The following is a 72,089-nucleotide window of genomic DNA, read 5'->3' on the forward strand; positions in this document are numbered from 1 at the left end:
TGTGACACGTGGTTGATAAAGCACAGATGGCATTTAACAAGGTAAATGAGTGAGCTGATAGGCTTCGCTGGAGCCTTCAGACAAGGAAGAGAGAGAGTTCGTGTAGCCCTGGAGATTGAATAACCTAGTGGTTATTCACAAAAGGACTCTTGCTGCAGCTGTTCTGATGCTTCAGGGCAGTTATAGCTCGTGTTTCATCTTTCCAAGCTCTCCAAGACTTTTTCACTCTGTATGGCATTGTGGTAGTCATCTCAGCCACCCAAGACCCAGCTCCAGCAGCAGATCCATCCTCTGCTGGTACTTCCACAGTATAAGGTCAATAGGTAGTATCTGCTCGACTGTCCTCTGTGCCTCTAATTTATGGCTTGTTTAATGGATCTAGTGTTCAGATGCTATATGCAATTATCACATAATCAGTAGCTGAAGAAGCCTAATGTCAGATCTACTTCAGTTTTTGAAACCAGGAATTCAGTCACGGTAGCCTGAGACATGTTCCTTCAAAAATAGCACCTCTATTACCATGTGCCTCAGGAGGGCTAGACAATGATTCACCAAGACTTTTTTCTTTGCTGTACTCCCGTTTCACCATTTGATTGCCTCCACAACCTTTGTCCTCCAGGGTCCGTATTCCTACAGCTGACAGTGACCCCTGGATCAGCATCCTGAGTTCCTCGGTCCACTGATGCCTTATTCGGTGGCCCCTTTGCAATTTGCTTAGCCTCCACATCATCTTAACTTCCCAGACTTACACCACTCACCATGCTGCAAAAAACAACCCAACTTTATATAATGTACATATTGAACATAACAATTAGGGATAAGCTATTGTTATTTAGGTCTCACTTACTAAATCCAATTTTGTTTTTTCTTAGCATGCATTAATTTCCAAATCTTAAAGTTTTCCAGCTTCTTTCTGTCTTCTCTCCTTTCCAGCTTTCTGAGATATAGCAATGCAGAGATGAGATTTCTGAGACCCCAGGGACTATGGTTCTGTTCTCTGGCTTGCAGATGTACAAGTGACATGGACAAAAGGTCAATCAGCTGTAGGACACTGTGAAACTGCAATGGCCTGCCGTCATAGATCAGCCTATAGCAACATGATTGGGTGATACCCAAGCCTCTGCCTTGCATTTCATTGGGGAGCTGTGACATCTCCACCTTTGTGTAGGTGGAGCCGTGAGAGAACTTGCTTGAACTGGTTTTACTTCCATAAGGAAAGCACCAGCTCCCGTTGCTCACCCAGGCAAAATATTCTCCTAGTAACAGTGGTGTCTCTAACATGCCATTGGGCTCTCTTGGATTCAGGCCCCCGGGGGCAATGAGACTTTTCTCACTGGCTCCAGTGATGCAGGATTGGACCCTTAGCTATTACTCCAAACCAAACAAGCTGTCCTGGTAATTGGGGTAGGTCTGCTTTCGTGCCAGAGAGTTGAAATGTTTATTGTGTGAAACATCAGAAAAAGGAAAGGAATCTGCTGGGAGCACTTGGTTCATTCCCATACAACATGCCCCGAGTCTCTGTTTGAATGCAGAGTCTGTGGCATGGAGACAGGAGCTTGTTTTGATAGTTTCTCTGCATTCAGAGGCATGAACACTTTACAGTTTTCTGTTTAAATGACCCATTTCTGAGAGCGGAAAGCACTAGCCAATAAGCGCCCAGGCCCCTCTGTATGTATCCGGAGTTTACAAACCATCCCCACCGATCCGTGGTAGTTAATGGACACTCCTGCTGCTTAGGGGGGCTGGAAAACTGTTCCAGGTGACTACCAGCCTCGGCTAGAGACAACTCAGTCCCCAGAGGTCTGAGGAGACACATGAGAATGAACTCAGCGTTTCTTGCGAAGCATGACGTTGATTAATGACGGTACACAGCTACATCCTGCTGGCAAGCAGCTTGGTTGATGCAATCTGCAGGGAATAGCTGTATATAAAGGAACTGAGCACTAGTGTTCACAATGAGCAAATCGCCGACTGTCCGCAAGATGCTTTCAGACATAAAATTGGCAAGCAGCTTGTAACAGTTTCAAGCCCAGGGCCTGACTCTGCCTGCTCTTGTCACACGCTTGCTTGTCATCACCTGGCATTTTGGCTCTGACTTATCTTCAGCCACTGGACAGACTCCCCACACACCTCTCTCCATGGAGGCTGACCTCTTTCTGGCTCTGGTTCTGGACAAAGCAGTGCACTGGCTCTTAGGGATCTGGAGCAGTGCTTCTGCCAGAAAAGCTGTTTTTCCTTCTCTTTATTGTTTTGCCTCTTCCCTAGGCTTCCACGGGTGATGTTTGAAGCCACACGAGACCATTACATTGTCTAGTCCATCCTTCTGCACAATACCAGTCATGGGAGTGGAAAAGTGTCTTTCTCCACTCTAACAAGGAGTTCAGTGGGGAGGTTGTCAAATCCAATTCTTTTTGGTGTCTAGCCATTCATACCTGTTGTCCTAACACTGTCTAAACATGGCTCAAAGACCTGTCCCCTGCCTCAGTCCTTGGCCTTCCCCAGCAGAGAGAACTGGGCACATCCAAAGTGTAGCTTAGGTGGATTATTTCAGGTTGCCCAAATGCAATCTTGTGGTCTTCCTTCCCTATCCTGTCCCGGAGGAGTCTGTTTTCCACTCACCAGCGTGTGTGTGGAGGGAAGGTCTACACACTATGCTGTACTATCTGTGTGGGGAATCTGTTGCTTTCTGCTCATTCTCTGGCATTGACTTGGTCCAGTTAGTGGGGGAACTGGTGTTAGCCTGTGATACAAGTCCTCAAATAACAATTTTATATGAATTAGTAGTTTGGTGTCTAGGAAGAGCCGGAAACCCCTTCTCTTCCTGCAGAATAAGAACATTCTTGAGAGCGGTTTCCTCCAGAGCTGCTTCTCGGCTCACCCCGGAAGCACTGTGCATCCTCTCTCTCCTCCTTCGTGAAGAAGACCTTAATGTCTTTGCCATCTAAGCTGAGTGCAAACACTGAGTGAAGAGCAGGCGTCTCAGCATCTTTCACCCCATGTGCTCCCCATCTGAAGCTTCCCAAGAGTGCCTCGTGCAAAGCTGTGAACATCTGCAAAAGCAAAGGTTAAAAAAGCTGCTGGGGATTCATGTTACCGTGCTCCCTGGAGGACTCTGTACCTCCCGTTCACACCACTGCCCGCATAATCAAAAAACAAACCCCAAACGCCCGAGAACGTAACTTCTCTCGGAGGCAGGACGCAGTGGTTGTAAACCCTTTGTAAAACAGTAGGTCTCTTGTAAAACGCACTGGCTGTTTTCCAAAGGCGTTGACACTGTCTACAAACCCAAGAGAGGTTCGCAGTGCACAGGTTACACAAACAGCTGCTGGGGCAGGGGTGGCTTGGGGTGATGAGAGGTGGAAAGCCAGCTCTAGCCTGGACTGGGATGGTGGGTGGGGAAGTGAGCAGCCACCCTTTGCCTCCTGCTGTCCTTGGAGGACAGGAAGACCGCGATGGGTCACCAGCCTCCCGCGGGCAGGGACCCTGCCGGAGCCGTGGCTCTGCCCCGGGCCGGCTGCGGGCTCTGACACGTACCTTCCCACGAGGCTGCTTTTGACACAACCAGAAACAAACTGCAAGGGAAAAGGGAAGCCCAATACACTTTGCAAGAACAGCGGTGAGAAGCTCCCAGCCAAGGTATCAAATCAGGAAAATGCCACCGGGTTTTGCTTTCACAAAGATCACGTTCACTGTAGTAGTCTGGATTACCCTCCCAGCGTGGGGTTTACGCAGCAGGCAGCATACTGGGGCTTGGAGGGTGCTTTTTTTAAAAGCTGCGTAGTATTTTGGGCATCTGCTGTAATTTAGGGCAACAGAAATGACATAGAAGTCCATGTGTCTGTCTGAAATAGGCCAAGCTGTGTCTGCAGTTAAATCAAATGCGTGTAATATAAACCCAGGTTTCCGCAACCTGTGCTCTGATGGCGCTGCCGAAGGCGAGGTGTCCCATTTACCCTTAGTTTAGACAACGCCTAGAGACATCCACGGCTTTCCCTGACGCGCAGAAGGAAAATGTGGGTTTCTTTCTTTCTGAGCAGCAGGTTTCCTCTGGGATGCCGTGATTGATCTGTTGTTATTAATTCAAGCGGCAGCTGGGCTGGACGCAGGGTGCCCAGATACGAAACCGAGGGGAAGGCCATGCGTGTATCGCAGCCGTCCTGCCTCCCGTTTTAACCCGAAGCCCCCTGAGCCCTCTCCTGTGAAGCACAGCCCCGAGCGCAGTGTTACGGGGCAGCTCCCACCTTCCTCCCAAACGCAGCCCAGCCGGCTCGGAGGACAGCGGGACCCCCGAGACGGTCTCCGGAGGGGTCGGCGTTGCTGCTTCAGGGGCGTCAGGCTGATTCCTGGCCTCAGCGCTCCCCACCGCTCCGTCGCGGGCCGCCGCAGCCGCATGGAAAGAGTAGATAGGCAGGACTGGGAGAAAAGTGCAGGGAAATCAAAAGAGCCGGGTGTGGGGTTTTGGGTTGGGAGAGATGAAGGAAACTTTGTTCTTTTGAAAACCTTTGCCCGTGTTTATTCTTGTGTTGTTTTTCCAAAAAAAAAAAAAAAAAGGAAGCAAGTATAAACGCTGCCATGTAGAAAACAATTGGCATAAAATAATGACTGTGGCAACAATGGAGAAAATAAGGCAATTTGCAAAATCAGGTAGGAAAAGCGAACGTTGCAAAAGTTCTGCACAGATTTTTTTTCTTTCCCTCTCTCCAAGAGAGGCTGGTTGCAGAAGTCTGGGATCCAGTTCTCAGTTTCTGTGGAGTTTAAAGCAGGGGAGGTCTCTGCTCTGCGTTTCTAGCGTGAGTCCACAAGTAGCTGTCAGCACAGTGGACTTGATTTTATTTTCGTCACTCCCCCTGCTCCCAATTCCTTACCTGCACCGAGGTGTTTCCATTCCTGTATTCTCCTGGTGCTAAAGGAATACGCCGGCGTTTGGAAGTGAAGTATGGCAAAATTTCTGGAGAGCAGGAAAGAAATTCCCCTCGGAGTCTGGAAAGACCCTATCATTTAAATTAAATGTTAGCCTTTGAGAAGACAAAAAGAGCACTGTCTCCAACAGGGCTGCCTGGCGACATGGCTAATATTTATTACAGTGCAGGTAGTTTAAGAAAACAGAGCCATTTCGCTGGAGGTTTGGATCTTCAGCATAACTAGGAGCTTGGGCTGGAAAGGTTCAGTTGCTAATTAAATCTAAGTTGGACACTGTTCCATAGAGGGCAGATTGTAACTATAAGAGGATGTTAATGTGGATTTTAAATATTTATTATAACTGAGGTAGGTTATAAAAACAGACATTCTTCCTTTCAACACTCTATAATGTCAGATTTAGAGGTTTGTCTCGGGCCGTGAGTGATTTCCCAGCAGCTGTCAGGGGCTGGAGGGCAATTTATCACCCTCCCGGTGAGAGATCTTGCTGGACAGTGAAAGATTAGAGCGCTGATTTATGGAACGCAAGGAAAAAACAACGTTGTTCTAACTGGTGTCTGGGTGCTGATTTTCACACACCTGTTCCCGGCTGGGCCGCACCAGTAAGTGATTTCACTTCTCCAGTGGTGTCTCTTGGGTCTGAAACTTTCAATCACCCCGGTGCTGCCCGCAGGGACCGGCGCTCCCGCTCCGAGGGGCGGCGCGGGCCGCACGGGGCAGGCAGCCGAGCGCGGGGGTTGCTGCTGGGGTTATGATTTTCCTCTGCTGGGATGTGACTGCGAGGAGCCGTGTCCGATGCAGCGCCCCCGGGCTGCGTTCTGCCGTTCGTTCGTGAGCCCGGTACTTTGCCTTGCCTGGAGGGTTTCCTCTCCCCGCTGCCCAGCCAGGGCTGTTGCAGCAGCACAGGCAGCAAAAAGCAGTTGGAAACACTTTGCTTCTGTTTTGCTAGTGAGGAGATGATTTATAACTAGGGTCCATCGCCAGACCTAGGTACACTCACAACCCAGCCCTGTCGCCCCTTCCCCGGTGCCATCCAAAGCCGGCCACAGAGCGCTTTCCCGCGCACGGGAGCAGGCGCTGGCGCTGGCCCTGGCAAGGAGCCGGGCGGCACCGTCCCGTGCCGCGAGCCAGCCTGCGCAGCAGGGCTTCCCGACGAGGGATGTCCGTCAGCAGGGCCTGGCTTCCCCCTACATTTCATGACCGCAGCAATTGCTGCATAATTTAGGGTCTGCTGGGGAAATTCATTTATAAGGACGCCTGCTCTGTTTCACTTCTCCTCCTCCCTCCTCAGTATCTTTCCCCCTTGCCCCCTCATCTCGTCTTTCTGAGGATGCTTATTAATAGGCATGGCTTCAACACATTTTTAGGGACTTTAAAGCCCGTCTTTGAAAGAAGGAAGGGAAGGGGCAAGAGGGAGCTGGGGAGAGGGGAAGGAAGGAGAGCCAAGTGGGAGGTCAGGTGTGCAAGGAGCTTGTGTTTAACCATTAATGATGCTCTATTCCAAAAGCAGAGCCAGGGGTCCTCAGTCTTCTCAGTTTTGGCCCAGGTCTTGGCAGAAGCTCCCCACAGGGGCTTTACCAACTGGGAGAAGCCACACGCACTTGCTGCTGAAAAGCGCCATCCCGTACGTCAGCCACTGACCTTGGACACAGCAGGTCTATGGAGCACAGACCTTGGAGGAGTTGGTACGAGAGGGAGGTGGCAGCTCACCAGGACGCAGGGAAGTGGCAAGGATGGGAGAGGTGACCCAGCGAAGTGGGGTGGTCTCTATGTCACCTCAGGCTTCATGAGAGCAGTGGGAAGGGACAAGGAGGGGTGTCCCCTGACAAACGTGTCACTGGAGCCCAAGAGCTGAGCCCTGCCAGTGTTGAGGTTGGTGTGGAAATGTCTTGGGTTTGCCAACCTTGGAAACGACGCAATTCAAGGGAGCTGGAATACCAGTTCTGGGAGGAAAGCAGAGGAGATGGGTGGGCATAGAAAGGAAGGGTGGCAGAGAGATGGAAGTGTTTATAGTGACCCCCCAATAGAATTGCATCAGAAATTTCACCTTGCAGAAAAAAATGCAATCTGCGACTTTGTTTTGGGTGAATATCTCTCAAAACCAGATGGATCCCAATGCTTTCAGTGAAGCAGATGCTTTCAAAAGGCATGTTGGTCCATCCTGTGAGCGATATCTCATATCCACGCAGGCTGGGTCACCCTCTGGTAGGTCATCTCTCCACAAACCGTGCATGCTCTCGGCATTAAGGCAACACCCAGCTTTCATATGTCTGGAGCTGGGTGGCCCCGCAAGCCCTATTCCCCCCATAGAGGCTCCCAGCCTTGTTAGTGCGGCAGTGACAGATCTCGGTGCCTGGGTCTGCTCCTCCGTCCTCCCTCCCTTGGCCTGGAATTTATTGATGGCTTGGTGCGCTTTGCCGTCCCCCACCATAGCACGGCTGATGCCCACATCCTGAGACATGGATACACTTGTTCAGCTCAGTCAATTAGAGGAGAGCGTGCCATCATCTGATTTGGTTTGTTACTTAGGAAAGGCGAAAGTGAAGACAGGATTGATTCAATAGTCAGTGATGAAGCTTGGGATGCTTGAATAAGGGACTCTGTGTAAGTGTTAGTGATTGGTTTTGAATCAGTCTTCCTTCACTCTGGATTTCATGTGGGGGGGCTGGGACTGAAAATCCTGTTGCTGGAGAAAACGTGCTAAAAGGGCAGTTTACTCACTCCCTGCATTGCCATCCAGGCTCAGCAGGGCTCTGGAGCGGTAGGAGGCCTTCTAGTTAAACACTTAGAGTGGAAAAAACAACCTTCAGGTGTGGTTTACGACGTACCAAAAATCCTTCCTGTGGACCTCCTGTGTGCGACCTTCTCCAGGAGCAGCAAAGCAGCCAGAGCACCCGGAGCCTCCACGGGGCTGAGCTGGGAGCGGGTCCCATTTGGGTAGCACCAAAGCCGAGGCCAGTGGTAACGAAGCCTCGTCCCTCCCTCCCTGCCCCGCCACGTGTAGCCTGTACTGTGAGGTTTGTCTCTGCCGAGGCTAAGAGCACCGGATTAAAGGCCTTCGTGAAAAGGTGAATTTAAAGAAGTCAATCTTGTAGAGCACAATACGATTCAGAAATTCAGGAAACAGTCTGACTCCCCCTTCCAGAAATGTCCCTGGTCATGAAACCAAAATGATTTTGAATCAAAGCTGCCAAAGAATTCCATTAAAGGGGCTGAAGTGGAAAAAGAGACTGTGTACAGCAAATAACTGCATTAGCCACACAACAAAACAAATATAACAAAAGCCTCCAGACAAAATTACATTTCACAATTAAGGAATGAATAACTCTTTAGACAAAAGTCAGGCAATGAAAAAAATTCTAGCATAAACCAACGCTTCCAATTGTCTTTCTTTTAGCTCCTCTGTTCACTGATCCATTGAGCAATGATAAAAGCATTAAATTTGGTGATTACGTTCAGTGTTTCTAATGACAGCGAGCTGCCTGCAGCTTGACTGGCTGTGCTCAGGTGCGGGCTGGAAGGAGCCGTGCACGTCTCTGCATTGCACTGCAGGTCGCAACTCGCTGTAAGTGAGAGGTGAATCGAGGTAAAGCATCTCAAACACATCGGGCCTTCGCAACTCCAGCGAGATGCTTGCCTCTGAGCTGCAGTAACGCACAGGGCTGTCGGCATAAAGGCAAACTCCTGCTGGAGGTGGCTGTGGGTGTGTTTAGCTCTTACAATGGCAGTGACCCGGCTGCAGATGCCAGATGCTTGGGCCTGACTCCCCCCAGCACCCAGGCAAGGTGCTGAGCGCTCGGGGCTGAACTGGCCGCTGCACAACAAGGTGCTCCCGAGGGGAGAGAACCGCTGTCGTGGCCTGTGGTTCCTCCATTTATTTTTATTTTTAACTCTAGGAGCTTTCTTTCCCTTCCGCCTCCCAAAGCACTTCCCCGGCTACCGAAGGCCTGGGCTTTCTTCCGATTCAGATCAAGCTTGTACTTATCGCTTTGATTGAAATAGGCATGTGATCTTATTATCCATATGTCCGCCGGGGTGCATGTCACAGCTTGCCTAGCACATGGTAGTGCTTATAATATCATTAACAATGTCGGAATAACAACTGTTAGTTAGAGTCAGCTTTTATTATCACATGGGGCTTTGCTAGGTTTTTCTTAGATTATTATTTTTTTCCATCTTGTTGTGAATGTCTCCCATTTGGAGATAATTAAATGCCCGCTGCCTGTACAACCATGCAGCAACACCTTTTTGGAGGTGCTCTTGACGACCTCCATAAGGGTGAGAGGCAAGGCGGGCTTTAAACGCCTGGCCTGGCCCCTGGCGTGCCAATGCCGTCTCCGTTATCCGACCCACCTCTTCAGCCTCTCTGCTCCTTCCATATGGGATTAATGCAAAACCTGAGGACCAAAAATAGACTTGAACACCTTCCTGATGGAGTTTTGATCTCTGCTACTGTGTTATTTTGAGAGAGAGAGGGACTTCTCTTTGCCCAGGGCTGCTCTCCACTCCCGTAGCTCTGGTTTGCGGTGGGCAGTCCTGGCCTTCCTGTGTCCCGACAGCCGGATTGAGGAGCAGGCAGGTGGCTGGATGCCGCATTCAGGCGGCCAGCAGAGCGGGGTGATGGCTCATTGCTGCACAGGCCGGTGGCACAGGGGTGCGAGCGGGGACTGATGGGGTGCTTTACGTTCCTGGAAAGTTCTGCGGGCCGTGATTTAGCAGCTGGGATGGCTGTGGAGAAGAACGATCCCTCTGCTGCAGTTGCGGCTGCGGAGAAGGATTGTGGGAAACGTTTCGCTCTCTAGCCCGTCTGCTCCTGCTCCTGTTTGCTTCGTTGCTGCAGTTTGCTGGGAACACGGCCGGTGGCAGGAGGCAAGCACCAAATTAACCCGCTCAGGCACTGAACGAGGCAGGAGATCGACACTCAGCCGGCTCTGGCGTCACGCTCCTCGCCTTGCCCATGGGCAGCTGCACCAGGAGTTTTGCACGTGCGTTGCAGGGAGACAATGGTTCCTGGAAGGGCTTTGGGCAAAGGAAATGCAGAGAAGGAGGCCACTTGCCCAAGGACACGCAGTGCAGCAGTGTCAGAGACAGCACCCAGCTCCTGCTGAGTCCCATCATCATACCCATTGCTCTGCACAGGGTTATTTAGCTGCCTTTGCTTTGTGTCCCTCCATGCTTCAATGCAGGCCCTAAGCTGCCACTAACATCCTGAGGCTGGGAAAGTTCCTAGCCCTGGTGATGCCCTGAGCATCAGGGAAAAGGAGCAGAGTTTAGCCCTGCCTCAATAACATGAGTTTTATGCCTGTTCCCTTTCATGTGTGTGCCCTGTGATGTATTGACCCGCTGTGTTTTTTCAGTTGTGTTGCACTTTGGAGAAAAACAGCCCTGCTCCTACGAATGAGGCAGCTCCGGGCTGGGGCAGCCGAGGCCAGGCAAGCTCATAAAATTCAGCTGCAAGCCATGATAGATGGAAGGGGAGGAAGAAAGCCTCTGAGGCGAGGGAGGATTGTGGAGCTGCTTTCTATCGCTGTCAAGTTTAACAGGCACAAGTTGCAAAGCAGCCGGTGATCCCTTTGAAAACCCCTTCTTGCTTCCCCCAGTGCAGCCCAAGGACCAGGCTTTCACCACCCTCAGCTGGGGGAGAGGCAGGACAGAAAACAACCTCAGCGCCTGGATTGCTTCTCCTGGGATCTCTCTCTGCCTTCAAGAACCTGGGCAGAAAGTATTTCCCCTTGCCAAACTGATCATGCGGATGGGCATGACAGGGCTCAGACAGAGCCGGAGGTGCAGGATGCCCGCCGTTGGCCATGCCCCCGTGAAGAAGCGCCGCTGACATCTTGCCCTGGCTGGACTCCTCCCCAGGGTGGACAGACAGACCCACCCCAAGACTCCACCACCCTGGAATGGTGCTTTTCACCTGAACTTGCTGCCATGATCCTCCCTTTGTGTTGTCCTCATGTTGACAAATCTTTCTAAGCTTTCCTATTTGATTTTGACACAAACTTTTGAGAAAAAGGGCAGATATTGAGATTCAAGCTAAACACATGAGCTCTGAGGAGCCAGAGAGATGGGGCCACTGGCCCAGGCCCAGGCAGGTTGAACATGTCGGTGCGTTGGTTTGTAGGTTGCACATGTGTTGGCCCTGAATGCAGCCCTTCATACTTCTCCATGAAGCATGGCCTCCGTGAAGCACAGAAAGCCTGTGCTGTGTACTTAACTAATGAATTTAAAAACTATAATTAATTCTATTTATAAGATGCCTCTAGGTGTATTTACAACAAGAACAATAAAAACAATAATGCATGACACGATGCCAAGTAGCATTAGTTAAGGCAAACAAGAACACGCTGCAACCGAGCACTGGAGCTGCAGAGCCAGGCTGGGCCCACTCGGCGCGAGCCTCGGAGGCAGCGCTGCCCTCACGGCCGACGGTCTCCCACGTCAGGCCAAGGCCGGGGCAGTGCACCGTTCTTGCCTGGCTCAAGTGAGCTCCTGTCTTGCAGCCCTTCTCTTTTCATAGCCTTCATTTCTCTACTTGATTTTTCTCCCCTCTGTTCTAATTTCAGACCGCCTTTCGCTTTTGGGTTTATTCCTTTCCACTTTCCATTCTTTTGGTTGAGGTGTCTCTGAGGTCTAATGGTGTTCAGTTTTGAGATAGGGCTTCCAGTGTCGTCAGAGACTCCTGATGAGCCTGGCAGAGACTTCCTCGCAGCAGACAAGAGTCGGGGCTGGAGGGGTATCGGGAGCTACAGGGCTAACACGAGCACTCTGCAGCAGGATAACCCTGGGAAGGAGCCCTCAGGGTTTGCAGAAGGTTTCCCCAAGTTCAGTGGTTTTAACACCAGATCCTTCTCCCGTTGAGATTGTGGGGCATTTAGTCTTGTTGCTGCTGTTGGTTTGGCTTTGGTGATTTTATCCCAAGCCTGGGGTAAAACACTGCCCCCCTTCGCTGCACACTGGCTCTCCATGCCTAAACCTTTTGATGGCTGTTAGACTTGGCTAAACCAATACCCTTTCTTTATTATTTTTTCTGGCAATAAACATATGGGCTGTAACTCTTTTTGTCAGCACTCCAAGAAGGATTTAACACCTTCCCCATAGAGGACAGCCTGCTGATTACCTTGCTGCTCTGCTGGGATGTCTGCAGCCTGGCTTGCCTAACTCTGAACGTATTTACAAATCCAGCATGCTTGATTTTGAGGAGGGGGGTTACAGCACCATCCTTAGAGCATGCACGTGGTGATCTGTGCTCCAGGAGAAGACATACGCCAGCCGGGCCTGAACTTGGGGGTGACAATTCTCCGCTTGCTCTGCACTTGGAGGGAAGGACGAGGTATAACAGAGACCCTGCACATTCCCAGGACTCCCTGCACGTTTCTTGACGGGTCGCGCGAGGGACAGTGAATGTTCTGGGTGAGCGTGTGGCTGCTGAAATCCTCCTTCAAGCCATCTCTGGATGCCCGAGGCTGCACAGGGCTGTGTTTTCCTCCCCTACAGATCTTGGGGCTGCCTGGTTATTGATATGTTGAATGTTGGGGAGGGAAGTGGACAATTAATGATGAGAGAATCCAAAGATTTGTTGTTTCACTTGCTGCTATTGGGTGTGATATCTGTGCGCTGCGTCGCTCCTGAAAGCCAATTTCCCCCGCAAGAGATCTATATTGTACGGCCCTGAAAGCAGCGCGATCCAGGGCTGACTTCAGCTCCGGGCTGGGGCTCTCTTCCTTCGTCTGAGACGGTGCTGGCCTGGCTTAGCACCTTGCTCTGTTCTTCCCGGCTCAGGGATACGGTCCCTGTCACGACCCCGTAGCCAAGGGCAGGTTCAAAAAGGGGCTTCTTGCAGGTATCCAGCCCTCAAAGCGAGCATGCCGGCCCCCTGCCCTCCAGCGCCGGCCCTTTGAAAGGGACTGGACCAAAGACTGTGAAAACTCCCATACCTGCTTGCTTTGGCAGTGGTTTCCTCGAGCCTTGAGGTTTCGCTAGCTCTTCCTGGCGAGCTGCCAGCGAGCTCTGTGTTCCTCCTCGCCCATCAATCTTTTCACCAAAACGTGGCGATATGCGCTGTGATATACACCGATCAGTGTCCCCACGGGCTCCTGCGACAGCGGACAAATTACCAGATTATTTGTGAATTTTAGCCATCCAATGGGAACTCAATGCTTTGACTGTAAATGTGAAATCAGCTACTTCCTACAACTTCAAAACAGGGAGCTGTTAACAAGTCAGGTAAATTAAACAGCAGACTCACTCCACTAACAGGCAAAGCTGTCAGGCGAAGACAGATGTGTGCAATCAGCGCGGAGTTCAGCCGGCTCCGAAGGATCCACGCTCCCCTTTCTCCGACTCGAGGAAGAAACCACGGAGCCACCCCGAACCCGACGGCCTGGAGGAGCTGGGGTGCGGACAGTTGCTCCCAGAGGCTGGAAGGAGCCGCAGTTTCCCGCGCCGACTTCGCTGCCTGCTCGCGGCGATGCTCGGCCCTGGCACCTCCAGGCGCCGCAGCAGACGCTGATAAAGAGGGGGGGATTGCAATGAATTAAACGTGAGCAAAGGGTAGCGCTCGGCCTTCGATGCAAAACAAAGCCACGTCCCCCAGAAAAGCCGTCTCTCACCACCCACAAAACAGGGTTGTAACGGCTGATTGCGTCCTGCCAGAGAAACTGTGACAAGGGGAAAATGCAGCTATACTTGAGTTTGTTGGATGAATTTATTACGGATAATTTAAATACGCTGCAGAACTTGGTGTGCCTTATGCGCCCTTTGATGGGGCTCCAGTGTTTAATCAACTAGTGCTGACAGTGGGAAATGCAGATTTATTAATTCTCATTCATGTATTGGTTTAAATACTATAAAGTTAAAATAAGCAGATTTTTTTTAACTCCCCCTTCTTAGTGCATGGCAGATCAGGTTAAAATTCTTAAGAAGAGTTGCTGGCATGAACTAATTTATAGAGTGTTCTTTTGAAATGTGAAAACTATTCACCATAATTAATATTGATCTTCTTTTGGGTGAAACCAGGAAGATGCATTGGGGCAGAAGATCTTCTCTACTCTGACCATTTGGAACAAAGTTGCCACAGAGGAACATTTGCCATCCTTCTACCACTGTTGAAAAATTCCTCTAGATCTTATTTAAAATATTTATGCTGGTACAGAAGGAATTACTCTAAGCTTTGTATCTAGAAACAATTCCCAGAAAAATCCTGGAGGAGGCTTTCAAGGTTTGGGCCTTTTTTAAAGTAGTTAGGAGCCCTTTGCATAAATGTCATATGGTTTTATTGTTTTGACACTTCTGCAATGATAAATATTGTTACTGAAAGTCAGCAAAACAGATGGATGGCTGCCTTGGCGAATTTCATAAAATCTCATGCTAATTAAGGGACTGTCAGGAAAAAAAAAAAGGAATTGAGGTACTGCGTTTGATTCTCTGACTTGATGCGCAGGGTAAAACGCAGCAGCCTGCTGAGTAAAATTGCCAGGCAATTGCCTGATCAAGAGGTGTGGTGTACACATCGATTTTCTATGTGTGCTCCGCGGTTATTTCCTGATTTTGCTTTTAAAGTAAGTGCTAGTAGATAGCAGAGACTTTGCTCTGCGCTCAGACTCGTTTCTATGTCTCAGTCCGAGGTAACTAGTGGACTCTTTGCCCACATGACCAGGCAAATCCACCATTGCAGTTACAGGAAAGTCATGGGCCCAGTGACGAAAAGGGGTGTGCAAGTGCTGCATCCGAGGGGGACCCCTCTGCGGCCGAGCGCCCGGCGGGGAAGGGGATGCCGCCCTGCTTACAGCACCTGGTTGTCTTTAACCGAAACAGCCACAACATCAGTAAAAAGTTACCGGCTGGCAAGAAATCAATTGGTTCTAGGAGGTAAAGATTGAAAAACACTGGTGGACTCCGAGGGCCGGTGGGAATGAGGAGGACCTGCCCGGGGTTTTGTTTACACTTCCAGGTTCCCACCATTAAGCGGAGGAGCTGCGCGGGTTGTTTTCCTTCCAGCAGCTTGAACTCATCTGTTTGTCTTCATCTCTGTTTGCAAACAAGAGCCTCAGCCCAGCTTTGCTTTCACTTTATCTTCCACAGCGAAGAGAGCAGCAGAAACCAGAGCCGCATCCTACTCAGCAACATGAGGAATGGGAAACAGCTGAGCAGGGAGAGCTGCGAGCCCCCACGCTGCCCAGGTTAAACAAGCCCAGGCGCGGGACCTGTAGCTGTTCCCAGCTCTTCCCGCCAGCGGGGATTAGGTGTTGAAACGTGGCGCAAAGTGTGCCGTCGCCACAGGCCAGCACCTTGCCAGCCTTCTTCTTGTGAACAGACACCTGTAGAAGCCTAAAGAGGGTTAGAAGATCTCAGTTACGTCCTTAACAGTCTCCTAAATGTGAATATTTTCTGTGACTTGAAATGCAACGGGCTGGCCGTCAGTCTGGTCCCAAGACCTGCTGCTTTCCAGCACTGGGTCTATCACTGACTTGTTGGCTGAGTTAGTGATATGTCGTCAAGGATACTAGTAAAGTTCGTCTTTTCCATCATTGCAGCCTTCAGTTGGTTCCTCCCACAGCAACCTGTGCATCGCGAAAGCAAACATAGTTTACAGTAAAAATCCTTCTTTCCCTTAAAAGAAAGAACCACCAGTCCCTGGATGTTGCTGCTGTTCTGGAGAGACACGTGGGTGGTTAGAAACAGCCTTTGCTCATCTCTCTTGTTCCTCCTAAAGTATTCCTGACCACATGTTTTGAGTAGAGCCGTCCTAGGCCTGGATTCATCTCAGTCGTCGAGAGCCTTCAGCCCTCTAGGTTTCTTCTCCAGCCAGGGCAGAGAGGGAAGATTCTGGGGAGCGATTTCCGTGACCCAAGAGGGAAATCACTCTCTGGGGTATCTCAGCAGCCCTGCAGAGGTACCAGCCTGGTGAATGGCCTCCCCGCAGCAGTAACAGCCACCCCACAAGTCCAGATTCTTCCTCTGCAGCAGCACCTTGGCTTTCTGGGTCCAGAACAGGTAACTAACTTTCCACTTTGATCCTGATGTCCTAGACAGCTCCCTACATTGCTTGCTCAAGACATCCAGCTCTATAAAGACCTTCTCATGGAAGTCAGGGCTGCCTCTTCCAAATAATGGTTAGAGTCCTAACGTGGTTTGCTCAGCACTGAACCCCCAGGAAGAAAACCAAGCACCAAGAAAAGAAACCAAGCACCAAGAAAAGAAAGTCTAACCTTTGCCCTTTGTTTGTCAGTAAGCATCTCCAGTGCCTCCAGACCCCCAGAGGACACATCCTTTGCTAGCTTGGCCAAACCATTGTGGCCTTCACACTCATCTCGCTGTTACTTTCAAGGCTTCCTTGTAATTTTAAAAATTGATATTTGCATCTTTCTTTTTTTATTTCCCAGGGTGCTAATATTCCTTTTAGCATACCTTGATTAATGGCTAAAACCTCAGGAATATTCCTGGTATTCACTTAGCCAGAGCAATTACACTACAAAGAACAGCATGAGGACCCCAGTTTGACATGCAAATAGCCATGTTACACAATTAGTTGATGCACAATTAATTGCAATAACGACAAATATAGTCAAATAAGGCTGGATTTAGGCTGTGTAAATCTGAGGCATACCTTAGGGTCATATAATTAAGAGAAGTAAGGAGACAACGGCAGAATCTTTCAAGGACAAAAAGCCTATTCCCAAGAAAAATGCTTTTCTCTTTAGGTCCAACCTGGGAAAAGCTAGCAGAGCAACGTACAAAGTAATCTGACCATGACAAAGAATAGACCGAGGCTCCCCTTAGGTTCACCGCAAAGCTGTTTCTCAAAGGTATTTGACAGACCTTGTCTGTGATGGCCCCAATTCTGCAGAGGCATCTTGATGTTCGTATTAAGCGAGCCCAACCCAGCCATGTGTCACAGCCTGTTTGTGATTACAGAGGAAAGCTTCACCCCCAGGGCATGAGTGCATTTTGCATGATCAGAAGCTGGAGAGGGAGCAGTCCCCAGGCAGACACTCATTTTAAGCCTGTCCCAAGATGTGGGTGGGCTCAGTTTCAGGTCGGCAACACTTCCATTGACCTCAAAGGCGGCAGGGTTGGGCTTTCATTGTACCAAAAGAAATATCTGTACCTTACCTATGCAGGCTTGCACCATGTATCATCCCTGTCAAGGGATGACTTCCCAAGACCTGCTGCAGCTCAGGGTGCCAGGAGGCAGAGCCCCCCACACAGGTCCTCCTGGCTCTTGGTGCAGCACCTGAGCTGCTCTAACCATCCTCAGCACCTACGCAGGCACAACTGGCCCTGGGCACTGCAACAGGTCTTGCACCGTGACCCACAGATCCCATCCCGTAACATCTGCTTTCCCACTTTTCCCAGCCGCTGAGTCTCTTGGAGCGTTTCTGCCTCAGGTGCACCATTTCTGGAGCCATCCAGAAAGACTATTTCACCAGGACGAAAAAGGAGATGAACTGTAGGAAGACAAGAGGGTTTTTTTTTTATTTTAAGCAGAGAGAATGGATTTTTCACCCATGATTTTTATACTTGGATTTTCTTGCAACACGTTAGCCTGTGATACTGCCCTGCTCCTGCCCAGCTGCACCAAGGACCCTGTGCAGGCTCCTACCCCACCGGCTCAGCGAGGGGAAAGCACCCCCACACAGGCCCAGACCTCACAGGACAGTTTTTCTAGTGTTTCTCCTCCTTTTTTATAGCCATCAAACCATTGGACTTTCTTGGAAGAAAAAAATCCCAGGAACATCTTGTGTAGCGTTGCCACAACAGTCTCCACTACGACCCACTAAAAATGAGGATAAACTTTGAATGTTCATCTGTCATTTTTATTTCCCTCCCATCTGTTTCCCCCTGGTTTACAAGCTCAGAAATGGGAAGAGAAAGTGAGTTGAAAACACTTTTTTTGCACCTGTTTCATAGCTTGTCCGTCTATCTGGCTGGCTGTCCGTACTCTGTAGACCATCGCTGAGAAACACAGATGCACACAGTGACCAAACTTGCACAGCCCCATGGTAACGAAATAATTAACCAGCAGGCAGGGAACACTGCAGGCTCCCGTTAGCCGACGAGCCCAGGACACGCTCGTCACTGGACCGTGCGGAAGACAAGCATGTCTCAGAATCCCTGCAACATTCATTTTATTTTATTACTGCTTTATTTTCCTGTCCTTTTGAAAACTGTTACATTAAACCCCAGATCTTATATATTGAGCTTTGCCTCTGCTAAAAGTTTAATTACTCTGGTTATTACTGCAGTGCTTACAGTTTGCCATCCAGTCCTGGCAAGCTTCAGTCCCTTACATATTTTCAACAGTGGGATATATTTGGGGGAATTTTATACTCTCTGATGGGAGAAGCAGCCCCCATCAGCCCTCGTGTGTAGAGAGAGACAACGCCAGACATCAGCTAGAGGTAAAGACGCAGAGATGGGGGCTCTCAACATGCTTGAAAGCCTCTCTCTGCCATTCTCACCCAGTGGGCCAAGGAATCTCCTCAGGCAAGGTCCTTTAAACATAGCACTAAGGTGAGATATCCTGGAGGTACCTAGCCCTGCCTACACTTCTTTCCTTTATTCCAGGTACCCCAGGCTATGAGTTTTGATGACCATCTTCAGCTTTTTCCTTGCCTCCGTCTAACCTTTGCTCCTGCTGCTTCTCGCACATCTTCCCAAAACGTCTTTTCTCTACGTTCTCTAAATTTTCCCTAAGCCAGTGATCTACAGGGACTAATGTTTGCGGTTTCTCTCTGCTCAGACTGTATCTGTGAGCAGAACGTGTTTTCTTATACTTTTTGTAGCTGTTTGCAGTTAGTCAACAAAACATATTTCAATTATTTCTATGAGGACTGATTTCCAGGAATTGAAATCCAGAGAGACATTTGGCAGGGACTGATCAGAGAACTCACACGACAGCATTTCTGGGCCTCAACCGGCTGGCTGCGCAGGCACCTCCACCAGAGGATGCCTAGGAGGCATCGGAGATATGGGTTTTCCACACAGACCTGCACACAGGGCTCAAAATGTGTTTTTCAGGCTTGTTTGTCCTCATTCAGCCACAGCACCCAAATGCTGATGGACCTGCAGAATGGACCCCAGCATAGCTGAAGCAAATTCATTTAAAAATTGGAATAGACTTGCAGAAAACTTTTTTGCATTATTCACCAGCTTGTGATATTCTGGATATTTTCACAGGTTTTAGATGTCTACTTACTGTTCTGCCTTGATCAGTATTTACATGCTGAAGCCCCTTATTGCACTGGTAGAAGAGGAAATTAATGAAACCCTGTAAAACATTCTCCATGTTCAGTCTCTTACCGGGGTTCTGTTGAGAAACAAATGATCCTTTAAGACTTAAAGCAATGTCCTTTGAGTCAACAGCCTTCATGTGGTGTCAGTGGGGTTTGGATCAGCTCTTTAGCATGCACATTGTTACAATAAGTGTTATTTATCCAGAGATGATATTTAGCCTTGGAAAATGATCAGGAAAATTTTAAACAGCCAAAGACAGATTCTACTTGATCACACATAAAATAATGATTGACGTTAATGGAAAAAAACAAATGCTATAATGATGATTTACTCGCCTGCCAAAAAAAATTAGTCATCCTGGGTGTGTAGAATTGTGCCAAGCTCATGTGTAGGTGTAGATATGTACACAAACACGCATGTGTGTGCACATATGCAATGGGGATGTTGCAACCAGGACTGTGGTGTGTGTGCACATGCACTGTGGCTGAGGAACACAAGGACAAAGAGGCTGTTGCATGTTAGAAATATAATTCACAAAGGTGACAACCATACTTTGCACAGGGATGACGAGACAAAGTGTCAAATTGTCAGCATGTGCTGTATGAACATGTCATTGATATTTAGGAGAACGTACAGGACATACACTGAGGCCTCATTTCACCCTATCGGCTAAACCGATCTATTTTTAAGTATGTACAGTCTGACCATATTTTATCCCAGGGATTGCTTGTGATATGGAATGGGGCTGATTTTGCAGTACTCCAGTGTCATCTATACGCTTTCACATATTTGACATAGAAGTGCAATGTATTTGATCTAATATTTATTTCTGCCAGCTGGGTTGCAGAGGTTGCTACAATCAAACGTGTGGGTTCCTTACTGTTGCTCAGGGAGGCTTTTTGTGGGTCTTTGCTTGTTGTTTTTTTTTCCCCCAGCACAATTCCAGGTGATTTCTGTTCATTAATGTTGGCCTTGAATCCTCCCCTCACATCTGAAACTAGCATGAGAGTGCAAGAGTGAACAAGAACATCCCAAGATTTCTGTTTCTTTACATAAATCAAATTCTTCTACAATTCTTCAGCATAGCACATTAAAATATGCCTGTCTTGCTCGCTCGCTCTCAGCAGCGTTCTCCCGGATTGCCTGTGAGAGGAGTGGAGACCCTTGGGAATTGTTTAGCAGCGATTCACTGGGTCAGTGTATTAGAACAGACTCAAGTCTATCAGCCAGATGGTGACTTCAGAAAAAAATTGACACACCATTTCAAACTGATTTCACGCAAACCCTCCTGAGGGGAGCCAGTGGGAATCCAGCAATCAGATCTGTTGTGAATAAATATTACAAAATTGTCAATTACAAAAGGGATGTTTAAAATGTTTGACTGATTTAGAAGCCTATTCATTCCTTGCCTTATACTTTGATGACTGATCTTTCAATATCAGTGACTGATTGCTTTCCTTGGCCAGAGAAATCTCAGCTTTTAATTTTTTTATTGCAAGAAGTTAGTGTATTGCCTTTCTGGGCTCTCAGAGTAAGCAGGCATCAGAGATAAAAGCTAAGCCAGGTACAATTTGGAGCATGATGTCTTCTACAGATAGTGGCTTAAAAATGAGCATTGGACTTAATAAGGTAATCAGGTCTAAACACCTTCAAAGCAATACAGGACCAAGACCTCTCATGGGTAAATTTAATCGATGTACATGTAAATGTCTGCTTTTGCAGAAAGAAGTTGGAATATACTTCCAGGCACCAGCTACACATGATCATCAAGTTAGATATTCAGCTGAAAAAGATATTTGCCTTGCATTGCAATTCGCAGTGGCAGCAAATTTTAGTGTCTTGTTACCCTTGTGACTGTTGTCGATTCATCATTTGAAGCTCAGCTGAAGTATTCTGTCAGCTTGCTGGCCCCCCCAGCCCGGGAAGGCCCTGCCCTTTCCATGGCCATTTCTCATTCCCAGCCCCCTGTTCTGGTTTCTTTGTGCCAAAGCGCATGTCCAGATGAGCACCAGCTCTGCAGAGCTCGCTCCCCTCTCTCCATCGCAGGTGACCCTGTCCCTGCACGTGGCTGCAGCAACCCACAGTAGCCTTTGGCCAACTAACCACTGCAGCTCCTGGTCATAGACACTCCTGTTTCCAGGTGATCTTTGATTTTACAAATGCTAATGGCAACTGTCGCCTTCTGCCGTGATTGAGCTCAGATCCCGCATGTGGTCACAGTTCACTCCCCCTCATCTCTTTGAGCTCTGATGTGAGGTGGCTTATTTTATTGTCCCAATGCTGTATCCCCAGTTGTGGCTCTTTCTCTTTAGTTCTTTATACAGTAAGCAGTGAGGCTCACCTCTGAATGAAACCATCACTCCCATGTGGCTCTTAGTTGGTCTGCACTGGTCAATCTTATTGGTCCTTTGTTCCCAAGAGATGGAGGTATGAACATTGGAAAGAAAAATGAGACATGAATCAAAGTTATTCCAGAAATAGAATTTCAGAGGTTTTTTTTAAACTGTGAAAATAAATCGTATAAAGCTTTATTAATGGAGTGTGAGTCCACACAAGCCACACAGTAGTCTGTAGTATTCACTTAATACAAGTAAAGTATTACCTAACTGTACCTAGGTTGTAGTGAAGACTATGTGATTTGTAAACGTTTATACACTGTATATCCATCCTATATTTATGCCCATTTATGAAGTACATTCTAGCAGTCCTCACATTTTTTTCCATAAATAAATAAATCCTTTTTTTTTTAAATCCAGCTCCCAGGCTTTGCCTCTCCAGACTATATGTACCAATTCAGCCATCAGCCTGAACCCAAGCTAGGCCTGAAGAGCCTTTCTCAGTAAATATTTGTCCATTTTCTTTTAAGATTTGGTTTGCCCCACTCAGAGGTGCTCCAGACACAAGAGGCAAAGCATGGTATTTATATTGCCTTTGGTACGACCCTTGCTTCTCACACCACAGTCGTAGGCGGCTCAGGGCAACTCCACGGAGGAAGGAGCCATAAACGCTGATGCCTTGGCACAGGAGGTATGACAGGCGACCTCACAGCTGGGTAACACCTGTGAGCAATGTCCATCTCGGCTCTAAATATCAGCTGTCAGTCAGGGCTGTCCGTGCTGCTCCTCGCCAAAGCACCCCGACGCAGTCGGGACCAGCCTGGGTCACATGGGTTCGTGAGAACCCCTTGCCACAGCCCTTCTCGCCTTCGGTGCCTGCAACCCTTCTGGGGTGGTCGCATCCCCATGCTCGTCCCCTCCCAGCCCCCATGCTGCCTTAACCCGGGAACGGCGTCCCTGACCTGCCGATACCCCCCCAGCCCGGGCTCTGCCTCTCCTTGAAATTTTATCTCCCCACCGCTCCAGCGAGCCATGGGATAATCACATGCCTCGCAATGGCAATGTCATAGTGCTGCAGTGGGAGCAGCCGGGGCAAGCCGAGATGCGCTGCTAATCTCTGGCATTGGAGGCGTCCACTTACCCCTCTCATCTCTCTTTGTCACTGTCCCAGTGGCTCCCCCAAGTTCCAACCACCGTTGGGTCCTTGGCATTGCTTACACCAGAAAGCAAAAGTGCAAATGGTTTGTATGGCTGTAGCCATGTTTTCTTTGCTGAGGTCTGAGGGTCCTCCCCATCCTATCCTGGCCATGAGGTCCCCCTCTGCTAACGTCCTTCCCAGGTGCTAGAGAAACTCTTTGGTGGCAGCAGAACTTGCCATCAATCTTCCACAGGGATCCTCCTTGCCCAGACCTCTCGACAGTTTCTCAAATTCAAGAGCCCCGCAAGCTCTCTCCTAAGCCATTGCTGCATCCTGCATAGGTCCAGTTCAGCGGCGCTTCAGATGGAGGCCAACCTGCTAGTCTGGGAAACTACCTGCCTGGGCGACCTATGTAAATAGAGTCCCAGGGATGCCAAATTGAGTTGCACGGTCATTATTTCTAGGAGGCTCTTGATCAGTTGTATGAAAGGAAAAAGCAAAGGTCATCCTGAACTTTAAACTCAACACCGTGCCCCATCCCCCTGCCGAAGCACTTTCTACCCAGCCAGTAAATCTTGTTGAGGTTAGGGAGGGCTCATCGTTTCCACAAATCAGGCCTTTGCCAGACATCAGCTCCAGCATCAGAGCCTAGATTCGCCCATGGGAAGGACCCAGACATTGGGATTTGGAGCTCCCATCCAGCTCAGCCTCCACCTCCAGTCAGCCATTAGGGGACGATGCCTGGGGTTTGCCATTGCCAGTGGGGGGGTGAGGGCTGATAAGCGGTGCCGTGACTGCTAGCTTGGTTCAAGGAGATTGGGACGTTGAAGACCTCCCCGGTGCAGGTGGCCACAATGACTCAAGGAGCAGGGACCTGGGTCTACCTGCTGCCTCTAAGGTGGAAAGTTGCAGGATGCAGTGACATTTTGTTCCTGGGCTCCAGGCAGGGTTTCCATACCAGGAAGTGTTGCAGGGCCAAGGAGGTCTGTGTTCCTAAATCCCTACTGTGCTTTTGAAAAGGGCTCTGTTTCCATGGCAGGGGAGATCTTCACTGTATCTGCTCATTTCACACCAAGAGGCACTGCTTGTAATGAAGAGAAATATCCAAATAACAAGAAACAAGAAGTCTCTGCATGCAGAAACTCTTCCATGTCAAAGACCAAGATTTGCGTTGATATTCTGGAGTTTTTCATTAAAAAATGACTTTAAAATTTCCCTTTGAATCATAGCAATCCAAAAGCCGTTTTGTCAGCCACTTAAATTGCCTTGCACCCTCCTAGGTTGTCTCTGAGGTTTCACACTCTTGCACATTCTCTCTCTTTCCCCCCCCCCCCAATAAGATTTATTATTGGGCTATTCTTCATGGTATATTAGCCCTTAGCCAGAGTCAGTGCTGACAGAAATGTTAGTCATTTGGGCTCTGCTTAACCTGCTAAGAAGAACTGAATTTACAGAATGGGACGAGGCTTTTTATGATTTCATTCCAGAGCCAAATCAGATAAGAATAATTATCCTCTCTTGGGATATTAGACAGCACCTCCCTAGGACCGGCAGCTGACAGCTGTTTTATTGGTTGAGTCACTTGGGTCTGGAATCAAGGATTAATTGTTCGCGTGTCTTGGTGGCTCCAGGAACAACAGTGAAAGATTCTTGCTGGAGATGTGAGATAATTTATTTTCAATTGTTTTTATATACAAGATTTCAGTGGACAAGGTGAATTAAAAATAAAATCACATAAATAACCCCACTCCGACCACCATCTACATCCGTTGTTGAGCACTAACTTGTGCATTTCGGATCTGGAGCTCTTTAATAGAAAAAAATGTAACTTTGAAGGGGAAATAGGCTTCTTCCAAGAGAAGTCAAAGCCCAATGTCACTGAACTTCCTTTCTTCCTCTCTCTCTGACCCAGGAAAGCCAACATCCAGTGTGTGCCCCTGCCCTTCCTTGGCACCTGCCCTCAGAGGCTTTTATTCAGAATTAATTTACTCCTGCCTATCACCTGCTTGAGATTATTCTAATGATAATGGCCATGATCCAAAGCAAATTAAAAACCAGTGGTGAGGCTCTTCCTGATTGCAGCAGGCTCTGCGTTGGGCTTAACACCGGCTTGGTGCAGCCTGGCTCTTCCCCCGATGGTGGGTCCTGGCCTCCCGTCCTGCAATGGGGACACACGCTGTGCCTATCTGCCAGGCAGAAGGGGCCCGATGTGCCGGCAGCGGCGGCCGTTGCCCTGAGCAGCAGGTGCTCGGCAGTATGACGCCTGTGGCCCAGCTTGCCAGCGATACCGTGCCAGCGCCCAGAAGCCAGCAAGGAGGCAGGCCAGTGTTTCGGTGCGTGCTGAGGAGGGTGAGCATCTCCAAGGATGCATCTCCCTGGGCAACGTAGGTCTGCTTGAGCTTCCTGGGGCAGCTCCCCTAGCCCCTCGCAGAGCTTGTCCCAGAGGTTGTGGCTCATCCTGTCATTGCTGTGTACCAACATAGGGAGCTGTTTTGGAGGGGAAAAAAAAAAACAGGTTATGCAGCAAAAAGAAATTTAAAACCAGTGTTTCATACCTCAGTCCCTCTGACCTCTTCATATTGTGCACAAATCTGGGGCACTGTCACTTTGGAGGGCCAGAGTTTTAAGTGTATGCTGAGGAGAGGAGAAAGTAAGAGCCAGACCAAACCTCGGACTTTGGCTTGAACCTTGTTCAGTGCACAGGGCTCTTGCAGCCCAGGAGCCAGGCTGGACCCTTACAACGCTGAACGTAGGGGATCAACCCCAGAGGGCAAGTCTGAGTCAGCAATGACCAGCCAGAGCCACCGGGTCCACAGGCAGATGTAAAATATGCCTGTTGCAGCCTGGCTTTTCCCACATTAAAGGCACAAAAACTGCATGGACACACACAGCGATTCCAAGTCTCTGTGTTTCATGAACAAGCTAGATTAGATGAGTCCTGGGCCAACCCCCAGGTGCTGCTCCAGACTGGGAGCTGGTGGCTTTTACTCTTGAAGGCAGACAGCCCTTCTCTCCTTTACCATGGTCTTCATGATACACTAAGGACTTTGTGCAGTGGAGATGGGTGCAGAGGGCATCCCGGGCATCTCCAACCCTTGGGGAAGATGTGCTCTTCCCATGTTGAGAAACTGTATTTCTAAAGGTGTTTTAAATCTTTTCCTGCTGAGGCAGCTGTGTGGAAAAGGCTGCTGTCTCCCACAGGAGATCTGTCTCTTATCAATAGCTTTACGCTTACTGAACGAAGAACAAAAAAGTGGCTTTTTAAACCTGCCTCTGTGTCACCACGTGTTTTCTTCTGGGTTTGGGTTGCACAGATATATTTGTGGCCCAGATTTCCAGGAATACCTGAAATTGTCCTAAATATGGATGTGTTTGTGCCCAAGGATCAGCGAGTGATTCGCAGCAGGCAGTGAGGGATCATTGGGCTAGCAGAACCACTTGCTAGTACAGTGCAGGCTTTCCACGGTTAATCAGTAGGTCAGTGCGTGCCATGCCAGCACCAACCCTGTCCTGCCTCAGAAGACTTTTCATTGTTGCCTTAGTGTGAATTATAGAGGGAAAATACGAAAGTGCCTGGGGACAGGATTACTTTCAAACAGACTACAGTGCAGTAAACATGGAGGAGACATCTGAGCACAGATTTCTGCATGAGTCAGGGAAGTGTCTGTATTGCATGGCAGCCCCTAAGACTTTTTCTGAATAGCAGATAACAGAGCTGAGGTCTTTGTGTGCCCGGCAGACAGCTTGGCCAAAATTCAGACCTGGCACAAAGTGAGCGAAACTCCCACTGAAGCCAACAAGCATCTTTGCCCACTTCTGCCAGGGCTAGCTTTGTCCCCAAGGCTATTACCCGGAGGCTCTCAGGCGGTTCGGGTGCACAGTGCTGATCTGTCAGATGAGGAAGTTATGAGGAAGCAATGGAGTGTCACAAAGGGATTGAAGAGAATTGATACGTGAGCCCTGATAATTATGAGGTTGCCAGTCCGGTGTCATTTCACGGCTGGGCTGGCTCTTTGTGGTGTATGATACCCATCAACGCAAAAATGGAAATGAAGATAAATGGGGCAATGGCAGAAGCAGTTAGATCTGTCTTGCAGGCTGATTGCCGAAGCTCTCTGTTGATTGAGAAACGGCACCCTCCATCAGCAATGAGGGATGAACTCGTGAGTCGGAAAGTGTGACTTACTACAATCTGCTATGGGATCCACAACGAGTCGCTGAGGACTACAGTCACCTGAACAATTTTAAGAAAGCAGGTTGCCATACTGTACTTTTCCAAGGTAAAGCTGTTACTCTGATGCAGGTATTTTGCATGTTAGGGTTAGCATCACGCACAAGGCTAAAGGAGGACGGTGATGCAGCTAGGCTAGGAGCACCAGAGTAACAAGGGAAGGAGGAGGCCAAGCTGAGTGGAAATTTTAAGGCAGGTAAGAAACAACCCGAACCAAGGCAGAGGGTCTTAGAAGCTCTCTTGTGCAATAGCAAGTGTAGGAGAAGCAAAAGCTTAACTTCAGAGGAAGAAGTGAAAAAGAGAGAATATCCACGCCACAAGCAGCTAGCTTTCTCTAACATACCTGATCCGCGTGCTGTTATTCCCTTTCTACAATGAATGGGACACTGGGGCTCAGCTAGGCTGTGTGACTTTTTCAAGGTCACATCAATTTTTCCTTCACTGTTAGGAAAGTGTGGATGGTGAAAAGATGGATACTTGTAATTCACACTGGCACATGTTGCATCATCTTGAAGCCGACTTGCGCTCACTGCGTCTGTCCCTAAAGCAGTTGCAGACAGGCATCTCTGAAAATTTGGAGAGGCATAATTTTAAAAGGAGCAAGACATTTCTGGCAGAAAGGGAGATGTAAGAATTAGAGCCAGGGGAGGGATAGCAGAAGACCCTGTGCATTTTAAAAAATGCAGGAGGCTACAAAAGAATTTAGATAGGAAAATTGCTGTTGAAAGTATACAGTTACCCATAGCCTGACAGACTCACTCCAGGACTGAAAAAGGGGATCCACTTTGGATGCTCTGTCTACAGAGAGGTATCGGAAACCCCAGGGTAGCTGTGGAGGGCCAAGGTGGGGGGAGGACAGTTCTGAGAAAACAAATATTTTTATCTTGATCCCCAGTCATGAACGAAGGGGACAGAAGCTGAACAGATGATGACGTGATTTATTTGCCAAAGGTGATGCCCTCACCATGCATGAAATGTCCAGGAAATAAAGTCTCTCCGACTTCAATTAGCAATGAGATTCCAATGATAACGGAGCACTGATTGCTGCCTCCGCTTGAGGAGAGCGAGACCTAATTACAGGAGTACTGGAGGGTGTCTCAGTAAACACAAACAAACCTGGGGTAAGGTGGTAGGCTGAAATTATCTGCCACCCTCCATACCTGGCTCACTTCATTGGGCTGAGAACATATAAGAGCTTTAACCTGTGTTCACTGCATGGTCTCCATGGCAAGGAAGTCCTTCCAGACTCAGGAGATGGAGATCTGGGGAATGAATTTGTTCACTGAAGCTGCACACCCAGGAAGCGTGTATGGTATTTTACACAGCTACCAAGTCTCCGATGAGGATGCTGCTCTGCATCCACATCAGCCAGGAAGGAGAAGGGCTCAGGTTGGGCAGAGCAGCACTTCATAAAATACAGCTGGTAGCTGGGAACGCCTCACAACCATGATCTTGGACCAAACACCCAGATGCAAAACTTTAAATATGTTCGGAAATGAACTTGAACCTGAAGACATGAAATACCACTGAAGCCATTGGAAGGATTTCCCTCACGTGAAATCACAGCTTCGCTCCATGTCCTGCTCAGGACAAGGGGAGATTCAGACACCTCATCTGGTTTAGGGCACTAAACTCAGTGAAGAGCACTTGAGGGTCCCAACTCACCTCTGCTAAAAGGAGCACTATTGAGATTAGGAAAAAAAAAAGAGTGTCTGTATTACAAGCCTTGTAAACATTTAATATGGGGGGGGAGCAGTGTCTCTATATGATTCCTCCACAAAAGATAAGTAAGGTGTTGATGAGGGATTTCAAAGCTTTGCTATATCAATGTAAGAAATTGGAACTGGACATAGTTTCATTGGAACTTGTGTTTTTACATTTCCAGGTTCAACAGAAAATTTCAGCACGAAAGAAAAGCTTGGGTGCAGGTGGCACTCCAGGGTTTCACTCTCTCACTGCCAGAGCAACATGGTGGGAAGTCGGTGGGCTGAGGATGAAGAGACTCCATGACCAAGGGGCAAGTTATTGAACCTTTTGTCTGTGCCTCAGTTTCTTCAGTTGTGGCAGAGCTGTGCTGGCTGCCCATGTACGAAGGGTCCTCCATCTGCGTGACGCAGCGGGAGCTCAGGGAAGGAAAATGCACTGAAGGAGCAGCAGCACCTTCAGCATTGTCTATCTCTTGCTTGGTTTTTGACTTAATTTACCACAGAGTATCTTAGCACCTATGAAATGGGCTATAGGTATACTAATAAATCAGCCAGCTAACAGGACTTAGCACTATAGACATGCTGTAACAAAAGTAGGCAGGAGAAATTTGGGCTTTTCCTTTTTTTTTTTTTTTAATCAAATGCAAACCTACACTTCTCAAATCCTCTGCTCTTAGTGTGGGACACTGCCAGTTTAAGAGGGGGGCAAAGCAAGGATTTCCGATGCAAAATTCAGGAAGGAAGAGGAGATGTAATAATCATCAGTCCAGAGAGCATCCCAGTGCACATGTTCGAAGGATAAGAGTGTCACCAGAGTCTATTGTCTGTCCCCTCTCTGTTAAAGTAGAGATAAGGCTGGGATAAATCTCACTGGGACATTCTGCCCTATGATGTTATTTCATGCCACATCACCTAATAGGTGTATTTTCACACTGCTTGCTACTGCTGTGAGGCTCTGCAGCTCCTAGCCAGGCTGACAATCTCACTATATGGAGAATGGAATAGTGACGGCTAATTGATTTTACAGCAGTACCGAAGGACAGACAATGAAAGTACCATCAATTTAATCCACTATTTAATGGTTCCAATTTAGCCTCTGTAAATGCTCACTAAACTAATTTCTCTGGGTTCAGCAATCTGAAAAGCTATCATATCTCTAATCTCCTTCAATATATTCATCTGGAAAAGGGAATTTAGCCAATTCTGATGTGCGGAGATGATCTGTTAGCACAGTGTAAATGTTTATAACACGGCAATCTAGTTCGTTTATAAGGATATGAAAAGTTTTATTGGGGAGGGCACTGAAGTGGAACCACGGGATAATAGGCAGTTACCCAGCAGTCTCTGGGAGCCAGGGAGCGGGCAGGCATGCAGAAAAATACTAGGATTTACTTTAATCCCAAATTGTAAGCTAAAGTTCTGCCCAGTACATGATGCACCTGGGACTGCTGGAACAAAGGATTCTCTTCCGTCCCCCCATGACCCAGGCTTTCACGCTACACCATGATAGCAACAGTCATTTTGTTTCCACCCAGAGGCTGAAAATTAGTTTAGTTTTAGCACATATGTATCTCCTTACCCAACCAAGTTGCTAGAGGAGTGCTCATCTGAGGGCACTTTCTCTCCTATAAGGTTTTGGGGATTTTGATTTTTTTTTTTTGAGAAATATCAGGTTTTTCTAGGTTAGGTTCAGTTGTCCCCAAGCCAGGGACTCCAGTGCTGAATGTCCCCTCTGCTGCCAGACCCCCTCTGCTGCTCGTTCAGTTCTCAGGCAGCCCATGGGCCCTCCTGACATCCAGGTGAGCTTTGATCCTCGACTGTAGTAGAAACAAGCCACAGGCTGTCTTTAAATGGTAAAATCCACTTAAGAAGAAAGTTGATCTCCAGTGATTCATCTCCATCTCCCCTTCTTTGGAGGAGGGTCTTTCCTATGCCTAGGTCCAAAGCTGAACCCAGATCCAGCTTTCTATCACATGCTCATCGCCTTTAGAAACCTGATCAGATAATCTAGCTGCTCCTCCTCTTTTTGATCCTTTATTGGAATAAACTCCAAAGAGGTCGGAGCAGGGACTCTGGGGATCTGCCTCCCTCCACAGGAAAAGGAGCTAGATTTGCGGTCTCCAACAGATGATGCTATTCATTTTCAGCCGAGAAGCTCTGAGAAAATGTATCCACTACTAAAAACTGCCACTGATCCATAACTAAATGTACCAAGTTTGACATCTAGGCTCATGTAAGCATCAGCCCTCCCTCCTTCTTGCCTGTATCTCTGAAGTGAGCAGAAACTGGTATATGCTTGGTTCTGATCCTAGGAAACGATGGCTCTTTCTTAAGCTGCTGCACACACTGGGAACATGAGACAGACCATTTCTTACATTCAGCAGCTTAAGAAGTCCCATCAAAATTATACCTGGGGGGACATTTGCCTTTGGGGGTAGTTCGCAACCTCTGAGTTTTGAAAATAAGATGGAAGAGCTGAAGTCTTTCATCCTAGAATCCTAGCCCACCATAAAAGATGGGAAAGACAGTGCAATAGTCTGTGAGTGGGTGTTTTCTCTTTTTCATATATAACACATTGCGAGTTCAGAACTAACTTTATTTCTATTCTTTCATCTAATAATCGGCACATGCTGATGTGACACCAGAGGATCTACCCATATAGACATTCACACGGATGCTTGTGTGCTTAGACGTGTCAGACTGTTTTCTAGCATGTCAGAGGGGCTGTACTTGTGTCCTTGGGTGCCCGCAGCTTGCCACCACTGCGCCTGGCTTGTAGCTTCCTGGCATTTTGACTGGAGCTGCAAACACATATAGGGAGCCCAAGAGCAGAGATGGCATTAACTGCACCAGGCTGTCAAATATCTTTTATGGGACTGCTAGTTCTGGACTGCAGCAGCTTTGTTCTGGACTGCAGCAGCTTTGTAGTTTGACCATCTTTTTCCCCTTTAAATTCAAAGACAATTCCACAAATGAGCTTCTGCTTGATTAGTGTTTTAATGAATATATCTGGATATACCACAAGTCCATCACCCGTGACACCAGAGCCACAGGCTATGCTATCCAGATGCTGACTTTGTGCTGTCAGTTTGGGGTGTTAATGTCAGATATGCCGGGGGAGAACGAAGGGAGATCGTCAAGGAATACGCTTTCTGAGAGACTGTGATTTTCCTTGGACCCAACTCTCCAGCTTCAGCCCAGGCGCTGGGAATTGCAGATGGGCAATGAAACACATTGGGCCGTGCTCCCACCTGCAGGCCACCCGAGCCGCTCCGCTCCGCTCCGGGCAGCCGGGACTGCAGCGCCGGTGTGGAGCCTGACCCTTTGCGCAAAGCCGCAGTGCTGACTCCAGGCAGGCCCTTTGCTGGAGCTGCAGAGCAGATTAATTAGCTACTGTTTGTTGGATACGTTGCGGATTTTAAAAGGGCTGCTTGCTCGCAAAGTATGACTGTGATTACTTTGGATAGAGAAACGCTAAGTGAGGTATTGCAGTGCATGTTTCCTTCTGCTCCTGGACTGATCCCTGGAAAGTGACACCACACAAGACGGTTTATGGCAGCAGGGAAGATTTTTTTCCCTTGTAAATTATATTTAACATTCCACAGAACTTTATTGCATTTGGTGTTAGGGTTTATGAAAAAATCTGTATTTAACTTCAAGCCCTGGTAAACATCTTTGCTTATGTTGTTATGTGATTCCTTATTTGAGTATTTCGATTTAATTTCACAGTTCATATACCTTAAAGTTTTGATTTTTTTTTCCCCTCCCCTCTTGTTCAGGGAGAGCTGGCCAGAGGCTTGTCGGTCTATGGTGTGCTCTGCTCTCCCATGGTGTGGGGCCAGGTGGGCCTCTCAGGACTGCCTCCTCCTCGTTTCACCTGTGATGGGTTCCTGGGCACAGGGAGCACTGGGGAGGCCAGGGAAAGCCAGGGAAATTCTGCACTGAAGCCTGCTGCCGTCCTCGCCAGCCCACAACAAGCCAGTCACCTGGAATAAGTCATCCCTGGGAACGCCCAGGGCTTTCCAAGATGGGAAATACACAGGGCTGCAGGGGGTTGAGGACAACGGGGGCTATCCTGGGGATCGCCTCTGGGTCTGGTGCTGGGAATCCATCCCAAAATCCGCTGAAGTTGAGGGGAGGTTTTCTCCTGCAACAACAGGCTCTGAATCAAGCCAGCAAATGCATCTGTCATAGTTTCAGCCTCCACAAAGGGAAGAAGGGGGGGATGAAGAACCAAAAGGATGGCAGAAATAAAGGACACAGGAACCCTTAAATGTGGAGCTCAGTGACAAATCCCATCTGGCTGGCCTCTAGGTACTAAGGCCTGGCTGGGGAGAGTATGGATTATTTTGATAGCACAATATAGCTTAGTACCACGGGTTTGTGCAACTTATACCTCTGGCTCCATCCTCCCACACTTTCATCAGGGATGACATATGTTCCCATCCTGGGAATAGCCTGCCTGAATTCTCCTGCAGCTCTGTAGCCAAGGGAAGAGAAGTGCAAAGGTTTGTTCCCCTTGGATTATTAATCATAAAAGTTGAGGCTGTTGCCCAGAAGGGAAAAATTATGATCTTGGATAATTACGGGGAATTCTGGCAGTTCTGGTTTTATTTAAAGTATCTACATGTAAGGCCTATCTTCCCCATTTATCCGTTCTTCCTGCAGCATGATTTCCCTTCTTACCCAAAATGCAGCGACACTTTACTAGCTAACACAGCTGGGACTATACATACACTTTCCACTATAACTTATAGACCTCTAGTTTTTTCCTCAAGCCTAGGTTTAAGTTGTCTGATTGATGATGTTGTAAAAGATACTAATTTGGGGTTCGAGGGGAGATTTCCTTTTCACACTTAGATTTCTCCCCTGATTTTTGCATGGACCGAACCCAATGCAACTTCACTGAATTGGCATTTGTTTTAAGAATGCCTTGTGTAGGAAAAGTGACCTTGTAGGTAACCCCATGCATAGGGGCCACACAAATAGGCCACAGCACTGACGTTTTTGACCAGACTTTTTTTTTTTTTTTAAATCCTGTATCTGAATCCTATGTACTAGTGGCTTCCTATTTACTTCTGCCTGGCTGGCTCACCAAATAATCACCAATGCATTTCAAACAACTTTCCCACAAATGCATATGTCATACTGACACACAACTTCATTTCCTTTGGATGCTCTAGACTGTAAGTTTTAGTCTTGAATATGAAAATGCTTTCCTGGAATGGCAAAGATCTCAATAAATCCAGCAAAAGGAAAACATTTTTTATTATTCTTGAGCAAAATCAATACAGACATAACTCTTGGTTAGGAAATGCACCTCTCCAAAGAAGAGGCGGTTAAACCACGTCCAGAAAGGGTAAAAGAAATTGTATCTTCACCTCTCTAAATGAGGAGTCATACCCTACTGCTCATCTTTGTACAAAATTCCCATTGACACCAATTTCACTTATTTATTGATTGGGTTTTTTTATGTGCTCAATGCCATAGCAACGGACTGCATTCCATAAATTAAATGCAACATTGCATTAAGTTAAACTTCTCACAATGGATAACACATACAGCACCCATCCCTGTACTGCTCCCAAACACTGATAAATAAAAATAGCAATTATCTGGAACTGAGCAAACGCTTGTAATGAATTCTGAAAGACAGTCAGTTTACACATCTCTTGGTGGATGTGTACACACACCTTCATGACACACACGTGAGCATAAAATCACACTGCCTGTGATACATCACGGCATAAGGTCCTGATTCTGCAGTTAGTGGGAACATTGATCTGCTTGGTGCTGGTGTGATCCTGTTCAACTCCGAGATACTCCTCACACGTGTAAAATTAAGCAAATGAGCAAAGAGAGAAGTCCTGGATCATCAGAGTAACTACAGCTCATCTGCATTTATGGGTGTCATTCATTTTAGTGATATCATTGCTCCATGGTAACGAGTATATTTTAGATTAGAGAAATAGACGGCATGAAAAATAGATTAGTTTTATTTAGATAAAGTATATCATTATATAAATACATAGACCACTCTATTTCTACTCATCTTCCACCTCCTGGCTAATAGGACATAGTTTTATTTATAGATAGAGACGCAGAAAATATTTCTATGTAAATGTTTCATAGCTATATTGTAGCTCTGCGTTTTATTTTAATGGGTCACGCCGGTTGTACCAAGCTGAACTAGATAATATGTTTGACCAAAGAGGAGAAGCATTTTGGGTTGTCCAGCTGGACCCAAAGTTGCGCAGGCTCAAGGAACAGATGCCCACCTTGTGCCAAATGTGGGAGAGTAATTATTAAAGCCATGTCCTGGAGGGACACCCAGGGAATTTCTCGGGCAGCGTTACTCAGTCAGCTGGTGCTGACTATAGCAGGAATTGGGAGCGAGGAAAGGATGAGGGTTTCTGCCAGTCCAAGGAGAGTGACACTGAGCAGCCAGGACATGCTGTGTTGTTGCTGAGGCACGGTCAGAAATGGGGAGAGACCCCGAGGCGCCGATGGAGTAGGTGACCCGTGCCACCAGCAGGCAAGCTTATTACAATAAATACCTAAGCAAACAACCCACCACCCAGCCAAACCAGGCTCTCCCTCCCCACTCCCTGCCTGCAGGGTCCCATGGCAGAGGACACTCTGCCCTGGTGGGGCTGCCGCACGGGGTCCCGGGAGTGGGCATGGGGGAAGCCACGGTGATGGGAGCGGAGCTCGCGCGGCGCCGGCGCCTTCCGAGCGCGGCTCAATTACAGGGCAGACAAGGCAGTGTCACATGTGATTCACAATGTCGATTTCATGCTTGCGGTAACCATTTACGAAAGAGCTGCGGAGGTTTTACATTTGATAAGAAATCAACAGTGTTTGTGTTTGTAAAAGACCGATCACGGAGTGTGACAGCTCCAAGAGATTGCTGTGGAGCATTGACTACACGTCTGTAGTCTGTCATGGACCCATAAGTATTTATTTCAAATGTTGGTGGGTTGTTGTTGGGTTTTTTTTTTTTTTAAACCAGAATGTTTGGAAATAAACTGTCAGTCTCTATTTACAGCTGAACAAGTAGAAAATACGAGGGATTTTAGGTTAAATTGTCAGTTAACAGAATTCAAAATAGAAAAAAATATGTACGCCGCTTGCTGGTTTATTACCCACTGGAAAGAGAGTATCGTTTCTAAATTTAGAGATACAGATATCTCTCTTTTGAGAGACACAGATTGTCTATACAGCATATTTGAGGTGCCTTTATCTTCCTGAACACCTCCACACACACTTTGCCTACCCCAGCACATTTGCATGTAATTACTAGAGCAGAAGATGGTTGGGGCCTGAATCCAACCCTAGCTATGGTGATGTAAATCTAGGCCTTTTGATAGAAATGCTCTGGATTTATCAGCAGAGCTGAGATCAGATTCTGGCCCCTCTATCCAAGGTCTGACAGAGTTTTGGAGCTGGGTTACCGGGGCCAGATTCTCATTTCGGAGACATCTGAATGTCTTGAGATTACACCGACACAAAGCTGTTCCTCCACATTTACACCATAGTAGAAGGAATCGCTTGCCTATTTGCTTATTAATCGCCTGAATTTCCAAGTCTATTCTCCAAAACAGGAAGCACTCAGACCAGTTCTTGGGGACTCATCCCCTTCAGAAGATCCCAGGGTTGGTTTTGTGCTGAAAGCCCCAAGCATATGAAGCAGACAGCCAAGTTCAGTTCAAACTCTTATGCAAGCTTTCCATGTCTGAGGCCCCTCATTTCTAAACTAAGTATAAATCTACTGAACCTTAACTAAGCAAGTCAGAGAACTTCCCAGGCTCTTAAGAGAAGCAAAAATAGGAAATACTATAGGAATAGGTATTACTATATGCTGAGACTCATTCTTTTTATCAGAGGGTAAATAAGATTAGGCAGGAGCTTTCCCGACTGTGAACGTTCAGCTCCAGAACACAATTAGGAGCCGAATTTGAACTAAAACGTTGAGGTATTGTCTATAACTCAATCTCTAGCTCCATTTCAAGCGTGAGCTTCCTCGAAAGTACAAGAGGACAAGTGTCATCATATGCTAACAAGTGCTTTATTTCTTGATAGATGCTCTGGGTAGTGAACAGCATCAGAGGAAGGAGGAGAAGAAAAAGGGAAATATAACATGAAACGTATATATTCGGTAAGAACTTGCCTGGAATAAATCTGAGCATCTCACAGTTCAGTGGAGCGACTTTGGTGAGCCCTGACTGAATGTGCCTCCTTTTTAACACAGGTTGTGATCTGCAGCCATGTCATGGAGAAAATCACAGACCCAGAAGGAAATAATTCTCTGCCCCATCAGGTCATGGAGGTCTTGGGTGCCACTATGGAAAGCCACTGGCTTTGGTTGAATCACTCCAGTTTTTCACCCAAAAGGCTGTCTGCAAAATCCGGCCCAATGTTTCTATTCCAGCTCCATGTCTTCAGTAAAAAGGACAAAAGCTGCAGGGCCGGTGGAGCCAGGATGCACTCTCATGGCCTGACCCATCCAAAGACTGTGGTTTGCAGCACCCTGGGGTCTTGGCACAGCTGAGATCCCCAGCAGTACAGCATGAGGACAGAGCCTTGTGCTTCCCCACAGCTACTGCTCCTAGTAGAGCTCCGCTGAGACAGAATTTGTCATCCTAAAGCCTCAGGGGTCTATGCTCCCCACCTTTCTAGCCAGTTTGCAATCCTCTCTTCTCCACAGTTGGGACATTTATAGTAGAAAGTAAAGGCAAGTTAACTGTTTGTCAAAGGCAGGGTTAATGCTGATCTGCTGCTGTGCCTGGTCAAGGAATTATGTATTTAAATACATAACTATGACAATGTCAATCTAATACATACATCCCAACACATATGAGACTTACATTTGTTCCCCAGTGATTCAGGGGGAAGTCCCTGCTGGCTCCCTCGATCAGTGTCTTCTCCTGAGTCTAGCACTGACAGCGGGGTTTGCAGGGACCTGTACTGAGGAGAGAAAGACGGTCTGAATTTGAAAGGACCAAAGAGTCATTTGTGATGCAACTAAACTGATACAAATGCCTTTCGTTTATTTGTTTCAGGATAACCTGTGGCCAGTATTTATACTGCTTGAGGATGGTGGATTCTTCTGCAAGGTGCTGAGAGTCCACTCTGTGGTGCTGCTCAGCTGCCTTTCAGGTTTGTCAGCTCTTGGGACTCTACCATAAGCAGTGTAACGACATAGACATTTTTTTTCCCCTGAGCTCCAGCACTTGAAAGCCTATGAATAAGAAAAAAAATTGGATTTCTTCCAAGTAAATTCCTAGTTCGTGGTTATGGAGGAAAACTTGAAAACATAAAGCTTATAGGCTAAACAAAAATAAATATATATATTAAGAAAAAAACAAAGCGTTTCAAATGAATTTCTTAACATCTTGCCCATCTTAGGCCCGTATCATGAGTTTCTGACTCTAGCTGTCAACTGCTGGAGGTAAGACTGTGCCAGCAGTCTTCCGTATGAACTATCGGTCCTCTACGTTTCTGCTGGATGTGTTGCTAAGCCACTGCAGAGAGACAGTCGAGCTACCAGCAGGTGAATAACACCTCCTGTCTCCAAGCTGCCCTCGGCCCTGCTCATCTTGGTCAGGCTCTCCCCAGCCGAGAAGTTTCATGCATTTCTTGCTGAGGATTACCTGCCTCCAGGGGGACCCTCACTACAGGCTCGTTCCCAGCCCTTCGTGCAGCAGCCATGCCTGAGCCCTGCTGAGGACCCACTCTTTCTTTCATTTCATTACTGTAGCACCTTGAAGTCAGCACTGGTCAATGCACCAAGCAGAGAAGAGACGTTAACCCGAGTTAATGCACTCGTCCTCAGGCAACATGCTCCCAAGAACCTTCACCTTTTCATGTATGCTTTCAGGTGCGCAGCTTCAGCCTGCAGCCTCCTTTAGATGCACGTGCTCCCCAAAGACCAGCCCTGTGCTGAACTCCTTGTGACCAAGAAAGACAACCACATTTACTGTGGCTGTCTTGTCAAAGGCCAGAATTTGAGACTGCCTGTTTGGAAGCAGTGAATTTTCTCCATGTTTATCCCCTGGAGGGGTGGTTTTGTGGGTTTATTGACTAAATAAGGGTATTGATTTGTTAAGAGCTTTTCTTCCTCCTTTCAATGGGAAATATTGCTATCTCTTTCCTCTTCTCTGTACTCTAGGTTACAAGTTCTTTTAGTGACACCATAAATTTCCATCTCTGCTTTTCTCTGCTATGTAAACAAGTGTTTGCCTGTCCGCAGGGGTTAATTTGGTTATGTTCAGCGTTCTGCAGCTCCCTCTTGGGCTTCCAACTTGCAGACTCTTGCTCCAAGGGACTGTCACATACTCACTGTGCAGGAACCCTCCCATCACATGCTCCACATCGCTACATTTCTCCTACCGCCCACTGAGAGCTCCCTCTCTGCACCAGCAGTTTCCATATCTGGGTGTTGCAATAGCTCTTCTCTTTAAGCATGGGTTACATCATCCTTCTTTCTCTAGCACCTGCACAGAGGCCTGTATGTCTCTGTTATGGGGTGGTCAAGCTGCTCATGAGTGCAGCCTTGTGTACATGGTGGGGGAACACTGCCTAGGCACTGCTGCCTTTGACAGCAGCTGAACTGAACCTGAATTACTTTCTTATGCAGTCTAGCATGCCATGTAGCCATCCATGCTTACCTGAAAACATTGCTTCCTATAACTGAGAGCCAGAACTTCCACTGGGAAAAGAATGACCTTAAAAGAACATTTGGGGGATAATGCATGATAAATGATGTTAATGATGAATGAAGGTCATATTATCATTCCCTCAAGTCTGTTTTATAGGGTGAGACGCTGGTTATTGCTTGCCATTGCCATGCAACACTTGGATGTGCTGGTGACCATAAATGCAAAAGATTTTTCCCTCCAGAGATTCACGGTCTCTGAAAGGCTTCCAGCCTGTCTGTATGAGCTTGGCTTAAACCCAGTACACCCTTCCTCCCAAGGAGAAAATGCAGGTCTCCGAGGGAAAATGCATGGAAAAGTCATCAGTTACTGAGTTTTGCAGAGATATGTCCACTTTTACAGATTGCTTGTGAACCCCTTTTGAGAAGCGGATGGGTTTTGTTTGCCTTTTCTTTTCTTGAAATCAGGCAAAAGTCCCAGCTCCAGAGAAAAAAGAGGAAGAAGTGGTTTCGTTCACAGTGTATTTTCAACCAGGATCATCAGGACCCGGAGTCAGATGAACTTTCTAAGTCACACTCTTAAGGACCTACGTGATGATCCTCCTTAGACTAATTCTCCCCTTCTCAAGATTATGCTCTAGCAGTGAAACGATCTATTTTAATCTCCTGGGATGCTGGGAAAGATTACAACAAGTCCCATTAATCTTTTCCTTGGCTTAACTGTGAGCCATGTTGGGCTTTTGAGGTCTGTGCCAGAGCTGGACTACGAGCCAGAGCAAGACTGCATGGACAGCATGTTATATCAACAACATATACTGCAACCAAGTCCACCGGGCCAGGTCTGTCCCATTTCCCAACAAACATCCCAGGGGCCGTGCACGGTTTGAACATCATGCAGTGAGGGAGTTCATTTTCAGAGTACTGCAGCACTGCAAGAGTCCACAGAATCAGACAGGGAGCAGTACAACCCCAACTCCATGCAACACTTTGGAAGTTCATTCTTATATGCCGTATCCCTCAAAAGCCTCCTAACTGTCAGTGTTATAGATCACAGGGAAGCTGGCTGTGTTGAGGCACCACTGTACAGTTATTGAAGGTCTTATGAAACTATAGAAAACATATCCCAGAAGGTTCTGTGTCAGCTCCATTATTTATACAGCAGCAGATCTCCGTAGGCAAAGGAAACATAGCTAATGCAACACAGAAGCTGCATTACCTCTTGGTCTTTTTCAACATCTTACCTATGATCTTTGCTCCACTGAAAGCAGGGAGGGGAGGGATGTCCTTGGTCTTGGCAAAGCCAAGGCTTGATCCAGCAACTCTTCTGTGCACAGAGTCCCTGGAATAATGTCAGCAAAGCACAATGCATCATCATCATCATCATCATCACCAGCTTCTGCTGCAGCTGCCCCAGAACTGAATGAGTCCTCTCAAGAAGAGGAAGGAAGGATCTGGGCTGGGTCCCAGGCTACATCTCCATAGGAGGTGATGGGGCTATGCTTTGGTGATCACAGCAGATATGAATGCTGCAGCACTGCACACTGCAAAGCACTTATCCTCACATGTTTGCTCTAGCACAGACTCTACCAGAACTGGTTTGGACGCAGCCCGAATGCCTTTACATTAGCATTTGAATCAGTCACACGAGCATTCAAACTGTCCAGTTTAGTTGCATAAAACACCAATCACGTAGCCAGCAAACTCCATCCTGCTCTCCTGAGAGAGGACGTTATATCTGATCCTACGGGTCACAGTGAGAAATAGCCGATAAAAGCAAGCTCAGGAATACTGCCCGTAACAGCAACACAACATCTGCTGTATAAAACCCGCCTCTGGATGCTGGAGCCTGCTGCCAAGCTCACTTACTCCTGACTTACGTTGGTGTGAGAGATGAATCAGGCCCTTGGTGTGCTCTGTGAACATATATCCCAGCAGCTGCTAGCGAGCTGTGCTGGAACCCAGTTGCGTGAGCAGCAGGTTCTGCTGGGTTTCGTCAAACCCAGAGTGCCACAGAAGGCATTAATAGGCTCTTCGGCATGTGTTTGAAAGCACGTAGAGGATAACAGAATCACAAGCAATAAACAGCATTGGTTTTTAAAGAACAAGTCATGCCAGACCAACTTGATAGCTTTTTTTCTTGTTTTGGATCAAATTACAAAATTAGTGGATGAAAGGCCTTACAGAAGATACCATGCATCGGGACCTCGGCAGAGCATTTGATATTGATCCTCACAAAACGCTACTTGAGGAACTAATCATTAACAACAATGTGGATTGCAAGGCATCCGAACGGCTATAAGCAGAGAGGAAACGCTGAGGGCCGACACATTGATGTAAGGGAGCTGTGCCACAGGTTTGGCATTTTACGCAGGGCCACAGAGATACCTGTATTAACACTGGGGGAGGTGAAGAGAGGGAGGGCGATTCAACCATAAGTTGGCCTGGTTAGGACTTGTACTGAGACCTTCAACAGAAACGTGGGTAGAGCTTGCAGGGAGCAGTGCTGCCATTTCAGGGGACACTGCTCTCCTCTTTGGGTTGAAAATAAACTGATCCTCTCCCAGGGGCTGCAGACTCCTGATTTTGGGGTTAAGGCAGGAGACAGAGGCCACGGAGACCACTTGTGCCAGTGAGAGTTGTTCACCCTGGCAAAATTCCCAGCGGCAGTAAATCCCGTAACCAACCTCCTTTGGCTTAAAGGCTGGTTTTTCTAAGTCTTTTTTTTTTTTTTTAATGCTGTTTCATTTTTATGACAAACTCTACTGCTGCTCTTAATGAGGATTGTGGGCAGAGAAAACTTTGAGAAGTTTTGCTCTGCGCATGAAAGGCAGCTCTGACTGTAGCACCAGTCAGCGCTGACAGAGGTTGCTTGGTTCACCCCTCGTGCAGTTCTGCAGCTGTCACATCTCCCTGCCAGGCACCGCAGCAAAGCTGACCTTGACGAGACTCGAACCCAGGACCCTGTATCAAGAAGCAAAACACACGTCTGGCACATGAGCTAAAGTAAAAAGCCCCACTTTTGTTGTCATTGGCAGCGGAGCTGACACTTTCTGGAGTCCTAGATCCACCTGGCACCGAATCGTACAGACACATCCGTGTCAGGAGCTCAGGATTTGGGGTCCCAGACAAAGGCACTGGTCTTGCCCAGGAAGGTCGGTCTCGCCACTCAGGCTTTTGGATGAGAGCAAGTTGCAAAGAGGCATTTGGCCATCACAGTCCTTTTGCAAGGCTACAGTTCTTGCCCCTTCACCTGATCAAGCAAGGGCATAACCCTCCACAGAAAGTCCCACCTGGCTAAAACCCACCTAGGAAGCGAGTGGATGCCTCAAAAATGAATTTCTTGACTATGTTCCCTTCTCCTTGGCCTCTGATCAGACTCCAGACTCTTGGTGGCCACACCACATCCACTGCTTTTACCCTGGTCTCCCACCTAGGACCAGCCTGGTTTCCTGTGAGCCACCCAGCCGCGCAAGCCCCATCCGCTCCCAGCAGAGCGAGCACCAAAACTGCTGCCGACTTCACCAGCAGCAATCCCAGGCACCAGCAAAGGCCTGCCTGATCATGCCGGTCGTCTGATTATTTACCCTATGTGTTTTTTAAAGTCTTTGATTGCTTCTGCACCTAACAGATGTTGATAGGCACATGGCTAAAAAGCGAGGGGGAAAAAAAAATCAGTCGCATCAAGTCAAATGAATAACTTCTCCAGCAGCCTGTTGAAAAAGCGTTGCGTCCAGGCCCGCGAACACGCTTAGGACTCAACTGGCCCTCGCTTTCCGTGCGGCTGGGGTGAGGACGGACGGACGGAGACGAGCCAGCACCTCTTGGGCTCCAGCACGGGGGCTGGCCTGGTGGGACGGGGATCGTCGGCGTCCCGCCAGCACGGGCTGAGCCTCTCGAGGGACCTCCACCTGGAGGGACTTCCACCGAGCTCCCAAAAGAGGGACGTCCCCGCTGCCGCGGCGCCTCGGCCTGCGCCTGGCAGACGTTCCCTCCCTCCGCCGCACGGCCCCGGCTCCGGGCCGGGGGACATCACCGATCGCTGGTCCAGCGCCGGCGTGAGCTGTGGGGGCGGGTGGCAGGGCCCGAAATTAGGTTTTGCTTCCCCGATAAAACCCCGGGCAGGATTACGGGCTCTTTAAGCCTGTCTGCGGCGGCGGCTCCCCGCGCGCTGACCCAGTCGTGTGCTGTATTAGAATTGTAGAGTAATAAATGAACAGTGGAGGGGTTTGTAATGATGATTAGGGACTGAAATTGGTTCAGATTTACAGTGTCACTCAGGAGCGGCGGCGGAGGGGGGAAGGCATTCTGCGCGGCCTAATGGATCCATCAACTCGTTTTGGCTGCTCGGTGGGCCGAGCAGGGTCACCAGGCTTTCCGCTGGCAGCACAAAGCACTTCAATTTTGTTAGGAAATGTATCAATTTAACTGACTTGAGCAGCGCGCCGCGCGGGGGTAAAAAAAAAAAAAAGGGTGAAAAAACGAAAAAAAAAAAAAACCCTAATGAATCTGGAGTCAATTTTCCGCCACACTGCCTCCGCGAACGGCGGGGAACAATGTCGGCGGCCGGGGGCGCGGATAGGCGGCGGGGCCGGCCCGCGCTGCCCGGCCTCGCCGCCGCGCCGCGCCGCGCGCGCCGGCTGCCTCCCGCCAGCCCGCGCCAGCCACCGGCCAGGCGCTGCCACTCTCCTAACAATGATGTCATTAAAGGTAAATTGGCCTCTATTTCAGCAGGATGATAGTGCTAATTGAGTGGGAAAATATAATATAGGGAGCTGTTGTCTGCAGTTAAAGGGAGGAGGGGGACAGATTAAATGGCCTACAATAGTGGGTGTCAGGCACGGCAGATGTTGCTTTCCGCTGATAACTGCGCTGACATATCTCTAGCTTGTCAAGGCTGAGGTTTTCAGAGAGACTTACAGCAAAAGGCAGCAGATGGCCCTCCTGAATGGGAATGAAGTGCTTAAACAGCCTGGCTGCTGAAGGCAGCTAGTTTGTAAATAGAAGAGTCGGAGGTGTCTTATTGATCCCGCTCGCTGCCCACGAGCGCGGCTAAACGGCGGGCGGCGGGAGGCCCCCGGCAGCCGGCGCGGGGCCGGGCGCGCGGGGCCGGGCGCGGGGCGGCGGCGGCGGCGGCGGCAGGGGCGTGCGGCTGGCAGATGCTGCTGCAGCGCGGCCCGGGGTGCCGGGGGGCCGAGCGGGGCGCCCCGCGCTGCGGCTGCGGCGCCTGAAGAGTCGCAGATGTCCGAACGGCAGAACGAAAGTCGGGGTGGTCGCCAAGCGAAGCGGCCGGGCACGGCGGGCACGCGAAGCGGGGAGACCCCCCACCCTCACAACCCGCTTTCTCCCATCGGCACCCTCCGGGCATGCCTCCGACCCCGTTTCCAACCTCAGCGCCGCGCGTGGCGTGAAACAGGCAATGGCCTGCTTGCCCGCCGCTGTCTCAAGCCTGCGAATGGGCCCTGGCGTACAGCAGCCTTGCTCTGCACGTGCCCTTGGTGAGGGGCATTTCAGGGAACTCGCCGGAGCGGCTCCTCGGTTGTACCGGGAAGCGCCTGCGACGCATCCTGCGCCTCCGAGGCGCTGCAAGCCGTAGCAACGAGCCCGGCACAAAAATGCATGTGTTTGTATTGATATCAATATAGATCCATAATACAAGCTCATCTGCGCTTTTACGCCTGCGTCATCCTCGCTATAGAGAATTTCGGAGGATGTGAGAGTGTTGTTATGGGTCTGTAGACATTGTTCTTCTGTATCGGTGTATAGGAAAGCTTGCAAATATATCCTCCCTAGACATCCAACAAAATTAAGTGGTGAACACACTTGTCTTGCCAGTGCATCCAGTGGGGAAACCACACAAACGGGATATAAATCCTCTTCCACTACGCAGTGGCCATGCAGCGCCGCTGCGCAGGGCTGGGGCACGGAGCGAGGAATACCCCACGCATGGACACACGCAGACCCAGCCTTGTTGCTGCCCACACATGCAGCGAAAATGCAGAGCAAGCTGAAAGCCTCCAGAAATGCTACCCAGTCAGGCCATCTTGATGCCATTCCCCCTGTGCCGAGCCTTTCCCATGAGCCTGTCTAAATATAAACACACGCACATGCATGCTGTTATTAAATCTATCCAAACATGTAAGCACGCCTTTCACAAAATCGCACAGGGTCTGGCACAAACACTTATCTGCTTACAAAATGACATAAATTGAGTCTGTATACACAAACACATACACTGACACAGCTGGGGAAACACATTGCTAATATCCAGATAGACAGAGATTTACCACTGATAAGGTTATGCGCACACTCCCTCTCCCACGCACCCTCCCTTACAAAATCCTACATCCCAGGACTAATCCTGCTCGCCCTCAAGTCACTGGGGGATGCTCTGGTTGCTAGTCTTTGAGATGGGTGAGGTTGGGACTGTGATCTCACACGAGCAGAAACCAGGGGCGAAGTGTGCTGACTTGCACGGAATCAAAGCGAGGTTCAGGTGTCAGTCAGGGGTATGTCGAGCTCATATTCCCAGGCTGCTCGAAGCCAAACCGACTATGGCCAATGCTGGGACTCCCTACAGAGACCTGGCAAAGGACCAGGCCTGGAGACCGCCTGGGGACGGGCACTCAGAGAGCTCTGCACATGTCGCAGATGAGGCACCATCAACACGCTCACTCTTTGCCACAGTTCCCCCCACTGCGATGCACAACACAACTATCCGCTTGCAAAAGTGCAGGTGGCTGTGGAGAGTCCTGCAGAGGGGACGTGCACAGGAGGCCCCCCCCCCCCAGCATGCGCAGACTCCTCACTTCACTCGGGTGCCTACCGTGTTGCACCAACCTGCAATGCAGTAACAGGCCTTTCCTCCTCAGGTGAATCGAGCAGCATTCAGCACAGTCTCCCCACTCGGAAGGAAAAAACCATCCAGGAGGTGCTGGAGTTGAACGGAAAGATAGCCGAGATGGTCTCTCCTCTAATGAGAAGCGTCAGTGGTCTCAGTTCTGCTCCAGGGCACACGCACGAAGCTCATGTGAAGGGCAGCTGTACCCTGCCCCTGGAGATGAGATGTGAACAAACCTTTCTGATTTCTATGGCATTTCCTCAGTGGGAAGGAACATGATTTATCTTGATGGGCTCTGCTGCATGGGATCAAGGCAATTATGCGACTGCTCCTCCTTGCTCTTTTGCACCAACAGTTAACAAGCAAAAACAGGAACTCCAAACAAATCCCACCTAAGGCAAGGTAGGTAACCTGTTTTAAGAGTATTTCTGATATGAAGGCAGATAATAATCAGGTATTCCTGAAGATATACGTAGTCTCTAGCCCAGCCATTCAGTACTCATCTCTGCAGATTCAACACACTGCCCACGCCTCAACACACCAGCATCTGCAGGCGACTGGCCACATTTCGTACAGCACAAAGAGGAGGCGTCGGCTGCTGGGCAGGCTGCTGCTTGGGCAGGGGAAGCTGACAGAGACCAAAAGCTCTTGCTCTGGGACAAGGAAGGCCTTTTTGGTGGTCCCTCCATCCTTCGACCTTGGTCACCTCACAGCCATTCTTTTCCCTCCTTGTGGTTTTCCCTCCCCAGTTTTTTCCAGACCATATCCTTGCTTTGCTCAGTGTGCTATCTTTTGACATTCCACTTGCACCCCTTTTAATGTGTTTTTTCCTTCCCATATATTATTTCCAAATTCTCTTTATTAACAGCAGTCAGCAGTCTCCAGTCCTCTTGTCCTCTTCTCCTTTGCTGTATTTCTCTACCAGTTGTTCTCACTCAATTAGCCCTTCAACCTTGGTTTCTTTGCTGCACGGCCCTGTTTACTTGGACGGCTCCAGCTCTCCCACATCCTACCTCCAGGACACCCTGTCAGTCACAGCGCAGCGCAGGCAGACAACCCCAATTGAATTTTGCTTTGGCATTGCTGGTGGTCAGGGATTTGGCTGCCGTTCCACTCACAAGAGGAAGTCTGTAATTTTACACAGTGGGCTTGGACACATGATCAAAGCCTAAGCATGAAAACAAACATTGGCTGGACAGATCTCGAGCCAAGATGCTCTGCTTCTCACCCAGTGCCCTGATTATTATATGACGCTTTCCTCTAGGCCCGCTCTACAGACCTCAGTAACCTGCTGTTATCTAGTATCAGAAGCTCTCCTTCCTTCAATGTGACGTGTTTCCAGCTCTCTCCTCTCCTTAGAGGTGATGTTCTCTGCTCAGCATCCTCCTGCCAAGTGGAAAATAGCTGGTACATAGGATGATGTCCTAGAGGGTCTATGGGATTTTGATCTGCTCTGTGGCCATGCTGGCGCCAAGGAGAAGCATCCAAAGGGAGAACAAGGCAGATGTGCCATGTTCTGGCTTGGGAAAAGAGTATAGATTCTCTGACCCATCCTCAAATAGCTCATGATCCCTTTGAAAGCCCACAGGACCATCAGCAACATAAGCAAACCACCCTGAACCCCTCCAGCACTTCAAACTCACAGGTCCAAGGCAGCTGTCCTGCAGGTACCAAGGGACCCTTCTTCCAGAAGACGGGAGATCGCTGCCCCAGTTATGCACAGAGTATGTAAAGAAACTCACTTTGCACAGAGGGAGAAGCTCCTTAAAAGATAGCCCAGCATTTACAGTAATCAAGAATGATTCAATTGACAGGTTTGTGTGGTGTTTGTTAATTTACTTGAGATTCATTCCTGGGAACAGCTGGCTGTATCCCAGCAGGACTGTGACTCTCACTAGCCCACCTGCTGCTAGACAGACGGGCTTTGGGTACAGTTGTAGTTAAAGTTTAGCAGGCAGATACTTCTGGCCATTAAAAATGGAAAACTTCTTGAAAGACTCATCTACAGAGAACGTTTGGAAGCAGAAGCATTGGCTCTAGGCTTTGCTAAATGGCTTCACTTGGGTTTCCAGGGCAGCTGAGGAGCTGAGAGCTTGTTTTGTAATTGAGCATTGCCAGTTGAATCACCAGGATGGTGGTACGTAAAGAAGAATTAATGAAGAAATCACTGAATGGTCAATTATATGGTCTGTCTGGGAAATTTTCACAGGAATTGGATACCTAAGCCAATTAGACACCTAGCTCTTTCTGAAATTCCGTGGGATTGGACACTTACCTCCCCACTTTGGAAACCTCTGACTGATCAATCTGTGTAATACTAATACTGATCTTCCTTTAAATTATTTGTATTCCTTTGAAATATAATTAGATTTTTCTACTACTGGCCATGTGGGTGTGAGTCTTTAAAGTATATGACAAAAAGATGTCTAGAAAATATTAAAAATGCAGAATTATTTCTCAGAAGCATCTTCTAAAAAGCTACCACTAGGCTTTGATAAAGTGTTTTCCCCTTGTTCAGAGCACACATACGTTCCTCCCACAAATTCCAGCAGGCAATGAGTGGCAACAGCCCAGGGGACATTTTCCCTCCTCCTTTCCTCACCAAACTGCTCATCTGTTCCCTGCCTTGAAGTTTTTGAGCTGTTAACACGCACCTTCACCCACCATGGTCTCCAAATGACTCAGCCACTGTGGTGGGACCTGCAGCCCCAGAGGAAGACATCATTTCTCCTCCAGTACCTTGCCATTTGCTTCATCCCCTCTTCCCTCTCCTCTCTGCAGATAGGGATAATAATAATTCCCTTTATGGCAAGCACTTGAACAATTAGGGCTCCAAGCAATGTCCAATAAACAAACTCCTGTGGGCTCTGGCTTCAGTGCCTCCCTCCCAGAAAAGACCGCTTGGCCCTACAGAGTTGCCAGTGGCTTGATGCCACCTCGGGGCCCAAGCCTACGCCAAGGGCATGGCAAGCCTTTTCCTCTGGATGGGGGGAAATTTTCACTCTTGTCTGAGGAACATCCTTCCCACAAGGCACTCTGATTTTGCCTTCCCAAGCCTTTCCCTGCAGGCAGGGACACATATCCTTCCCCAAGGGTATAAAATTACAGGCTCTCTGTATCACAGGAGTTTGCACTAGTCCTTTGCTTGCTGGGCCCCACACCAGGACTCTACCCTTATTAAGTGTCCCATGGTCAGGAAGTTAGAGGGAAAGGAGTGGGGGTGTTCTCCCCGCTAGACCTCTCAGGTAGCAGAGCTGGGTTACTCAGAGACCAGCACAGACCAGAGCCCCGTGGCCCACGGGGTACCCAGAGCAGGCGATGGGATGAGTACTGCAACCAGCTGCTATCAGCAGCTGTGCACCACACAGTACCACCCCTCGGTCCCAGTTCAGAGCACTGGTCAAATATCACGAAACCAGGGCAAAATACCTGCAACCCCTAGGGCAATTCCCTCTGCTGGGCTTTCCTGTCACTAAACTATTGATTAACCATTGATTAAAATGTCTATTAATCTTTATTTATAAATGGAATCTTAACATCAAATGTGACCTACACAATATTGAAATAGAATTATATTTAATATGGATTTTTAAGTTAAGAGTATAAGTGAAATATCACATCTTATCACTTAAATATATTAATTTTATTTCAGATAGGGAGCACTTCCACTGGGTTATATACTTCTGGCCTCATTTCATGTCTTCACACATCTGACAGGAATAATGTAGCAGCTTTGGTTAAACATCTGCCCTGATCCCTGCTAAAGACCTGCATTTCCCCTCCAGTGGGATGTCCTGCTTCCTGACTGCCCCACTTTGATTTCCGCAGCTCCCCAGGGCTGGAGAGCTGTGCTTTACGGCTCGTCCAGCTACCTACCCTTAGGACAAGGAGGCTGGAGTGGGCAGAGCCCTGCTCTTTCACACCAGGGCTGAAGGATCTGCTTGTTCCCATTCTTCAGTAGCACTTTGAAATCTCACACCAGGACCAGCAAAGCGGCTGCCGGAGGGAGGTGGTGGCAGGGTGGCAGCACCGGGCTGTATTTATAAGCTCAAACCAACGGCACTGGCTGCTAAAAATCAAGCAAGAAGCTTGCTACTGCGAGATCTTAGTCAACTCCATTTGTTACATCACAAATCCAGGAGGGGTAACCAGCTTGCAATATATTAAACAATTAATCATTTAGATTACAGCGTTCTTAATGCCGCAGGCATTTCCCACTGAGCGTACAGCACAGATGTAGGTGCCGTGCAAAGGAATCTTGCCTCCAAACTTTGGGAAACAAGGACAAGAACAGAAAGCCAGCCTGGAAAGTGTGTGCTCCAGGCTTGCAAGGATTTCCCGATTAGCCCGTTCTTCTCTGCCCTTCATGTTTCCTTACCTGTTGACTAGTAACTCTAAAGGGTATCACTGCAATTAGGTAGCTCAAAGGGACCGGTAGCATTGAACATGCTGTTTAACATAGGGCTGCTCTCTGTCACCAGCACTGGGCCCAGCCTGGCCTGGCCTGGCCAATTCGTGCTCGTGTCACAACTCCTTGCGTCACAGGGCTGGAGGCCCCTTCCTTGCCAGGGTTTGCAATAAGGATCTTAATGCCTCACTGCACCTATTTCAGCAACAGCTTTCGAAGCTCTCAACATCAGTTGCTTTTCAGAGTTTTCATCTCAATTTCCAGCCGGCAAGCTGAGGGATGAAGCGATGCTGCAGAGGAGATGCTCCTGTTGCATTTAGTTGCAACTAAAGGGTTTGCAACATTAACATAGAGATTTTACCTGTCCCTTACAGATTACATCTACCCTTTGAGGAAGAGGCTCAGAGAGGAAGGAACGGCCTGTTGCAAAGGACTGGGAGCCTGGGACTCTGCTGCTGCTGACTCTCATCCCTCCCCGAGTGCCTCAGAGCAGTCAGGAAGGCAAAAGTTGGACGGGACCTAGTTTGGTTGCACAATCCTGGGCAAAGTGGTCAACTATGCTTTCGTGCCTTGGTTTTCTTAGCTGAAAAGGAGGATGTTGGGCAGAGCAGGGGAGGCCAAGTGCAGCTGTGAGGATTAACAGAGGACTTTGTGGGTGGAAAAAGGCTTTGTGCCAAGTCTACTTCTACTGGTAGCCTTTGGCTTCAGAAACACTCTGGGTTGTTGGTTGTTCCGAGTCCAAAAGGCTGAGAAGAATGCTGTACCTTTGGCCCTGCCCTTTGAGTCCCAACAGATTTACTGGGCCATATTAATTTCTTGGCATTTTTGGGGGGGCTTAGAGTGATAATACTCTCACCCAAAAGCTGGTTGCACCAAGAAAATAATGAAGCCCTAGGAAAAGCTGAGACACTTTAAAACATCCGTGGCATGTGGATTTCTTTCCTGTTAACAATGCATCAGGCGCTCCTGCTAAACCAGCAAAGTGCTCTGCACACATTAGGGCTCTTGGAAACTTTGTCAATATGATAAGGAACAGGACTCCTTTCTCTGTGCAACCACTAGAAATTTGGAGAAATGAGCTTCTCCACTGAAGATGCTCGAGATTTACACTGTGCAGAACTAGGAGCAGAATTTGGCCCTAGAAATTTAGTTGGTAGCAGAGCCAGTGTCCTGTGAGCCATGGGCTGAACAGGAACCATGACTGGTGAAATTCTGCATCTTCAAGGCTATTAGATCGTTGTAAGCTCCCTATCATGCTGTGTTTGGAGTAAATAGAGAATGTTTAGCCAAGCTGAGAGATCCTCTAATGGAACAGACAGTTCTTCCTCTCTTCATCTGCTTGTCCCCATAGCTTTGTTATTTAAAGTCAGGTTAAGGAAAAAAAAAAAAATCGGTAGACAGGTTTGGTTTGGAAGCCGGAGGACAGGAAAAGTTAGAGATATTTATTTGACAGGGTCAAGGTTGCTGCTTTTCTTTTCTCTTTCCCCAGGTCCCATAGGTGTTAGACTGAGAGACATTTAATCGAGGGAGTAGCGGTTTCATATCTATAACAAAAATCAAATAATGCAAGATGATTTACTCCCCCTAGCAACCAGGGAGCTTACCCTTAGCAACCAGCCTAGCCTCAGGCAGCGGTGTAATCAGCTTGAAAATATTTCAATTATTGTGTTGATTTTAGTGGATTTGAGAAGCGCTGTGCGGAGAGACCAGGCACATTCTGCCCACGACCTGGAGAGGAAGATATTGATTTAAACAGGTGTCAGAAAGGAAAAGTGGAGTAAATTTAAATGCAATAGGAGAACAGCGCATTGAGTGTGGTTCAGTGTGGGGGTGACATTTTGCTCATCGCCTTGAATGAAAGTGACTCAACTGAACTAGAAATTTCACCTTGAAAATCATCTCCCATCGACACAATCAAGAGAAAGCCGTTCGCCATCTCTTTTCCTTGGTCTGGGGAAGAAGGGGGGGCAGACACCTGGGTTTCCAAGACAGCTTTGGGGAAAGTAACTATCAGAGAAATAAAGGATTAGTGTATCCCACTCAAGAAATTAGCCAAGCGGTGCTGGGGGAGGAGAGGGGAGATGGGGAGCAGGAGGGAAGATGTCCTTAGATAGTGGGCTGCAGAAATCAAACAGATATTGCTATGTGGATTGATGCCACCCAGATCTGAGTCAGGGAGCAGGACTGTCGCTGATGGGGCTCCAAACCAGACCAATTCCCAGCCCCATCTCTCGAAGGGCTGAAGGTGCTGCTGAAAGTTAGGTGGCACCATCCCATAACTTCATGCGTGCTTTCATCTTCAGAGGGCAATTCCTCCCCTCTCTTCCTTGTCTAGCAGGAGCTGAAGACAACTGGATTTCTAGCGTGGGCGTCCAGTGGGATGAATCATCAGACCTCAGTGAGCTGAGGAGGGAGGTGAGCTTGGTGCAGAAGGTCCCCATCTGGGCTGCTTGCAGGCCTGGCAACATACTGTGGGCTGCTGTTGTTGAAATAAATCCAAGCAAGGAATTTGGTACCGGCACCGGGTTAAACCATCACTGCTGGTGTTAGCAAGAGCAACGGCCTAGCAGATCTACCGACACCTTGGACCAAGTGTCTTTTTCTTGCTATAATGGGCCAAATCCTTTTCTCAGCAGCACCAGTACAGCTCCAGTCAGCAGCATATCACTCCGTGGACACTTGAAATGTCCCTTGCCTCCTTTGGCCACTGCAAAGCGGCTTGTCTGGGCTAAACAGCATGTGCTCTGGTATGCAAAAGAGGCAAACTAGACCACGGTCTTTTGGCAATCCCCCTGCTGCTTGCCATGCACACAGGAAAGGTGCTCCCAGCAAAGCAACAGCCCGGCCCCAGGCTCCTCTCTCACTCTCAGCTCCTATGTTTTGTACTAATCAAGCAGCCTCCCCCTGCAGTAACAGGTTGTATATAGTTCGACAGAAACCAATGACATCTTTGTACGCACTGCACCGACGAGCTGTTTTCTGATGCAGTGGAAGCCGATAGACGCCGTACTGATAATAGGGTTTCATCTGCTCCCAGTGAAGTGACAACTGACATGCCATGTTCTGATGAGACTCTTTCCAGTAGGGTGACATCGTGCATAGAGCGTATTAAAATCCTAGTTCTTAGGGCTGTGACAGTTTGTACACAATACCAGCGATAACCTGAGTTGCAGCATAGTCAAAACTTCCATCCAATTCACAAGCAAGCTGCTTTCCGCATACCTGTGACAATTTGTGTTCGGAGTACTTATCACCCACTTCCCCTGCAATGAGCAGGGAGCATGCAGTGTAAAGATGACCTGGCACAGATGGGATCAATACCCAGCAGAGGCAAGTACATCACGGCTGCAGACTCCAGCTGCAGGACTCCTTGGCCTTGTCCTGGCTGCTGGTGATACATCCCGAACCCTCACATCACAGCTCCTGCTCAAAATGGTCCTCCTGGTAGCCAGGTGAGAAAACCGTGCTATCGGCAGAGGCAGGAGCAAACCCTTCACAGGTGCAGCAGAGACCAGGAGGGCTCCTTCCTGACCTGAGCGTTTGGGGAGCCGGGCAGCTTCTGCATTGCCTCGATTTTCTTCTTATCGTTGGAAATTCCTTCTTCAGTTATCGAGTGACCAAGGTGAATCGCTTTTGTTTGAGATAGTTCACACTTCTCTGGGTTCAATTTCAAAGTGGCATTTTTAAAGCTTATCACATGCCATTTATAAATGTATCAGTGCCTGCTCGAAGGCTCGGCAGAGTGGGATGCCGTTTCCCTCCTCCACTCTGCAAGAGCACAAACGCTGCAGTCTTGAGGCAGCAAAGGGCACTGCTGTATCTCTGGCTACTAAAGGGTGTATCTTGACATTCCTACAGTCACTCCAATGCTGCAAAGTACACAAAAATCAGCCTTTCCCCCCCCAGTTTTGACCCATTTGGAGGCTGTTCATTGTGCCATAAGCCTAACTGATTCCTAGATCATAGCTATTAGGACAGACACCTCCAGCTAAAATCGGATTTGGATTAAGATCATGTTACTCCCACCCCATACTCAGGCACCTGGTTTTGCCACTCAGTAGATAGGAGGTGGCTCTTATACACCTAGGGCAAGAGCCTGCCCCCAGGGCAGTTACCACCAAGTAGCTACTACGTTATAAATCCCTGCCTTAGCTTTACCTCACAGTAAATTTCTAGCAAATCCTGGAAAGGAGATGTATCATCTGAAACACCTTCCTTTCACTTGTTCAGGGTCTTGCAATGAACAGGGCACTGCTAAGACAACGTCCACCACAGCCAGAAAATCCAGTGAGGCCAAGGAGCAGGTGAATTATCGTATGCTTGGGATTACGCAAGGTGCTGTGCAGATATACAGCAAAACACCCTCAGGCCTCCAGGACCAGTTTAGCAGGAGCTTGCATTTTCTGTCCCTGCCTCACCTTGTGCTTCAGCTGGGAGGAATCCTCCTCTCGCTGCTCCTGGTAGCAACAGCAGGGCCTGTTTGATGTTCTGACCTGCCCTCCACAAGCATCTTACACTCTCTATCTTTGATGGATTGGGGGGGGGGGGTGAAGTGATTCAGATTATTTTTAAGCCCATTTGCTGCCTTGCTCTGAAATATGCAGCCCCTTCCCTGGAACGTACCTTCGGTGTAATCCGCTCTTTACCAGAATCTACAGTCACTCATTCGCTCCTTCCTCTGCCTTCCCTCATTATAACCTGTTGCTCAGCAGAAACCTTAGCAGCTTAAACTGGACCGCTTCTCTGCTTGATAACAGTAATCAGGGCTTTAGCTGACAGCTTTTCAGAATCAGCCTGCCCCACACCCCTCCCACTCCCAATTTTCCGATGCATAGACAATCGCCCAGAGGAAAATACCCCTATCTGCTCATCTGAGGAGTAAAACAATTTGCTTATCACAGGGTGGCTGCTGCAAAATGAGATTTTTTTTTTTTAACCTATGTCACACAAGCTTTCCTGGGGAATCCCTGCCTCAAATTTGCAGAACCTCCGTCCTGGCATTTTGCCCTGCTAGTATCGGTAAAGCACAGTACAAGTTATTAATAATCAGTAACCAAATCAGAGTAGGTAAATACACGGGGCCATCTCCTGCCATTGATTTTTAGGCAGAACACCCCTCTGAAATCAATTGAGAGCTTTACTTAAAAACAAATGGCGTGATGAGGGCCCTTGAATAGAAGGAAGCATAAGTCCAATATGAGTTTGCCTACTAGCTCTGTCTTCCAAACCTTTCGTTGCTTCTAAATCCCATTTTTTGTAGTATACGTCAAGTAACTCCCATTGATTTCTCATCAAAAGTTAAGTCTTATTTTCTATTGCTGCTCTTTAAAGGGAATTAGGCAGCTGTTGCTATCTTGTGTTTGGAGATACATATCTAGAAATTCAAGTTATTCTGCTTTCCGGCTTAAAACCGGTGTGTTGGACAGTCAGACTGTATGAGTGATGGATTAATTCATTCACTTTTAAGAACTTTTTTTGCTTGAATTGTAAAGGCTTCGGTTCAATAATGGTTATATTAAACCAGAATTTGTAACTCAAACAAAAAAAGAAATATGAAATATGGATCATTCAGCAAAGCTACAGTTAGCTCTCAATGTCAATACTTTAAATTGCAAGGACCATCCCAAAGCATAAAACCCTCCTCAGCTACCCAGCAGCTTGGGAATCAGACACCTGGACCTCCAAAGCCTCTGGAAGTCAGTCAGTAGCTTTTCTTGACCTGGCAGATGCTAAAGAGTGGTTCTAAGACTCTTTCCCAGTTTACCTTAAACACACAGCACTTCATTTTTTCTGGCCAGCTTCCTTATGCTACAGCATGCAAAGACAGTTTTCTTTGTGTCTGCAATATTGCTCATGTTATTGTCTTGGTGTACAGCATCTCAAACCTTCCCTCCTAACACACACACACACACACACACACAACACTTCCCAATCAGGCAAAAAGTTGAAGACCCATTTCTCAATGCAGCAGCATCTTTTGCTACAGATTGCCAGATCCTGTAATCAACTTCAAACACTGTATTTAAAACCGGTTTTCTCCCTTAGCTGGTTTCCAGCTACTCCAGGCTGAGCCTGAAGCAAGATATGGAGGGTTCACGGTCCACCCAAATTCCTGACCGTGGTTAGAGGTTGGCAAGCGGAGGGAAAACCCATCAGGGAGCCAAGATACTGACTTTGTGCCTCAGTCTTGCTGAAGCCCTTGCTGCTGTCTCTTCACAGCCCTTGTTTCCGTGCCAGCGAGATTTAGCTAGCTCAGGTGTGCTTACTTGCATTAGATTGTATTTCCTTTCCTAGGAACAAATTTTATGGCTGTGCTGAGCAGGGTCCATGGAAGTCTGGTGCTAAAGGTCATCTGCCCCGTCCATTTCTAACCTGGAAAAGGTCCGTACACAGAGCAGACAGGAACATTGAGAACTTTCATCTCAAAGATGCAAGAAACACAAAAGCACTCTTCCTTCCCTGGGTTCCCTCCTTCCTCCAGATTAAGGTGGTAGTCATAAGAGAAAGAAAAATAAGGAAACCACAAGCTAAAGTCTCGGGTGCAGCCAAAGGAAGCCAGTGTAAAATGTTCCAGGCAGGAAATAAATCCAGCCAAGCCATGAAATGCTTCACTCAGACACCTTCCCTGACACTACCGTGGGCCCCCTGCACTATATCCCACACTGCCAGACTTGCTGTATATAAAAATTGAGGCAAGTGACCGCAAGCACAGAAAAGAATTATGCTTTGCCACGATGCGTTTCAAGCACTCCAGCACACCAGCACCACAAGGAGAAACGGAGGTTGTCCCAGTTTCCTTCAGGAAGAGCTTTCAGCCAGCAAACCACCAATATTACACCCATGGCAGAAGGGCCACTCTCCTCTCTGCACCCTCTAGCTGTAGCAAAGGATGAGAGCCAAGCTTGAACACAGTGATGACCTTTCAAAGTCCAAAATGAAAAATTTCTCAGTCATGTTTCACCAACAAACTTTTCCAAATTACTGCTACACCTTAGTCCTCTCCTGTACACACCCCAAACTGCTCAGAAATAGGCTCTCTCTGCCTTTTTGCAAAAGGCACATCATCATGTCAGAACATAAAAATAAAGCACCTAAAGCTCCAGAAACCCTTATTACAAATACTCACAGACAACTCCACTGCCAGAAGAAAGGTAGCGTGATGTCTAGCACACAACTGGGTTCATCCACCCAGATGTAGGACCTTCAGCCATCTTCAGATGAAAGCTGTTGTTCCACAGAGAATAGCAAGCCTTCAGTGGGAAGATGTTTACCTTCATCATGGCACTGCCCTGGGCTTAGTTTCCACAGCACATGCATCCAGTGATGCAAAACTGAAAACTATCTTAAACTTTAGAAGAGCTTATTTTTCTGTTGAGATTTCCACTTCTTGTCCCATTTCAGGAGGGAACTTGGGATCACTCAGTGAAAAAAAGAACCATACCAGCTCCTCTAGGTCCTGTAGGAATTTATCAAGAGAGATGCTTTCAGTAAGCCCAGAAGGATTCCTTCTCAGGAGCTGTCAGCTTCATTTCAGCCCTTGATATTCTGCAGCCTGTTTAAACCAAGAGCCATATCACAGTACATTCAAGTTAACAAGAGCGTAACTCAATCAACGTGTGTTTCTAAAGTCTGTTCATAAGGTTAAGAAAGTGACATAGCAATATAGTTAGGGCATCAGACACACAGACTTGAAAACCATGATCCTGCAGGTTGGAAAAGATCTTCTAAGCCCCAGACTGAAGAAACACCGGTTTAAGAAAGCACTGAACACTGACACACCTGGTACCCATCACATACAGCTATAAAGGTAGCTGACCACTCAAAACCAACTAGTTCATTCTTTGTGATGATTTAGGATAGGGAAATTAAGGTCAGCTGTGGCAATGCTGAGTTAACAGATATGCCTTGTGATCCAGAAAGGATCTGCCTCCTGTATCTTGGTACAGAGCTTAAAAAATAAACAGCCCTCACAGGTGGATCAGGCCCAAGCATTTTTCTGTAGCCATCAGAAAAATAACACTTAATTGTCTTAGGAACTAGATGTTACCACACAAAAAGTCCTCAAGATTTGTAACAGCTACATCAGGCTTTAAAAACCTGTAAGAGTCTTCAGTCAGAGGCAAAACAGAGCCAACAGACCATTTATGGGAAGCAGCAGAAAAGGCTTCACACCACTTCCTAAGTTGCAGAAACGTATTTGGAATAAATGTTGAATATTGCAGTTCCTGAAGGAGACTGCGCCATCTCTCACTGAAAACAAGACTGGTATCATTGAAATAATGTTCCACATCAGCTGTCAAGTAATGGTTTTGAAACCTTAAGCAGGGAATACATTTGCAGCTATTAGCACGGTATGGTCATGCTTTGTATTTGAAGGTGAAACCAGTTTGTAAGGGGGAAAGAAAACGTTAATTCTATTCCTCTTGAAAGTTACTTTAACTTTTCAAAATGCTATGGTAAATTTTGAAACTTTAAAATTAGTTTTGAGATGAATGGAATTAATGACTAAATTAGAACTGGTACAGAATTGCAATAAATAATATTTGGAACCTTTTAATAAGCTTTGAAATGATGAAAATGAATGGATTTTTTTTTTTTTTTTTTTTTTGCTATAAAGCTGGAGCTCTTTTAAGTATAAATTGTGATAACGACTCAGGAATTTCCAACATCAGGTTTTTCTATTACATCTTAGCTTTCACAGTTGATCTAAGGCTTAAAGAATAACATTCAGGCCTCACTTTCTAATGACGAGGTATTTGACGCAGAAAAGCAATGCTAATAGAGAAGGCTGCTTGCCAGGATGGCGAGTAGGACTGACAAAGACAAAGAAACATTTTTCTACAGTCTCCCCTTACCGAAACTTCCTCCTCAGAGCTGTGACTGTGAACTAGAAACGGGAATCCTATTGTCAGACACGCTCAGCAGATCAGATCCATGCTAGTAATGCTGCTGGCATTTGTTATAGGTCTTCCTTTTACGGAAAAGGAGCAGAGGACAAACAGCAGATTTTTAGTACTATTATCGATGGTGCTCTAATGTAATTAATACAGCTATACCAGTTTATGACACTGGGGAGCTGACTCAATAGGAGAAAATCCTCCTTTGAGCCCAGGTTTGGAAATTTTTAAACTTCCTTGCCTACAGCTCCTGCCAAGTCATCAAAAAGCACCGTAACATTTTTTTTTTCTGTTTGTCTATTCAGCCATCTCCTCTCTGTGCTTTGGAGAGCAGCTTTGCTCATAGACATTCCTATTAGGGAAGCTGCCCTTATTCTTCCACAAACACAGCCGCTTCCACGGCTGACTTGAGGACATCCTCAAGGACTGTTTCTCATCCTGTTTTTCTTTATATCCTTCATTCCTGCTTCTCTAGGTACCTTTGTACCCTTTGTCATTGCAGCATTTCAACATCGCACATGCCAGGGTGGATTATTCTTTGCTGTTGCCCCTCTGGTGAGTCCTATCAGTTTCATTTTCCAGCTGTAAACAGATGTCCCAGGTCGGCCACCGTTTGGGATTACCCACATTAACCTCCTTCCTGCAGAGACATCGTGTCCTCCATGGGAATAAGATCAAGGCTCAGGCCTGGGCTCTCCAAACTGTCCAATTTGCCCATCTGTAGCAAGTGTTTCACCTGCTAGTGGCCGCCATCACCATCCTTCAGATCAAAGAGTTTCCCCAAAGGTCTTTGCTGCCCAGGGAATACCGCGTTGCCCCTCTCCTCCTCTCTGCCTTCTCTGTGTTAGCTGAGCTCAGTATGATAAAGCAGATACTATCTTCCAGGATCGACCATGCCTTGCCGGCCTTCGCTGCTCTCCATGTTTAATGAGCTTCACTGTGATGCTGAATTTCACTCGCAAGGTCCATCACACCTCCATGGTTTCTTTCTCCTGTTCTCTCCAGTAAGCAGCCATGTGTTCTTCTCTGAGTCATGCACCTTTCGCTTAGTCAGTTGTTCCTCCAATATATTAAAATACAATTCCTCTCATGTATTTCAGCTCCACTTCCCTTTCCACCCCAGATCTGAGGATGCAGCCTGCACGGTGTTTTTTTTTCTTAGCTTTTCATTAGAGCCCATAATCCACTGAGAAGCAGTTTGTAATAATTCTGCATAGGAAACGCCATACAAAATAAATTGCATTACATTAGGGTCCAAGATGCTTGCAATTCTGAAAGCCAGGCACAGGGAAGGACAGACTGGTCTTCAAGGTGTATTTATTTCACTACCCTGGACAGCTCGTAATAGCAGACAAACTGTTTGTCCTTGACTCCTGTCTCAGCAAAGGAAGACTGAACTTCCCACAACACGATCCATATCGGATCAGATTTGATATATTTCATAACAGCCTTTTATTCTCCTGTCTTTGTTCATTTATTTATCAATCTGACACTTCACTAGATATGTTGCTTTCTTTCTTTTTATTCACCTGTCATTATCTCCTGCTCACATGTTATAATATTCACCTTTTTATGTTTATTAAAAATAAAAGGACTCGTGCCCTATGCCTTTTCACTGTGGATTTTCTCTGTTGCACTTTAATAGCAATAGAAAGGGTGGTTTGCAGATCTTCTCTGACTTTTAGTGCTACAAACCATTGCTATTCTGAGCCCCCAGCCTGCCTTGAAGCACCAAAAGGCCCTGGTGCCACAAAAGTCTGCGCAGCCAAAGTTACTCATGTGACGCTCTCTGGGCTTTCTGGATCAGGTCTGTGGAGAGGGGAGCTCAGGAGCAAAGCAGAATGGTATTATAAACACTCAGGCGCTACAAATAAACATTTACCAGCTTCCATGATCTAATCTACTGTGTTAACCTACGATAAATCCAGCAGGAGGGAGTCCGAGCAGCCTTCTCTACTGCAAATCAGAGGGGTTTGAAGCCGGTAAATGAGGTGTTGTATACAGTGTGGCTGGCTGCTTCTGGCTGCTTCCCCAGCGCAGAGCTTAGCAGTTGCTTCACCTAGTCCTTTAAAAGAAAAGTTGGCTTGAAACCTGTAGCCCAACAAAAACCTCTCCTTTTCCTCAAGCATTTTACAAAAACAGATTATTCCATCTTGAATTTTTACTGCCATCACAGAAACAACTAAAAATATTTAACTTGTGCGTTAAAATATTTAAAGTGATTTTGACAGTTCACCAGATGTTTAAAAGTAGCTAAGAAGAATGGCAAAGGATGTTGCTGAGTTTAATAAATGTGTGTGTGCGTGTAATGTTTGTTATCTGAGAAGAACATTTCGATGTCTGCTTAGGTTAGTATCACATATGCTAGAACACATGTTCCTACTCTGGTACACATCTATAATTGTGCCCATTTATCTTATTGCAGTTTAAAGTACCAACAGGATAAATAAGGACACTATCTATTTTACTTTGAGAAAGAGAGAGGCCAGGCTATATATGTCAATGAGAAAATGCAAAAAGTAACAGATAAAAAATTCCAGGGGTGGGGAAATCTACTTTTTAAAATAACACAATCAAGGATGCCTTTGCTGTGCACAGATCCTGTTAGACTGAAGCAATTCAAATGCTTCTACAGCACGGATGGCAGGAAAAGAGTAGAGGCAGAAGCAAGGAGGAATTGTGCTTGTGTCCTTCGTACAATCATTCCCAAGCATTAACTTTCCACATCTATTAAAAGAAAGTGCTCTCCCAGATTTACAGTCTCAGCAGAGGGTGCATGGGCAGGCAAAGGGCGCCAGTGCCGCAGGACCAGGCAAGTGAGGGCAAGGAAGACCAGGATGAAGGCACTCCAAGCCAGCACGGGCAGGGCTCAGAGCAGTTTGAGTGCAAACCCCCTCTGAGGCATACCTGCCCAGCAGGCCCTCTCTCACTCATCTTCTCTAATAACTACTGTGTTAATCCAGATGTGGGAAAAAGCAGTCAGGCCATGCAAAAGCCAGAAACAACTGTCCCAACCCTTGACATCAACCAAAACGTACTGAGCAAAGAAGTAAAACAGAGTTTGGATCCAGCACTTTGTGGCTTGGATTTGTGAAAGCAATGAAAATTAAAAGGGATTTAGGATAACTATAATTGGGGGAATCAGCCTTGAGAGACAGAGCTAAACTCACAGGCTTCTTTGATGTTCAATCCATAGAAGTCCTCAAATTACAGCGGGAAAAATCACTTTGCGACTTGGAATAAACTGACTGTCCAAAAATACAATGAAAATCAGTCATCAGGCTTCAGTAAGAAGGGAAGACAAACTGTCAGTGGCAAAACGAACATTAAAACCCGAATCGCCAGATACACACAAAATGCATTTTAAAGGAGAAGCCGCAAGAGTTGGATCGTGTTTGTGACTACACAAGAACACTCACATACCGACCTGGTAGTGTTGGATATTTTTCCTTCCTCTTTTTTCTAGCAGATAAATTTCACAAAAGGGGATTTGGTGGGGAGGCAGAACAAACTGGGTTACTGAGGTCCATCAGGTGCAAACTATTTGAAAACTAGTAGAAATGACAACGAACAGGTTTAGGGTGACAGTTTGGCAACCTGAGAGGAACCATGCTGGTAGCAGAGAAACCTCTCCCACATCTTGGGACAGCACATAAGCAACAGTGGTGAAATGGAAAGCAAGTGTTGTTAGTTGGATGGGCTTAATCTTTTCTTTCCTAAACCAATCAAAAATATATCCAGTGGAGCGTTAAGGTTATTTTTGCGACAAACACAGTTAGCATTAGTCAAGGCAAGAGCCATCCTGGAACACATCACATGCTCCGAGAGCATCGAAGCTATTTTACGTGCAATAAAACGGGGTCCTTGAGGAGCTTCACGTAACTTGAGTTACGCACCAGCCCTGGATGACAATTCAAAATAACACTGGGAAAAGTAGTCCCAAACTGGATTTTGAATTCCTAGGAGTAGCAAGAGCTGGAAAGCCTAAGGAGCGCTTCTAAATTACCCATGTGCTACAGATCATCACAAATGTACCCGCGTTGCTGGAAGTCTTGCAAATGACAGAGGCTCAAACGAGGGCTCTATCCTGCAAAATAAAGAGTGTTGCCAAGACCGCAGCTATTTGTACACTTTGCCAGAACAAACCACCTTGTGAGAGTGAGCCCTCGGCTGCCAAGAGAAGAGCAGCTCCTGGAGATACAAGGATGGGGAAGAGGAGGCTGCGCTGAAAGAGCTGCTGGAAACTAACTTCCTTCCAAAAGGAAAAGGCAACACTAAAAAGAGAGAGAGGCATATCAATCCTATGATTTTTAGGAAAAAAGTTAATGCTTCCAGTGTCTCCAGCTGTCTCCAAGGCTTTGGGGCACTGCAGCCGAGCTGATTTTTGCATTGTGGGTCCCCAGGTGCCTGCTGGGGATGGTACGTGCTGCACAGGCAGGCTGGGAGGAGCAGAGGGGGAAGGAGGAGGGAGCGAGGAGGCAAGAAGGAGAAGGAAATTGTGCCGTGTCCTTCACTCATGCCAAAAAATGAAAAGAAACTATAAACCCCCTGTTTTCAGAATATAAAAAGGTTGTGAAAATAGGACTCCAAGGGCTCTGCAAATGATTATGCTAATTAGATCCAGGGCTATTCAATAGCACTGAAGTGATGCTCAGGAATTTTGAACTACAGTTTTTAGTGTGATTACAGATCATATTAAAATTCTATTAGTTTTCGCTTAAGATGTGAATAAGTGGAATGGAATAATGGGTCCATAAATTCATGAACCCAAATACTTTTAACGTAGCAGACTTTTTAGAGTGAGAATAACCCCCTCTTTAAAAAGAAAAGAAGATTTGTTTATGTAACAGCACTGGATGAAACTCCAAGCGGTGAAACATTCAAAGAGCGCTGATTTTTCCACATGGGCCCAAGTACGAGTGTTGTTGTATGGTTATATTTATAATTGTTTTAGCCCTGCTATGTAGTATAATTGAGATACACAGAAGAGAAAACTTTGTAGCAAAATCTCTTTTTGTTTCTGCCTTGCAAATGATAAATTGTTAATGAGCACCTGTTACAATGTTAATGAAAGTAAGATCTGTATGTAAATAAAGAAAATTTAATAACTTAACAAGGTGGATTAAAATTCCCAACCTGCTCCTTGCTAATCTAATGCCAAACACCAAATAGTTGCTATCTAAGCAGGAAACTAGTTAATGTATTCACCTCCGTGTACTTTTCAAACTATAATTAATATTTTAAAAATTTATAAAACCGAAATCATAGGTTTGATTGTAACAAACAAAATATCTGTCTTTAATCTACTACAAAAGGTTGGCACAAATCCCCTTAAATGATACTAAAATGTAAACCACAAGGCAGCACTGAGGAATTGATTATGTTTAACTTCTTTTGCATTTGTCCTAATCACATTCTTTATAATTGTATTTAAAATGACTCCAAAACAGTTGATTGGTAATTCTGTAGCGCAGAAGAAATATGGAATGAGAACATTGTTTCCTTGGGAAAAAAAAATCCCTTTATAAATAACTTTCAAGGTATGTCCTCTGGACATTGGGTGAATATTAACACTTGACAAATGGACATTTGTTAGTTTAAACTAAAGTGAAAGTTATTGAAAGGGAAGAAGTGATACTCTCATTTCTTAGAAAAGAAACTCACTCCCATGTGGTTTCTTCTCTTCTCAAAATCCCAGCCATGCTTTTATAGCAATGCTCTTCTCCGCCCTCCCTACTTCCTATCCCACCGAGTCCTTCAGGTGCCCCAGGCAGACCCAGAGGACCCTGCACTGACATGGCATTTTCCTTCAACCCTCAGAGCTGCTGGGTGGGAGCGTTGCAGCTCCATGTTAACCCCAGCCTCAAGAGCACCACATCGGAGAGAGACCTGGGTCCAAAGACACCATGGGAGGTCTTTTGTCCAATCTCCTGCCCCAGGCAGGGCTAACTCCAAAGCTAGACCATGTTTCTCAAAATCCCAAGGATGGATAGTCCACCTGCAAGCCTGACTCAGGGCCGCACCACCCTTATGGAGAAGGGTCTTTTTTCCTTACAATACTGGGAATTTCCCACTGCAACTCATAGCTTTTGCCTCCACCCCCAGGAATTTCCCACCAGAACTTGTACCTTTGCCTTCTGTCCTGCTGCACACCTCTGAGCAGTCTGGCACAGACTATTCCGGGAGCAAGCGGGGAGCAAGGGACATCTCCCCTTCCCACAGTCCATCTCCCCATGGACTTCCCCAGCCATGCACCGCAGCTTGCCCATAGAGAAAACTGGTGTCTGAGAACTTCCTACCTGCAATGCATTTGTCTTCTCAGCTCAGTGCTATTCTCCCTGCTTCAGAAAGGTGGACTGAGACAGAGAGGGAAGAAGCGATTTGCCAGAAGCCCCAAAGGACATCTAAAACAGACCTGTAGGAAAAGGACTATGCAGACCTGTAGGAATTAAACCTATATCTTCCATGGCACCAGTTCACCTCTCACGATCGGACCACCCTCCTCAGTTACTATGAATGTGGAAACCTAGATACATAAAGGCTGGTGCTGGCAGTCCATAACCACTTGTGAGGGGTCTAGTCAGCATCGTCCTTTGTCAAAGCAAATACTTCCACTGTCCAGGGAAGAGTGAGCCCTAGAGAAGATACCACAAATGGCTATTTAAAAAAAAAAAATTGGGGGGCTATTATATATGCACACTTTGTCCTTTAATTGGGAAGCGCTTCATGGGTCTGCACTTAATCAAGATGGATACCTCATTAGGGCATCTCCCAGGGAACCAGTTTAGCCTAACAACAGCAAATCGCAATGCTGCTGCTTAATTGGGACAATTTTAGCAAAGTCTCCATGTAATGGAGACATATTGGACCAGTGCCAGGAGTTAAGTGGTGTTAAATGAAATAGGTGCAAAATTCCAACTTCCTGTCTTTTTTATATAAAGATTGCCAGCTAAAAATGTAAATAAATAAAGACTAAATATTTAGTAGGGGCTTGTATTTTCTTCTGTGTTTGCATCCAGTACTCTAAAGAAATCTGAGCTTCTCAGGGCTGTACTTATTCCCACCTCCAACCATAGCCTCACTGGGCAGGAGCGTTTCTCCCCTTGTGTTTGGACAGCACATAGCACCATCCACAAAGGAGGATCCTCATTTTGCCTTCCATGATCCAGACGAACTATCATCAGCTCCTCAGCCTTCCCCTAAAGGCATGTGCGTAACCATAACAGCAGGTCTATATAGGAGCCAGTGCCTTAACCCTGGAGCCCCATGAATAGGCCCCAAGGCCCCAAGTGGAGCATCCCAGACATATAGTGATATAGTTTGGTGTCCAGGATTAGGGGTAAGAAATATAAGTCTTCTGACTAAAGGGTGCAGAGGAGAAACGATGCATCTGCATCCACGATGGGAAACTTTCCCACCGATTGTGTGAAATCAGCTCCAGTCCCCCAACAGTGTTGCACGATTTGCCTTGAAAGACACAGTATTAAATGCCTTGAAAGATATAGTATTAAATGCACCACACTGGTGTGGCAGGAAGGTTGGTCTTGCAGATGTGATGCCCTTGCTGCAGACTTGGGATCCCTTGTTTTGGCAGAAGCCAAGTTAGAGGACCAAACACCAAGGTTACTTACCCGTGCCTCGTTTCTGGTACCTGATCCCCCAACGGTCGGAGTTCTCCTTCTCCCAGGACCTGATTCCCTCTCTGCAAATTGCAGTCTTCTCTTGTGCTCTTTCCTGGTTTTCATTAGGAACTCAGCCGCCAGGCAGAGCAGTGCTGAGTGTAGGGTCACGCTACTGCGAAGAGGCTACTGACAAACCAGGCAATCACACGGGCACTTCCCAAAATCACCCAGGGCAGCAGCAGCCGCCCTGGAGCGTGCTGCCAGTGCAGACATGCAAAGCCTCTTCCTCTTCATAAAACCAAGCTCCCTTCAAAATACTTCTCCCATGTGTCTTAGATCCCCTTAGATATTTCTGAGTGTTAACATTAACTGATGAACAAGCCTGAAAGGCATCAAAGCGGGGTTTTTTTTTCTCCTCTTGTCATTAAGAGAAGCTGTTTTACAGGTAGCTGAGCAATCTGAAGAAAATAAAAGGTGTGTAAAAATTGTCTGTTCAAGACATTGACTCAGTTATCTGTAAAAGATTTTAGTTAAATACATTTCCTTGGGACACTTACAGTCTGTCTGTTATGGAAAGTGTTTTGTACATAAACAAACAACGTTCCTTCCATCCATTAAAAACCACCAGTCACTTTAATACATCACAGCGTAACCATTTAGCTCAGTCATTTTTCATTGTTTGACCTCACTTTTAATTAGAGACTAAATTATTAATGCCATTTGATAGGAGACAAACTACTTGGGAGTGCTGCTGTTCTCTAGGCCAGCTCTCAGGAACTACACACTCAGATTTTGTACGTTTCAAATAAAACACAAGTGGCCAGAGGAAAAACAATTTACATTTACAGCTCCTAGAAACCCAGCATCCATCAAGAGTTTGGTGCTTAAAAAATCTCTTGCAGTGTTAACAGTAGACTTTTAAAAATCAGCAAGAAAATATAAAGTTTCCCCAGAGAGAAACTCCCTGGAGATTTTTCAAGAAGTTCGCTAGCTCCATAAAAGTAGCTGCCAGATCCTCTAATCATAGTGTCTAGGATCATTTAAGGAAGTTAGCAGTGTATTTTCTCCAACATTGCTTTGATGTACAGGTTTGATGTGTTCCCAGCAATAAGGCAGGAAGATGACCATGCAGAAAGAGGGAGGCTGAAGGTGATTTAAAGCCCGAGAGCGAGAGGGCACGGCTGCACCGGAGACCTAGAGTCTGAGCTAGCTTATCTAAGCGTGCTCCGACACCAGCACGTCTGCTATCGCTCCCGAGCTGGCGAGGTCAGCCGTAACGCACCCATCACTGGGGTGTCTGAGCCCTTTTAAGCACTGACCTGGTTTCTCCTCTCCTGGTGCTTTCTTTCAGAGGGTGAGGAGCACCATAAAATAACAACTTCGCTAACACCAGTGGTAAATAAGAGGGCTGAGGTCCTGCTCATAGTCATAAAGACTTTGCATGAGGTCCTCCTCGATAAAAATTAAGACTAGGTTTACAGTCATCTCCATACAGGAGAGAACAAATCTGGGATCACTAGGACAACTGTAAGGACTGGATTTGGTCTCCCTTCATAATAAAAGAGACTGAGACTGTGCTCTTTCCCTCCCATTAAAACCCAGCCTGGGTGATCTCATATAAAAACTCTTTGAACTGTCATTTTGAATAAAGATTTTCCATTCCTCCAGAGGGTAGCTGCTGAATTCAGGATCTAGGGGTGCATATAGCCAACTCCTTTTAGAGAGCTGTTATGGTTCCTAGGACTGAGAACTCTTTGACCCTCGGCTGCAGGAGCTCCCCCACGTGCGCCAAGGGCTCAATCTACGAACACCAGCCTCCAAACCGCCTCTGGCAGGACCCCCCGGTAGATCAGCCGAACAGAGGGAGATCTGCCCTGTCAAGGGCTGCGCTGGCAGCACAGGGCTCACGAGAGCGAGCGGGGAGGTTATGCCTGTAACAAGCGCAGGGATGTTAGAAAAACAGTACCAAAAACCTGTCAAAGCTGTGACTTTGGAAGCCAGATAAGGAACCGGGGATGCATTGGGGGAATGACTTCTCCTGTAAGGTTCATTGTCAGCGAGATGCCTTGCTGTGTTAGACAACTGTTTATCTGTTTTTCACATGACTGTAGTAATATCGGACAAGAATGTAAGTTTTCCGCACTGCCGCTAACAAACTGAGCCACCAGCCCTTCCCACACACAGCTCCCGGGGCCTTCCTCAGATGCTCTGAGCTAGGAGGGAGACCCGAATCTCATTTGCGTCTCCCTTGTTGTAATTAGGGGTAGAAGCTTCTTCCCCCTTGTACAAAAAGGAGAGAGATGCTTGGGAATATTGCACTGCAATTTCTGGCTGCACAATGCAAACAGCAATAATGTTTCTGCTTATTTGATGAAGTGGAAAATAAGATCTCCATGTTGTTGTTTAAAAAAACAAGAAATCAGATTTTCAGTTGCACTGCCCTTTCTCCGAAAAAACAACACCTTCAGAGCAGGTTTATCGGGGCTCTTAACATTTCTCTGGCACGGATTTAAGATCATCTGTCCTGTCCTTCTATCTAAGGCATAGGTTTTTATAAGTTTTTTGCAATTCAGATTCAGTCTACAAAAATGCACCGAGTTAGAAATTAGTTTGCAATATCAATGCTGTCAAGTCAGAACGTGGTTTTGTTTTCCCAGACATGTATTTCTTTTTGTTTTAATAGGTTTCAAGCAGTTTTCTTAAACGACAACTAAGAAACAGGAAGATTCTTCTTCCTTCCTCCCCCACCCTAAAATAATATAATATCCCCTATATGTTTTGAGTGTAAAATAACCAAGTGCATATGAGGACTAATGGCTCTAAAGGAGCTAGCTGGATCTACTTGGTCAATAATCCATGCTTTCAAAAGGCCTGATTTCACAGTTACAGAGACACCCTTGAGCAGTTTTGCTGTGAGAGAGCACGCTTACAGCATCTCCTCTTCTCTGGATATGCTTCAACAGCTCCCATTAACGTCAACGGGGGACCCCAACGTGCAGCAACAGGAAAATTAGACAGCTTCGGGCCAAATCCTGCCCTCTGATGCACGTTAGGAATTTCCAGTAAAGGTAATGAGATCCTTGCTGTGCCCCAAAGGATAGAGACTGGTCCTTAGCGCTACTAGGACCTGTCTCCATCCTGGAGCTCCTTCCCCAGGCACAGCGCTGCAATGATGCTTGAGGCTGCAGGTATGGGGCCACCCTACAACACAGGGGCCAGGAGCAGGAGCACGTTCCTCCACGACACACACTTGCCATCAACAACGGTAACTCCCGGAGAGGAGACCATGGGACAGGGGCTCACAGCACCTGTCTGGAGTCCTTGAATGTACCCCCCTTTCACATTCACGTCTAATCTTCACATGCCCTAAGTCCAATAGTCAGTGCTTTAAATTGTTATTAAATGTCTTTGGGGGGATTATAATTTGTATTCCTGATTATACAACGGATATACCTATCTATCGTGTGGTATCACAAATAGCCATACTATAATGATGATTGAAATATATAATCCCCCCAAAGATGGTCAGAACAATTTAAACTTCCCTCTGCTTAATTAAGAGAGTTAGGGGATTAGGTACAAGATTTAAATGGAGGGGAAGGTTTGCTTAATGTTTTTAAAGTCTGATCCTCTGGCTCTAGATGGAAGCACAAGGAATTGGCAAGGCAGAAGGCAAACAGAAGTGTTAAAGCACAAGTTAGGAGGCGTTGTCCATCTTAGCATCAGTTCCTCTCAGTCGGAGCTGCCTCCCTTTCTGTCCGTCTCCCCAGCACTGAAAGCTCTTTCTCCATCAGTGGAAAGAGGAAAGCTCTTTTCCTCCCTATTTCTGCTTTCCAACATCTCCAGTGACTTCTCAATGTCTCCTGCTAGAAATCACCTCCCAGCACCAGCCCCATACCACCCCTGGCGCTGCTGTGGTTTCTGGGGTGTCTTGGCCAGGGCTGCCTTGTGCCAGGTCCCTCACACTGCCTGTTCTTCACCCAGACGGACAGCACCAACTCCTGCCCTGGCTATCTTTGACAGCGAGCTCTGGGTTGACATCACTGTGAAATCGAGGACTTTGGAAGGCCCGTAACGACCCACCCGGTGCACTACTACCCTCCAGCCCCTCCTGCCTAGCGTGGAGGTACAAAGGTTGAGCAACCTGCACCATCTCAGTGTAGCTGGTAATGAATGAGGTCTCTTTGGGTTAACTCCAGGCGAAACAGGGCCTGGTGCACAAAGGATGCCGTTTTAGCAAAGGACAGAAGAGAGGCATTTCAGAAGATGATTAAAAAACAAGCTGAACTCTTCTAAGTTTCCCTTTCTTCAGCAGATCTTGGAACTGCCAATACCACGCTGAATAGAAGTGATCAGTTTGTCTTCCTCACACTGACAATAAATCCAATCACACTTTGGGTGGGTAAATAGAATCGATTCAGTCCCTGCAGCATCATCGTCTCCTGCGCTCTGCTACAGCCCCCTCTCCCTAATCAGCCATGCTAACAGGGAAAACCAGGCAGATTTCACTCCCTGCATTTACCTGCTGATTGCAGAGCTATCTTTGTCATTAGGGGTAAATTAATCAAGGGGGGGGCGAATGTTTTCAACAAGCTGCACTGTTAACTTGGGAAAAAAAACCAAACAAACACACACAAAATTAGCAGTATACAGGGAGAGCCAGACACTTGCTGGGCAGATTGAGGGAGACAAATCCTTCGGCAAGCAAAAATCACTTACGGTGTTATTTCTAACTCTGAGCGAACTTGGGAAGAGGGATCCCTAACCAGCCAGCAAGGGAGCCCTGCGAGCACCAGGGCTGCCCTGGCCCAGGCTGCCCTGCACACCTTCCCGATGGACTAGGCCATTGTGAAAGCCAAGATGCCTCAGCCTGGCCAGCATGGTGCCACAGGAGGACCAGGACCATCATGCGCACGAGTGCACATGTAAGGACCTGCATTGCCTTGCCAACCTGAGGCACATCCCCCTCCTTCCTTCTAACCTGGTTAGGATGCCCCCCAGCCCCAGTGGCTTTTGTCTCTCCCCTTCTCATGCTTCAGCCTTCCCCAGGAAAGGTCCTTTGCTCCAGAGCTAGCCTCACCCTTTGGCCTGCAAGAGGCAG

Source organism: Struthio camelus, chromosome 15 (assembly GCF_040807025.1).
Source record: "Struthio camelus isolate bStrCam1 chromosome 15, bStrCam1.hap1, whole genome shotgun sequence".
Taxonomy (NCBI): Eukaryota; Metazoa; Chordata; class Aves; order Struthioniformes; family Struthionidae; genus Struthio; species Struthio camelus.